General features: G+C 57.3%; 1 protein-coding gene across 1 annotated transcript; it reads right to left on the reverse strand.

Moving 5' to 3' along the window:
- Positions 1–30,924: 30,924 nt before the first annotated feature.
- Positions 30,925–46,557, reverse strand: COL6A1 (collagen type VI alpha 1 chain; the record flags this gene model as incomplete). Its single annotated transcript, XM_080696836.1, has 35 exons — positions 30,925–31,547; positions 31,666–31,695; positions 32,287–32,467; positions 32,544–32,727; positions 33,111–33,220; positions 33,506–33,639; positions 34,012–34,020; positions 34,199–34,235; positions 34,498–34,533; positions 34,785–34,850; positions 34,936–34,998; positions 35,237–35,272; positions 35,393–35,443; positions 35,697–35,759; positions 35,881–35,943; positions 37,487–37,549; positions 38,259–38,321; positions 38,577–38,612; positions 38,695–38,748; positions 38,833–38,895; positions 39,597–39,659; positions 39,820–39,873; positions 40,478–40,522; positions 40,602–40,628; positions 40,935–40,961; positions 41,047–41,091; positions 41,465–41,518; positions 42,165–42,209; positions 42,287–42,307; positions 42,493–42,513; positions 42,587–42,715; positions 42,928–43,087; positions 44,586–44,786; positions 45,792–45,921; positions 46,461–46,557. 35 exons carry the CDS (start codon positions 46,555–46,557, stop codon positions 30,925–30,927), a joined length of 3,084 nt encoding a protein of 1,027 aa, XP_080552962.1.
- Between the last annotated feature and the right edge of the window lie 14,391 nt (positions 46,558–60,948).

Raw genomic sequence — 60,948 nt, forward strand, 5'->3', positions numbered from 1 at the left:
GACTCACAGGTCTCACTTCCCCTGACTCACGGCTGGAGACGCCCCCACCAGAGTGGTTGGCACAGAGGGAGGCGATTTAATGCCGACCAGCCCAGCGCCTCTGAGCTGGCCGGCCTCCCTGCCATGTCCAGCCAGCTGCAGGGTGGGGGCGCCCGCTGCCTCCTCCCCAGAAAACCATGGGTGTGCGTGGGCGCCGTCTCCAAGGATGATGTGAGGGTGCTTGCTTGGGAATGGCTCCCTGTGGTTTCCACGAGGCCTGGCCTGCAGAGACAGGGTTCTGTTTCCAGTACCGGTCTCCAAAGAGACCCAGGGGGCCATCACAGGCACACACAGACACCAGCCACCTTCCTTCCTTCCTTCCTTCCTTCCTTCCTTCCTTCCTTCCTTCCTGTTTTGACAACTCTTTGCTGAGAGCCAATTGGGCACTCCCCTGGCTCAGGCAAAAGAGGCCCCTCTCTCCGGAAAGAGTGGGCATACCTTGGCACAGGAGGGGAAGCGCCATCCTAACTGCCCCTGCACTCTGGACCGATGGTGGGGCAGCCCTGGCCATGACCCCGTCAGGGGAGCCCTAACATCCTCCCGCAGGCCCTGGCCACTGCACCTGCCGCGTACGTCTAAGAGGCACGAGGATGCACACTGTCCATGGGTTTGATTGTCCGTGGAATCCTGGAGTTGCTCTGCCGTCATGAATGCCCCAGGGTGGCAGGGCTGCTTCTGCCCCGCCTGCCTGTGGGATCTGGGGTTTTATCTGTTCCAAGATGTGTTCAGCGGACGGGCAGCGTGGCAGTGCTTGCTCTGAGCGTGAGGTGAGTGGGAGGCATTGGGAGGACTGCGGCTCACACCGACGGTGGCAGCCACGTGCGATCCCCCGCACATCTTCCTGCTTTCGGGTTTTCTGGGCATTTTGGTGTCCCGGTCCAAAGCAGCTGGGTCGCCTCCCTGCACACCCTTCAGAGCTTCTGTTGGGGGCGGGCAGGCCTGGGACGTGCTCGCCAGCAGGAGAACATTTGTCCATCTGCACGTGGACAAAGGGCAGCTCTGCTTAGTCCTGGAAGAAGAAGGCACAGCTCAGATGAGCTTCCTCCTCACCTCCTGAGGCCCCAGCCCCCGCCCGTGAACGCTCCAGGTCGCTGTGTCAGGCAGCAGAGAGAGAGCGGCAGGGCCTCACCCTCCTTGATGTGTGGACTGACCCTCCAGCTCGTCACTGGAGAAGGCCCTGAGCTGGCCGGCCACCAGCGGCTGGGTCCTGCTCTGGCCTCCCTCTGGGTTCGCCAGTCCCTGGAGTGAGCAGGGATGGGTGGAGGGTCCCCATCTGCCGACTCCCCGTGGATGCTCTCCAGGTGCGGGGAGGGCCCCGTGTTGCCAGGGGCTGATCACCTTCCTGAGGCCCCTGCCTGGGTGTGGACGCTCCCTCCTCAGGGAGCTGGGGTGGGGGCTCAGCAGAGATCACTACAGACCTGCGCTGAGAGGCTCCTTAACACTGCATGTCCACATGGCTTCCAAAAGTGGAATAAATATTTACATCTCAGAGTAATTCACTGGTAAGTATTCCTAAAAAGAGTGACTGATTCCAAGGCAATCAAATTTTTCTTGGATTTTGGGCTTATTTTTAAGCTGGGATCTAATTTCCAGTGGAAACAGCAGCAATGTGGAGTGTGCCCATGGCTCCCCAAGCGCGGTCCTGTCCCAGGCACACAGAGGGGACCGCGGGGTCTGCTGCGTTCTGTGCAGGGGTCCCTCCTTGCTGCTGCGTGGCGTCCCGCTGTGTCTCGGGGCCGCCCTGAGCCCTCATGGGAGCACCGGGCTCTGTGGCATAACACCCATGGGGGGATGGTGGCGTCCCCGAGGCAGGCTCAGCTCTGCCGTGACGCGGGGCGCCTGCGACGCCTGGCCGCTCCATGCCCCCACACTCACACTGAGGGTTGGCTTAATTTTAATCATTTTGGTGGGTGCTTAGTGGCATTTCATTGTGGTTTAAACTTATACCTCCCTAGAAATGAAAGATAGCGCGCACTTTTCAGAAGGTTATGAGTCTTTGGGATAACCTCTTTGTTTTAAAGAAGTTGAGGATTAACTGTAAGAGCTGTGAGGATGCATTGCCTTGCATTTATGTGATAGAAGGCTTCATGGGCGTCGCAGTCTCCTCTGCCATATGAATGGCTTAAGAAGTGCACGTGAACGTCTGCGGCAGCTCCTTCCATAAAGGCAGACGCCAGCAAAGGCCCATCACCGCGCCCCGTCCCCTCTGGGACTCTTCCGGGGCTGTGTCTGCTCTGGAGGCTCCTTTCCACGTCTCCCCCACGCTCCCAGGCTTGTGGCCCCTCCACCTCCACAGCCAGCAGGGCGGGTGCCGGTCACCCACACATCCTCCGCCCTGCGATCGCTCTGGGCCCACGTGGACAAGCCAGGGCTGAATCTCCTCCTAAGGTCGCCTTAGTCCAGCCCCCACCTCTAAGACAGGCAGGCGTGATTATCAGGGTGTGCCCAGCACGATAGCAAGGGTCCCCGAGTAGAAGAGAGGGAGGAAGATGCTGCTGGCCCTGACGATGGGACAGCCAGGGCCAGAGGACAGGCGGCCAGCCCTCCCCGCCCTCCAGGAGCCCGCCCGCCCACAGCTCCACGCAGTCACAGAGATCGCCTGCCTTCTGTGGTGTTCCGAACCATGAGAAAATAGATTTGTATGCTTTAAATCACTGCATCTGTGGTGTTTTGCTGCAGGTGTTTGTTAGAGTAGAAGGTGAGTGCAGGACGTGTGGGGCTGCCTGTCCTCCCGTCGGTGTCTCGTTTCTCCTGCTTCGTGGCCCCGTTGTCCACTGGGCAGAGTCACTTTCCTCTGATGAATGCTCTCACGGAACATCTGTCTCCGTCCCTTTACTTTAAACACACCCTCCTCCTTCTTGAGGTGAGCCTCTGCGGACGGCACCCAGAAGAAGAATGACCTCTGTTCACAAAGGCATCCTCTCGTATAGAGAATCCCAAAGAATCTGCCAGAGTTAGCAGAATGAATACACTCGTGTAGCAAGGCTGCAGGACACAAGAGTGACGGGTAAATCAGTTATGGTTACGTACGCTGGCAGTGGACGATCTGAAGGGAATTAAGAAAACAGTTGCCTTTATAATGGAATCAAATTTGGAAATAATTTGACAATTTAGTTATGGCTTATACACTGAAAATCACGAAATATTGTTGAAAGAAACTATAGAAGACAGAAATAAACAGAAAGACATCTTGGTTCGTGTATTGGAAGACTTGGTATTGTTAAGGTGAGAGTATAACTCAAGCTGATTTATTCAATACTATTAAAATCCCATCTGGTTTATTTTTTGCAGAAATTGACAGACTGATTAAAAAATTCATATGAAAATCCAAGGAATCCCCAACAGTCAAAAAAATCCAGAAAAATAAGAGTCAATCTGAAGGACGCATGCTTCCCATGTCAACGTTTACAGCAAAGCGACAGAAACTGAAACCGTGTGGTGCTGGTATACGGATGGACATCGGGATCGATGGGGCAGACTGGAAAGTCGGGAATCAGCCTTCACATGCAGAGGCCATTGATCTTACATGTAGAGGGCCAATTATTCAGTGAGAGAAAAGGTCTTTTCAACAAATGGTGCCGGGTCCACTGGACGTCCACATGCAGAAGAACAGAGTTGTATCCCCACCTCACACCGTATATAAAAATAAACCTAGAATGGACTAAACTTACCTGTAAGGGTCAAAACTGTAAACCTCCTAAAACACAGGTTCCAGTCTTCACGACCTGGTCAAACTGGTTTCTTAGATGAGAGAACGAAAGTATGAACTACAAAAGAGGAATCAGATACGTTAGACTTCACCAACACTCACAACATTTCTGTGCTTCCAAGACAATGCTAAAAACTAAAACACAATCCACAGGTGGAAATCATACAGCCGGTAACAGTCTAGTATCCAGAATAGACAGAGAACTCTCACAACTCAACAACAAGGGCGGCTCGATGGAAAAGCAAATAAAGGACCAGACTAGACATTGCTCCAAATACCACAGTAACAGCCAATAAGGACACGGACAATACTCGACGGCGTTAAATCAGGGGAATGTGGATAAGGACCACAGTGAGGTGCTTCTCCAGTCCCCCTGAGACGGTAAGGATAAGCGAGGCCCGGCAGTTCTACTCCTGGTTTACACCCAAGAGGACTGAAAGTGTGTACAGATCATAGCCGCAGTCCTCGTAACAGCTGAAAAGTGGAGCAGTCGACGGATGGATAAATAAAATGAAATACTTTTGCAGGATGGAAGTAATACAACCATAACAAGGAACGGTGAACTGACGCGTGCTAGAATGTGGACAGCCGTGGAGACAGCACGCAAAGCCAACACGGCCTGTCGCACGATGGGCCCAGAGCGGGCAAGCCCAGGGACACACAGGGGCACCAGGGGTGGGTGGGGAGGGCCCCAGGCCTGGCAGCCTCCTCTGAAGCTGCACGCTGGGTTAGACGGTGTGGTTGGCGCACCTCTGGGATACCAGAGCAGTATAGGTATTCTCTAAAGCTGTGGGGTTTGTGGTGGTTTAATTCTATCTCAATGAAAAAATACTGCACTCCTGGTTTTAAAAAGAAGTTGCACATATTCCCTGAGAAAGCAAGGGCGTATGACCAGCACATGCCCAGTCGCCAAGGGCTCACACCTGCCCATGCCACCCTGATGCTCCCGTCTCGCTCATGGCCGACCGCGGCACGTGACCCACTGTTTTTAAAACTGGAATCCTCTGCAGGTACCTGTTGTAACTTGGTTTTCCCTATGTATCAATACAACATAAATCCTTTCATTTCTATAAATATATTTTGCTGTTAAAAGAAATTAATCAACACAGCACCATACAGGGCACCGGCAGAACAAGGCCCGGCTTCCCAGGCGGTGAAGGGGCAGCTGGGCATCCAGGGGTCGCTGCTAAGGCAGCACCTGCGGCCGGGGCGGCTTTCAGATCTCCCGAGGAGGGTGTTGACGCTCTGCTCAGAGATGGCCACCGCGGTGCAGGTGGGTGAGCAGAGGAGCTGCCCCCACACCCTGAGTGCTCGGCCGCACACCTGCCTTCCTCATCTCCGTGACTTCGTGTGTTCAAAGTAGAAAAGGAAAGCCAGGGTGGCCACGCATGCCGTCCTCACGCCACGCCCTGGAGAGTGGGGTCACCCAGGTGACTCATGGGACGCCTGTGGACTGAGGGGAGCCGGAGGCTGCTCCTGCCGACCAGCCGGCCTCCTTTCCTGGGTCCTGGTGGCCCCAGTGAGAGCTCAGTGTGGTGGGTAGTAGGCCTGGGGCGCAGGGGCCATGAGCCCTGCCTGCTGCTGGATCACTGGGCCTTTGGGGCTACTGGTGATTTCTTTATTTTTGCTGAGACTGAACTCAGTGGCTTTCTACCTCCAAGCTACACCCCCAGACCAACAAGTTCTTGCCAGGTTGTCAAGGGCCTGCCTAAGTTGCTGAGACTGGCTTGGAACCTGTGATCCTCCTTTCTCAGCCTCCTAAGTCCTGGAATTATAGGCGTGCATCACTACGCCTGGCTTGTTGGTGATTCTTGACCCCTGGGAGAGGCCTGAGGGCCATGGAGTGGCTGTGGCTGGGCAGGGCTCAGGTGGCAGTGTCAGCCTTCCCTGCCTGTGCGGGAGCTTGTCTGGGAGGCCCAGCCCAGGGCCATCTGGGACCTGCCTCCCCAGAGTGGGGACACTGCCCAGCGCAGGCTGCGTGCCCAGGGTGACAGTCATGGGCTGTGAGGGTGGGGAGAGGGGCTGCCTGTGGAGGGCTCGGAGCCTGCCAGGGTCAGGACTCTGAGCCTATGAGCGCGCCACGGCCCCACGGCTCCTAGTATCAGGATTCCCAGAAGTCGCTCACCTGGGAACGGACGGCAAGAGGGAACAGGAACAGGACGGGCCCTCTAAGGGAGAGGCCCTCCCTGTGCTGACAGACCGGGGTTCCCAGCAGCCCGTGGCGTCCCTGGAGCCCATGTCAGGGCGGTCTGCACCTTCTGAGGCCCAGCAGGCGGCTCAGAGAAGGTGATGGGTCTCATCACCCCAGATGCTTCATCTGGAGAGGCCCCACGGCCTGCAGCTGCAGCCAGCGCTGGACGGGCCAGATCCCAGGCTCACGGGCCAGGCTGGGGGTGGGGGCCTCTGTGGGCCTTCTCGTGGGGCTGGAACAGCCACACAGGCCCCTGGGTGACAGGCTGCTTAAAAAAGAAAGAAAACAGAAAACAGCGGCCCAGCTGTCCTCCACTAGAGGGAATAGCAGCCTGTCTGCCCCAGCCTCAGCTGGCCCGCCGCCGGGGCTGCTTCCTCTCCAGTTCTGAGGACGACCCTCTGCAGATGTGTCCCCGGAGGCCTGTTTGTGTGGAGCTGGTGGACTAGTTCCAGGAACAGATGATTCGTAGCAGGCCTGGGCTCTGGACCCAGCAAGGCGGGAGGAGGGGACATGGGGCTCAGGCTGTGTAGGTCACCCGCAACTCGGCTGGCCAGGTGGGCACCAAGGTGGCAGTGTTCTCTTGTCTCTGGGACAGGGACATGGACTTGGGCCTCACCTTGAGGCCTTTGAAACCTGAGAGCCCAGTCCGGGTGACTTCTGGCCTCGACAGGAGCCCGGTGAAGCTGGGTGCTCCTGCAGGACTGGCTCTCAGCCGCCACGTGTCCTCTGAGACGCCAGCACTGGCCATGTCACATGGAGCACCCTGTCTCTGGGAGTCCACCCCTTTCCCTCTGCTGGGCACCTGGCAAAGGTGAGGTGCCCAGCCGGTGGGTCCCCAGGGGGGTAAGGAACTCACAGCACAGGTCACTGCAGCGGGAGAGTCTGTGGTCTTTGCTTCAGAGCATCTCCCATCCCATCTGACAGAGACAGACCCCAATGCCTCTACCGTAAAAGGTACCCCAGGTCTCGTAGGAGTGAGCCTGAAAATGGCACAGATGGCTTCTGGTTCTGGTGTCTATGCTCTGTGGTGAGTTGCCGTTACCCGGGAAGGCAGCCTTCACTGGGCAAACTGGCTGGCTGGTCGTCCTCAGTCCCAGCTTCTTCCCACCGCACCATGGCTGGCCTCATGCCTGGGCTTCTGTGTCACATGCTGAAGTACCAGGCACGGGTAGGGAAGATGCTACTTTCTCTGCTTGACACTTGGACTCTGCCTTTTAACTGAGGTGGGAGGAGGCGGGTTCCCTGAGGCCCCACCGAGGCTGGCACTGGGGCTGGAGGAGAAGCAGGCCTCGCCCTGGCCGAGTCTCCCACCAGCCTCTCCTCTCACAAGAGCTCTCTGGCTACCTTGGGCAGGCAAAGGGGCACTCGAGGCCTCCCTCCTGGGGAGCTTTATTCCCCAGCTGGATGTGTGCTAGCTGGCCCCCGCCCCTCCCTCATCGACGATGCCGAGAACAGACTTTGAAGCTGGGCAGACACGGGTCTGGGTCTGAGTCCAAACTGTCGCCAGTGGCTGTGCGGCCTCGAACAGCTCGCCCAGCGTCCCGAGCCTTCAGGCCCTGTCTTCCACCATGTTCCTGCGGCACCTGTGGACGCGGGGCGCCGGCCAGCACAGTGCACGTGCCTGGAACAAGCCTGCTGAGGGGTGGTCGAGGGCCCCGGGGCTGTGAGCACTGAACCAGATTCATGTGCTCGGGAGCCAGTCAGGAGACACTCCTTCCCGAGTCCCCCAACGCCCCGTCAGGCCTCTGCGGCAACACCGGTGAGTCGGGCTGCGGACCCTGCCTGCATCCTTTCTTCTTTTCTTTTCTTTTGGTTCTGGGGATTGAACCCAGAGGCATTCTACCTCCAGGCTACACCCTCAGCCCAATTTTTTATTTATCTGTAAAGAGGATCTCACTAGGCTGCTGAGAGTTAAGTTGCCAAGGCTGGCTTTGAACTTGTGATCCTCCTGTTTCAGCCTCCCAGGTACTGGGACAAAGCCTGAGCCACACACTGGCCAGCCCCTCCTTCCTTTCTGCCTCCCTCCCCCCTCCTCTCTTTCTTTTTCTCTCTTTCTCTTTCTTTTTTTCTTTCTTTCTTTCCTTCCCCTTCCTTCCTTCCTTCCTTCCTTCCTTCCTTCCTTCCTTCCTTCCTTCCTTCCTTTCTTTTGTGGTACCAAATGGAACCCAGGGGCATTCTACCTCTGAGCTACACACCCAGCCCTATTTTTTATTCTTTTTTTTTTTTTTTTTTTTGATGGTACTGGGGATGAAACCCAGGGGCCCTTCTACCTCCAGGCTACACTCCCAGACCTATTTTATATTTTATTTGGAAACAGGGTCTCTTAAGCCAGTGCAGCTGTCTTTGAACTGCGCGATCCTCCTGTCTCTGCCTCCCAAGCGAGGGGATTACAAGTGTGCGTCACCACGCCTGGCTATTCTTTATTTTAAAACAGGGTCTAACTGAGTTTTGGAGAGCCCCACTAAATAGCTGAGGCTGGCAGTGAACCCCCTTCTTTCTTTTTCTGCGGGGGAGACTTTGGAAAGAATGGAGGCTGACCCTCAGTCCATGGTGTACTTAGTGATTCATTCCAGAGTCTCCCGGAATGCTCCCAGAAGCCCCCGAGCAAGTGCCACAGCTCGGGTGAAGCCCACACCGCTGCTGCGGGCCAGCACGTCCCTGCTGCGGGTGAGGCCAGAACGATGCACGTGTGGACGTAGAGCGCAGTTTACAGTGATGTCCGTGGGACGACACATGTGCGTTGACATGCTCTGGGAGACACTAATCTCCCTGAGAAGCAGTAACTTAACACCTTGCTGTGGGTCTAGGCCCCCTGGGTGTATCATGCTGGTTCCACGACCCAACTGAGGTTGATGCTGACACCGTGGAAGCTGGCACGTGACCGGGAGAGAAGGGAGAGCCCAGTCTCCTCTTAGGCCATGCTGGCCGGCCAAGTCCTCCCCGCAGATCCCTGGAGGGAGGCTGTGCCTGGACACGCCAGGGCCGCGTCATGGTGCGCTGTGAAGCCAGGCCTGAGCTCGGCCACGCTCTCCCGGGTCACAGCTGGCCGGCCGGACGCGAGGCAGACACTGCATATTTGGGCTGAATTTGCAAGTTCACGACAGGAGGGGAAAAGACAAGATAGTCTGTCAAACACAGGCATACAGAACTTACTGTCACAGCTGTGTGCACCGCAGCACACCCTGATTGGCTCGTGCTCAGCCAGCTCCTCCTGGCCTCACCAGCGTTGGGTGTGGCCAGCCGGTTAAACTTCAGTCTAATATTTAATATGAAGTGGTATCCGCTTGAGGCTTTAATCAGAAAATCCCTGATGATTGATGCTTGTTAGCTAATTGTGTGATTACCAGGTATCTTTGTACATCTTCTGAGACTTTGTCTTTGGACTACGTTTAATTGAAATGTCTTTTTTTATTTATTATTTTTTTATTTTTGCAGTACTGAGGATAGAACTCAGGGGCATTCTACCTCTGAGCTATACCCTCAGCCCTATCTTTTTATTCTTTATTTTGAAACAAGCTCTAAGTTGCAGAGGCCTCACTAAGTATCTGAAGCTGTCCTCGAACCGTGATCCTCCTGTCTCGGCCTCCCAAGTGCTGGGATTACAAGTGTGCACCACCACACCTAGCTGGGTTGTCTTTTTATCGTTGAGTTGTAGGGTTTATTTATATAATACAAACACTAGTCATTCCCAGATGTAGATACTGTAAAGATTTTGTCTCACTTTGTAGCCTGACTATTTCTGAGTCACGGTGAGCACTCACTCGGTCACAGTGGATTGTCTTTTTCATGTATCACTTTTGGATTCACTGACATCTCACCGATCTCTTTCATTTGCACTAACGAGGGATCAGACTGGTCTGGAGTTTTCTCTGGGTTTGGTCTCAGGTTACTCTGACCTCAAAGTGATTTGGGAAGCATCCCCTCTTCTGTCAGGTTTATAGGTTTGTAAGAGCTATTACTTACCCCTTAAGTGTCTAGTGTAATTTGCCAGTGAAGCCATCTGGACCTGAACTTTTATTTTTTGGAAAGTCTTTATGTATAAACCCAGTTTCAGACTTTACTTATTTGTTCTTGGCTTGGCTTGGGTAAGGCTTCAAGATTCATGTGCTTTCTCCTAAGCTGTTGAATTTACTGACACGAGGTTCTTCATCTTATTCCATGACTTTTTTTTAGTCACAGCTTTGAGATAGAATTCACCTACAACAAAATTCACCCTTTAAAAGCATACCATTTTCCAGGTATGGTGGCACACATCTGTAATCTCAGTATCTGGGAGGCAGTCAGGAGGATCACAGGTTCAAGATCAGTCTCAGCTACCTAGAGAGACCTTATTTCAAAACAAAAAAGTAAGAATGCCGGGGGTGTAGTTTGGAGGTAGAATGCCTCTAGGTTCCATCCCCAGTACCACACATGAAATAAAGTATACGATTCAATGTTTTTAGTATATCCACAAAGTTGGCAAACTTTACCATTATATAGCACCAGAGGATCTATATCACTCCAAGGAGAAACCCCACACGCATTAGCAGTCCCGCCCCGTCCTGTGCCCTCCCGGACCCAGGCAAGTATGAATGCACTCACCCTCACTCTCTCTGTCTCTCTCGATTTCCCATCCTGGACGTGTCCTAAAACTGGGGCCACGCAACGCCCTCGTGACCGGCTTCATCTGCTTAGCATAACATCCTCACGGTTCATCTGTGTTGTAGCACAAACCATTCCTTCACTCGGTTTGACGTGGTGTTATCCAGTGTGTGGATATGACGTTTATCGACCACTCATCACCTGAACACTTGGGTTGTGTCCGCTTTTTGGCTGTTTTGAACAATGCCTCTATAAACGTTTTTGTTCACACTTTCTTGTGGACATGTGCTTTTAATTCTTGGGTTACATGTCTAGATGTAGTGTCTGGATCATTGGTGGCTCCATGTTTAATATTTTTAAGAACTACCATACTGTTTTTAGAAGTGGCTGCACCAGTTCACATTCCCGTCACAGTGCCTGAGAATTTCAATTTCTCCACATTCTGCAGAATACTTTCTGTTATCTTTGTTTTTATTATAGCCATCCTGGTAGGTTTGAAATGATATTTCATTGCAGTTTTGATTTTCATTTTCCTGATAGCTAATGATGTTAAGTAATAGTTTCTGTTTCTTGTCTATTTATATATATCTTCTTCTTTGGAGAAATATTTATTCAAGTCCTTTGCCAATTTTTTCTTTTTTTTTTTGCGGATCTGGAGATGAAACCCAGGGGCATTCAACCTCCAAACTATACCTCCTGCCCTGTTTATTAGTCTTTATTTTGAAACCGGTTCTCACTAAGTTGCAGAAGGCCTCACTAAGTAGCTGAGGCTGTCTGCGAACTGCGATCCTCTGGTCTCAGCCTCCCGAATGCTGGGATTAAAAGCGTGCGCCACCATGCCCGGCTTGTCTTTGCCAATTTTTAAGATTGTTGAGTTGGCGACGGAGAAAAGCGGCGCTTACCTATCCCGCTAACAATCCATCTTTATTACCACAAAATCAGTGCCTTTCATAGCCAGAAAACTACACCAGCAGATAAATAAAAACTGTAAATACAAGGGACAGAGAGAAAGAGGGCTAGAAGAACAATCAGACACCAGAAAAGAAACCAGCCTGCAGTGCCGCGGCCAAAGCCGCGGCGCGAAGCCGCGCCAGCACCATCTTCCCTAACAGCACCAGGCTCCAGAGAGAAGGGGCACTCAGAACTGAGCTCAAAATCAGAGAGGAGATATGCCAGTCTCAGAGCCAAGGATGTGGCAGCAGCACCATACTGCCGGCGACAGTGGTGAATTCACTGGACGGCTCCAGATCAGCGCCCTCAACAAGCCACCAGGCTCCAGAGAGGAGGGGTGGTCAGTGAGCTGAGGTGAGCAGCAGTGGAACAGCCGGGTGGAATCAGCAGTTTTTTCAACACAAGGAGCGTCTAAAGCTCCCTGGGGCCAGGCTCAGCACACCCTGCAGGGACTCAGAGCGGAGCTCAAAAGCAGAGAAGAAATACGCCAGCCACACGGCCAAGGGTGTGGCAGTGGTGCCATATTGCCAGTGGTGGCAGCAGCGAGTTCACCGAGTCCACTACAGCTCCATCAGCGCACTCAACAACCGTGAGTCAAATTGCAGCCCCTAGGGGAGAAATCCCAGTACTGTACTCCCAGGGACTTGCACAGATAGTCTCCCTGGGTCAGAGATTTTTGCAGTCCAACCCAGTGGGGGAGTGGCAGCAGCAGAGATATCACACCATAGTTGCAGCTCCCCGTGGGAGAAAGACCAGCCTGGCACCCCCATGAGCTAAAGCAGCCTTGATTGACTCTCTGGGTCGGAGACTTTGCGATACAACCCAGTAAAGGAGTAGTGGTGACTGAGATACCACAGACTCGAGATCCAGAGCACCTTAAGTGAAGTCGTAGTGACCCAGGGAAGAACCCAGAGAAGGGACAAACTTCTGAAATCATGGGAAAGAGGAATAACAATGGAGCAATGAATGCCCACAACCCCACAACATCAGAACCTGATACAGAAATTCAGAGATCTCTAGAAAATCAAATTAGGAAAATAACTGTAGAAATAATACAGGACTTTTGTAAAGAATTCAGAGAGAGTCAAAAAGAGATAAAGGATGCAATCATTGAAGTAAAGTCCTCAATTCAAAGTATAGACAACAGATTAGACCACATGGAGAATAGAATCTTGCTCCTAGAAGATGATAACTCCAAAAATGAACGAATAGTCTCTAATTTAGAAATTAGCAGGAATTTGACATTGAAGAAATATGGGCCCATTTTAAGAGAGCTAACCTAAGAATAATTGGAATAGAGGAGGGAAAAGAAAGTGAAACCAAAGGGATCAATAATATCTTCAAGGAAGTAATAGCAGAAATTTTTCCAAACATAGAGCAAGAGGTTGATACACAGGTCCAGGAAACTTATAGAACTCCCTTAAGAGAGGATCAGAGAAGAGGATCCTCATGCCACATAATTGTCAAAATGACCAATGTGGAAGCCAAGGAGAGAATCTTAAAGGCAACAAAAACAAAAGGGCAAGTACATTCAGAGGAAAACGAATTAGAATCACTCCAGACTTCCCAAACCAAGTCATGAAAGCCAGAAAGGCTTGGAGTAACATATTCCAAACTCTGAAAGAAAACAACTTCCAGCCAAAAATTTCCTACCCAGCAAAACTATCTATCAAATTAGATTGGGAAATAAGAAGCTTCCATGACAAACAGAAACTGAAGGAATTTATGTCTTCAAAACCAATGCTAGAGAAAATACTCAAGGAGATTACAAAGAAGATATAGGTAATACACTTCAGAACCAAAGAAACAAGATTCCCCATCCAGCAGACAACTGAGCAAAGAAGAATAAGCAGTATTTCAAACAGAAATAAAATCCTAACATGTTAGGAATTAAAAATTATGTCTCTATAATCACACTGAATGTAAATGGCCTCAACTCCCCAATAAAAAGACATAAAGTGGCAAAATGGATTAAAAGCCAGAATCCATCCATCTGCTGCTTACAAGAAACACACCTTACAAGTAAAGATAGGAACAAATTCAAGGTAAAGGGCTGGAGCAAGGTAATCCATGCTAATGGTACTCAAAGACAAGCAAGAGTAGCAACTATGATATCAGACAAGTTAGACTTCAAACCCAAACGTATTAGAAGAGACAAAGAAGGTCATATTTTACTGGTAAAAGAAATAATACAGCAAGAGGAAATAACAATAATCAACATCTATGCCCCAAACATAGGGGCAGCTACTTTCATAAATCAAACTCTTTGTGACATGAAGTCACACATAAATCCCAACACAATAATACTGGGAGACTTCAACACACCTCTCACAATACTAGACCGATCTTCCAGACAAAGGGTCAGTAAAGATGTCTCAGAACTAAAGAACACCATTAACCAAATGGACCTATTGGACACATATAGAATATTTCACCCAACTACAGCGGAGTTTACATTTTTTTCAGCTGCTCATGGAACCTTCTCCAAAATAGATCACATCCTGGGACACAAAATGAGCTCTAGAAAATTCAAAAAATGTAACATACATCCCTGTGTCATTTCAGACCATAATGGAATGAAACTAGAAATCAACTATAAGAAGACACAGAGAAACAACATAAACATGTGAAGACTGAACACCACACTTCTGAATGAAGAATGGGTCATAGAAGATGTAAGAGGTGAAATCAAGAAACTTCTAGAAACAAATGATAATAAAGATACAACATACCAAAACCTCTGGCACACTTAGAAGGCAGTATTAAGAGAAAAATTTCTAGCACTGAGTGCTCACATAAGAAAAACAGAAAATCTTCAAATAAATAGCCTAACGACACACCTCAAAGACCTTGAAAAGCAGGAACAACTGAACCCCAAAGCCAGCAGAAGATGGAAAATTATTAAAATTAGAGCAGATATTAATGAAATAGAGAATAAAAAAAATACAGAAAATCAACAAAACCAAAAGCTGGTTTCTTGAAAAAATTAACAAGATAGATAAACCACTAGCCAACCTAACTAAAAATAAAAAATAAAAAAAGAGAATCAACCCAAATTATGAAGATAAGGGATGAAAAATGAGACATTACTACTGACAGCGTAGAAATCCAGAGGATTATCAGAAACTACTTTGAAAAACTATACTCCAACAAAATGGAAAATCTGGAGGAAATCGACAACTTCCTAGATAAATACAACCTTCCTAAACTGAGTCAAGAAGATATAGAACACTTAAACCAACCAATAACAATCAAAGAGACTGAAACAGCAATAAAGAGCTTACCATCAAAGAAAAGCCCAGGACCAGATGGTTTCCCAAGTGAATTCTACAAAACCTTTATAGAAGAGCTAACCCCAATGCTCCTCAAACTATTTCGCGAAATAGAAAAAACTGGGACTCTCCCAAATACATTCTATGAAGCCAACATCACACTAATACCCAAACCAAATAAAGACAGTTCAAGGAAGGAAAACTACAGGCCTATATCTCTGATGAACTTGGATGCAAAACTATTAAACAAAATATTAGCAACACGCATTCAAAACCACATTAAGAAATCATACACCATGACCAGGTAGGGTTCATCCCAGGGATGCAACACTGGTTCAACATACAAAAATCAATCCATGTAATTCATCATATAAACAGAATCAAAGACAAAAATCACATGATCATCTCAATAGACGCTGAAATAGCATTTGATAAAATCCAATATCCATTTATGATAAAAACACTACAGAGAATTGGAATAGAAGGAACATATCTCAACATTATTAAGGCAATCTACAATAAGCCCACTGCCAACATCATATTAAATGGAGAAAAACTTCAAGAATTCCCCCTAAAAACTGGAATGAGACAAGGATGTCCACTATCACCACTTCTCTTCAATATAGTACTAGAGACTCTAGTCAGAGCATTAAGCAAGAAAAGGAAATCAGAGGAGTACAAATAGGAAAAGAACTCAAGCTTTCACTATTTGCAGACGACATGATACTATATTTAGAAAACCCAACAAACTCAACCAAAAGGCTTATAGAACTGATCAACAAATTCAGCAAAGTATCTGGATACAAAATCAATCTTAAAAAATCAGAAGCTTTCCTGTACACAAACTATAAATCCACTGAAAAAGAAATTCAGAAAACATTCCCACTCAGGATCTCCCACAAAAAAATAAAATACTTAGGAATAAACTTGACCAAGGAAGTAAAAGATATCTACAAAAAAATTATAAAACACTGAAAAAAGAAATCAAAGATCTTAGAAGATGGAAGGACCTTCCATGTTCATGGATTGGCAGAATAAATATCATTAAAATGGCCATCCTTCCAAAAGTGATCTACAGATTTAATGCAATGCCCATTAAACTACCAAGATCATTCCTCACAGACATAGAAAAACCAGTCCTTAAATTTATCTGGAATAACAAAAAGCCCAGAATAGCCAAAGTAGTTCTCAGCAACAAAAACCATGTAGGAGGAATCACAATACTTGACTTTAAACTATATTACAAAGCTACTGTAATAAAAAACAGCATGGTACTAGCACAAAAACAGATACACAGAGCAATGGAGCAGAATAGAAGACCCAGAAACAAGTCCACACACTTTCAGCCAATTGATTTTTGACAAAGGGGCCAAAAACATACACTGGAAAAAAGATAGCCTCTTCAACAAATTGTGTTGGCAAAACTGGTTAACCATATGCAGAAAATTGGAAATTAATCCCACTTTCTCACCCTGCACAAGAGTCAATTCAAGATGGATCAAAGACTTGGAAATCAAACCAGAGACCTTGAAGCTCCTTGAAGAGGGCATAGGTCCAACACTGCAACACATAGGCACAGATAAACACTTTCTCAACAAGACCCCAAAGGCACAACAAATTAAAAGGTGAATCAAATACGTGGGGTTGCACAAAACTGAAGAGCTTCTGTTCAGCAAAGGAAACTGTCAAGATTCTCAATTGAGAACCAACAGAATGGGAGAAGATTTTTGCCACCTACACCACCGATAGAGGACTAATATCTAGAATATACAGAGAACTCAAGAAACACAACACTAAGAAAACAAAGCATCCAATAACAAAATGGGCAAATGAACTAAATAGACACTTCACAAAAGAAGAAATTCAAATGGCCAATAAATGCATGAAAAAATGCTCAACATCACTGGCAATCAGAGAGATGCAAATCAAAACTACCCTGAGATTTCACCTAACTCCAACTAGAATGGCCATCATTCAAAACACAAACAACAACAGATGCTGGCGAGGATGTGGAGAAGTGGGAACTCTAAGACATTGTTGGTGGGATTGCAAATTAGTGCAACCACTTTGGAAAACAGTATGGAGAATCCTCAGAAGAATGGGAACAAATCTACCATTTGATCCAGCAACACCACTTCTGGGTATCTACTCAAAAGACAGGAAGCCAAACTACCAAAGTAACGCATGTATATCTATGTTCATAGATGCCCAATTCACCATAGCCAAACTATGGAACCAGCCAAGATGTCCATCAACAGATGAATGGATTACAAAACTGTGGGATATGTACACGATAGAATTTTACTCAGCCATCAAAAAAACTCAATTACATCATTTTCAGGGAAATGGATGGAACTGGAGGACATTAGGCTAAGTGAGATTAGTCAGTCACAAAAAATACGCAATCAGATGATTTCCCTAATGTGTGAGAGTTAGGGAGAAATGGGTCATAGGAGGAACTCTTGAAAGAGGAAATCCTATAGAGGAGCAAACAAGACAACCTAAAGGAGGAGAAAGGAGGGGGGAAGAGGAAAATCTCTAAAACTACACAATGTACTTAAACATATCGAAGTCAACCACTAAGCCAAGCAAGGGAAGGAGGGATGGGGAGGGAAAGGCGTGGGAATTGGGTAGGGGTTAAATCAGTGATGTGTACATGTATGTACCCACAAGTTTTTTACCCCAATATGATGTATGAATATAATGCACCAATAAAAAATTTTTAAAAAATGTTGAGTTGTAAGGGTTCTTTATATATTCAAGATACTAATCTCTTATTAGATGTATGATTTCTAAATATTGTATCTAATTCTTTGAGTTTTGTTTTAACTACCTCGATAGCGTCCTTTGAGGAACAAAATTTTACAATTTGGTGAAGTCCAACTCATCTATTTTTTTTCATTGCTTATAAATTGGTGTTATAGTATCCCATTTTAAAATATCACTAGGCCGGGCATGGTGGGCACGCTTGTAATCCCAGCATTTGGAAGGTAGAGACCGGAGGATTGTGGTTCGCAGACAGCCTCAGCTACTTAGCAAGGCCCTTCCAACTCAGTAAGACTCTGTTTCAAAAAATAAGAAAACTAAAAAAATAGCGCTGGGGGTGTGCTCAGAGGTACAATGCCCCTGGGCTCCATCCCCAGGACTGCAGTAAATAAACAAATAAATAAAACAAAAAATCACTCTCTTCAGAATATTTTCTAGTTTTTCTTGTACTGTGCCCCTGGTCCCTACGTCATTCCGATGTGCACTGTTTAATCCGAGCACCCGGCTTCCCGGCGTGTCCTTGTACTGATCTCTGCTCACTCCGGCCTTGCTTATATATTTTCCTCCCAAGGTCATGGCTCAACATGACCTCATTGAAGCATGTTCAGTGTGAGTGTGAAAGCCTGTGTTCTTGAGTCACTGGGTGCGGTGTATGTTTTTAATATAAGTTAGGTTGAATTCACTGATACTTTTTTCAGCCATTCTGTTGTTTTAATAATTTTTTCCTAAGAGAAAAGCTAATCTCCAATAACAATAAAGTACATTTTTTTCAGATACATATATCTTGTCTTGATAAAATAACTGCTCCTCACCATGAATTGTTCTTCTTCATCACTTATACTTCTGTGCGAAGATGCACTTTGTTTTTAATGAGCACCTTCATTTCAGCCTCTTTTAGGGTTTTCTTGATTCGTCTTTTCCCATCCTTTAAAGCTGACCTATTTGTATCTTACAACTCATACAAACAACATATAATAACCTCTTCCTTTAAATCCAGTTTGAAAATCTCTGCCTTCCAACTAGAGGATTTAGGCCATTTTATTTGTTGTAATTATTGATGAGATTAGGCTTAAGTCTACGGCCTTGCTATTAGTTTCTACATTTTGCTTCTTTCCTATATTTAAACTAACTAACTAACTAACTAACTAATCCCATATATTTCTGCATCCCTCTTTTCCCTCTAGTGGCTATTTTACCTTTTTAGTGGTGGTTTCATACAACTTACATATATTTATTTTGTCGGTCTACCTTGAGTCAGTATTATGCCATTTAGGCTGGCTGGGTGATGTGTGCATTTATGCCTACACAATTGTTTCACCCCATTATGATGTATAAATACAATGCACCAATAAAATTAATAAAAATTATGCCATTTAATGTGTAATAAAAGAGCTATGCAAAAGTGTATTCATATCTATTGTCTTTGTTTTTACACTCATTGACTTTGGAAATTGGAAACCACAGAAAACACTCCTTTGTACTAGCCTGCATAGTTACCCTGTGGTGCTTTTCTGTTTCTTCCATGGCCTTCACCTTCTGAGACAGCGGGGCGGCCACGTCTGGAGGGCGTGCGCCTGGCGTCTGGTGGACGGGGCAGAGGAGCTGTGAAGCCAGGCGCGAGGCAGGGCCACCACGCAGCCCGCGCGCGCCTGGCTCGAGTACCCGCGGTGCCCCGCCTGCAGACCCGCTGCAGACCCACGCCCTGCAGCCTCAAAACCCACCTTTAGTATTTTCCTGCGACAATCCAATTGTTGTAAAGTTTTGCTCTAGCCTCTGTAATCTGAAGCGCTCTACGTCTCCTTCCTTTGACGGGTGACTTCGCTGGTTAGAATCCAGGCCAAGGCTCCCCGTGTGTCCAACCGCTGCTCCACTGCCCGCCTCTCAGGGCGTCTGCCCACAGGAAATCTCCCGTCTTTTTCTTTCCAAATAATTGTTCTAAGCAAGGCATTTTTTTTCCTCTGACTGCTTTTAAGGTTTTCCCTTTATATTTGACTTTCAGCTGTTTGGTTATATTGGGGCTGTTTCAGATTTATTCATTTCTCGGGCATATGGGTTAGTAATTTCTCATTAGACTGGGATAATTCTGGCCACTAATGCTTCAAGTGTTTTCTTCCATTTCCTCACTCTCTCCTCTTATTCTTGGACTCAGATGCTTATATTTCAGATCACATGCTATTGTCTCATGTTCTGCAGATGTTCTGCACACATTTCAGAAATCTTTACTCCCCTCTCTCCTTGGTTGATCCCACCGACCTTCCTCAAGTGCGCCGAGCGCCTTCTGCGTCGTGAGACAATTTAATCCCATCCACTTTCCTTTCATGTGATACGGGTTTTAGATAACTTTGATTTTTGGCACTTCCATTCATCTTTTGAGATATACCATTTGCTCACCCATGTTTGAAATACTTGTTTATTCTTCTTATTCCAGCAACTGAATCATCTGGTGATCTCCTCCTAAAGCCTGTATTTCTCTCAAGTATGGGATACATTTCCCACTTATTGAATGTTTTGTAATTCCATTGCACTTCACATAGCGTGTAGAAGTGAACTAAGAGACCCAAGTGCGTTTGCTTTGTTGTTTGTGCTCTAGACACTACGACCCCCTTTCTCTGAGCACGCGCGCGGGAGCCCAGCACCGGGCTCTCCCTCGGGTCCGGCTGAGACTGAGAAGTTGCAGGTCCCACCACGCTGAGCTACCCAGGATTAGCCATCTTCAAATTCCCAAGATGCAAACTTTTTGATCTTGTCAGTGTTTGAGCTGGAAAGAGTGGGTGGCAGTTTCAACTCAGGCAGGATGTGGGATCCATTAATCACAAGAACCACGGGGATCTGCAGTTTCTCCTGCTGCACACCCCTCCTCCACTGTCGTGTTCCTGGCAAAGCTCAGGGTGGGGCGGGAGGGAGCCTGGCGGCTGCGACTCCTCCGGACTCAATCTGCCCCAGCCGCCCGCTCTGCAGACAAAACGCAGCTGGCAGCCCGCTGCCCGCAGGCTCCGTGGTCCCTGGCCCGGCAGGTCAGCTGCACCCAGAACCTAAGCGCGGCCGGAGCCGCCGCCATGTGTGTGCGTTTCTGGCTGTTCTCCCTCACCTCCGTCTCATGGGAAAGCACAAGTATTATTTGCACAGATTTGTCTTGTTGCTGTCACAGGAATGAAGGTCTCATCCTAATCTGAAACAGAAATCTCTGGTACTTGGTATTTTGCATACTTTTAGTATTTAATAGTAGGTCATAGATTAACTTTCCCTGGGAGCACAAAAAGGGTTGTCATATATATATATATATATATATATATATATATATATATATATATATATTTTTTTTTTTTTTTTTGGTGGTACTGGGGTTCCTGGAAGCCTGTCTACCTCCGGGCTACACTCCCAGACCTATTTTTTTGGAAACAGGATACCTTAAACCAGCGCTCTGGCTTCGAACCTGCGCAGTCCTCCTATCTCCGCCTCCCAAGCATGGGGATTACAAGTGTGTGCCACCAGGCCCGGCTTGTCGTATAATTTTAAAGCTTTATACACTTCTACTTGAAAAAGACAAAAGCAGCTGGGCGTGGTGGTGCACACTCGCAATCCCAGTATTTGAGAGGCTGAGAAAGGAGGATCACAGGCTCGCAGCCAGCCTCAGCTACTTAGGCCCTCCACAACTGAGTGAGACCCTGTTTCAAAATAAAGAATACAGTGGGGCTGGGGGTGCAGCTCGGAGGTAGAGTGTTCCTGGGTTCCACCCCATCGGCTCCCCTGCCAAAAACAAACGAGATAAAAGTAATGCTTTTTCTTTTATGCAACTCGGCATTTGGCTCAAAAATAAAAATAAGGTAACTATTGTTAACTTTGTTGACTTTCTTTTTTAATGAAGAGTAATTTATATGCAAGATGCGCAGATCTTGAGTGTACGGCCCTGTGAGCTTTGCACACGCTTACACGGTGGGAGCACCGCCCTCACACTCACCACGATCCTCCCCGCCAGCGCTCTCCCAGACAGAGCCACGCTCTGGCTTCTAGACTCATAGACTGGGGTTTTCTTTTTCCTTTTTCCTATCTTTGGAGCCATATATTATGTACTATGTAGTGCATTCTGCATATATCTGTTTATTTTGCTCAAATAATGTCTATGAGATTCATATTGTCACGTGTCGCTATTGCTTGTTCTTTTCACTGACTCTTCAGAGTCCGTCCTAATGACTTATTCAACATCCAGCATGGATGGGAACCAGGGACAGACATGCTATCTTAATGACAGTGAGTTGCTTCACGTGTCTGGCTCATTAGGAGTAAAGCCAGCATGGATATCCTATATTTTTCGTTGGCTATCCCCTGCTTTACGTGGGGTAGAGTGGCGCTGTCGTGGGAGGTGGAGCTCTAACGGAAGCTGCATTTCCCCAGTTCCGGGAGAGTCCTGATCACTTGATCCCCACGATGCCCGGCACCGCCGGTCTTCCCACCTTCTGGTGGGAGTGTGCTAGAGCTGGGCCAGCCTGACTTGCACCACCCTGGCGCGCCCCATTCCTCTTTGCCGTGTGGCATCACCCAGTGTGACCGCGGGAGCGTGGCTGTGTCCCTGTGACAGACGTCCCTCGGCTTCCAGCTGCAAAGCTTTCCCCCGGCTCACCGAGCTCCCGAGGCACACCTCTGAGTGCGTGTGAGCTCCCGACGGGGCCTGGCCTGGGGACGGGCACTGCAGCGGGCCCTTCAGGGCACAGCGCGCCGCGAAAGGCTCCTCGCAGCCGCCCGGCAGGGCGCCCGGCAGAGGCGCGGGGCAGGCGCCTCTCCCACGCCGCATGGGGCCACCGCTTAGGCTGCCTTCCATCGCCCCCTCCTCCCCTCCTCCGTCTTTTTCTTGTGGTCCTGGGGGTGGGACCCAGGGTGGTCTACCTCCAAGCCACTCCACCAGCCCTATTTTATTATTTTTTAACTTTTGAAGCAGTCTCCCTAAGTTTCTGAGGGTCTCACTAAGTTGAGGAGGCTGACCTTGAGCCTGTGAACCTCCGGCCTCAGCCTCCAAGCAGCAGGACTGCAGGTGGGCACTAGCACGCCTGGCTCATCCTCCTGCTTCTTGACGTGCTCTGGGCTGCCTTTTTTTTTTTTTTTTTTTTTTTTTTTTGCGGGTCTGGAGATGGAATCCAGAGGCATTTGACCTCCGAGCTACACCCCTACCCTATTTTTTATTCTTTATTTTGAAACCGGGTCTCACTGAATTGCAGAGGGCCTCACTAAGCAGCTGAGGCTGTCCGCGAACCGGGATCCTCCAGTCTCAGCCTCCCGAATGCTGGGATGACAAGCGTGCGCCACCACGCCCGGCCTGGGCTGCCTTTTATACAAGACTTTTAAATGTTTTATTTGCTTTTTAAATTAATTAGCTAATTAATTGTGTGTGTGTGTGTGTGTGTGTGTGTGTGTGTGTGTGTGTGTTGCTGGGGATGGGAACCAGGGACAGACATGCTATCTTTGAGCAACACCCCAGCTGTATTTCGTTTTTTAAAAATTTGGAAACAGGGCTTCATGAGGTTGCTCTGAGAGCCTCACTAACTTACTAACTTGTCGAGGCCTCAAACCTGAGGTCCTCCTGTCTCAGCCTCCCAAGTACTGGGATTACAAGCGTGCGCCACCATGCCTGGCAAAACAAAGACATTTTTAAGGAAACACTTTTGCTGTGGTCATGTCAATGAAGCAGACTAGTGCCAACAGAGCCATCATTAAGTCACCGCTCCCACTAAGGACCCCAGGTTGTGTCTACTCCATCCTCCTCTCTGCTGCTCGAGGGAGACAGGCGCACCCCTGCGGGGGTTTCTTTCCCCTCTTTGAGTCAGGAAAGTCTCCTTCATTATATCTGGGCGCACCCTTTTAAAGCTCCTGATATCGAGAAAGCTCCATGTCACCCAAGCACAACACAGGAGGTGACCACAGATGAAGGCCAGGCTCAGAAACCACTGTGAGCCCTCCTGCCCTGGGCGAGGGATGTGGAGGGTGCGGCCCGCTCTGATCTGGTCACCTGGGTGCCCACGTGGGCCCCTCAGGTCGCCAGCCACCCGTGTGCCTTCCCGTGAGGACTCCCCTCCATGCCTGGTTCCCTCCACTGCCAGTCTCTGGAAGGCGAGGTGCCCACCTGTGCACAGCACGATGGGCCCAGGAACGCGTGCTGGACTGGCCCGTGAGGCCTAGCACACGGTGGCTGCAGACCCCCGATGAGCTGGCCTCGTCCCCACACGCCCCGGTCCCCAGCCTGCCAGTCCCTGCACAGCCTCAGCCCACAGCTCACGGGCCTCGCCAGCCAGCGTGGCCAAGGGAACACACCCTGCGCCTGCGCAGTGGCGAGTCGAAGACCCTAGCGAGGGCTTTCCTGCCCAGTCAGTGGGCCTAGGGCTGGGCCTCCTGTGGGCTCAGGCCCGGGGACATGGGCACGTCTTCGGGAGGTGTGAACCCTGTCCCCGGGCGGCGTGGGCGGTGTCCCGAGGTGGTATGTGTGGAGTCCCCTGCAGTGGCACCACCAGCACCCTGGGAGTCAGGCTTGGGAGCCTGGCTCTGAGGAGCAAGCGGTGGGGACCCCAGATGCCGCGTGGCCGAGTCCAGGGCCTCCTCGGGGTGGGAGGTGTTGAATGCAAAGACTTCTGCGGGGGGCTGCTGTGTGAGGAGGTGCTGTGCAGCGCAGGCCCTCCAGCTGGCGGCCAGGAAGCTCCAGGCCTTCCCTGAAGGCGTGCTCTGGCAGGAGCCGCTCCCAGCTCCCTCCCTCCTTGTGGTATTTGAACAAAGCGTTTTGTTTGGTTTCTGGAGCTTCCTGAGCACGTAAGGAATGCAAATGTCTCTTCTCCAACTGGCCTCTCACTGAAATCCTCCAGATTCTTTAGAGGTGGGGGCTGGGCCTAGGCTCCATCAGAGGGTTCTAGTCTTTGGCCTGGGCTGGGCCTGGCATCAGAATCGCTGAGCTGTCTTGTGCCCCTGAACTGTCTGTAGGGAATCCTTGGGAACCTCGGCTCTGGGAGCTTGGTAGGAGTGGCCTGAGGCCGCCTGCTGGGCCTGCAGGGTCACCTGCTGCGGGTGGAGGAAGGCTGGCACACGGATGTCTGGGTTGTTGGAGCTTTCTGTTTGAAGCCTCCCTGGCTTCGTCTCCTGGGTGTTGGGCCCAGCTGTCCTCAGCCCCCCTTTCCTGCCACAGAGGGGGTATGCACAGCCTCATGGCCTCCTGCCACAAAGGGGGGCTGCCTGGGGGAAGTGGAGATCAGACGCAAGCCTGCGAGCCCTGCAGAGCATATGGATGCCCAGAGCGCACGTGGGCAGTGGTGGCACCCGGGGCCCTGTCCTGCAGAGGCAGTGTGGCGGACGTGTGGCGGCAGCGTGTGCGCCGGGCTCGTGGGAGCATGAGGCGCGGCGTTGCCGCCCTGGCCACGCTGCCCACTGTGTCTGGGTCGCCCAGGTCGCGGTCACTCGGGGCAGTCCTGGGGTGCTCTCACCGCCCTGTGTCACAGCCTGCAAGCTGTGGACCGCAGGTGGAACCAGGCCAGCCTCGGGCCTGTGCTCCTGGCCTCGGCACAGAGGGTCGGAGCCACCCTTCTTACAGAGATTGGACACGCTTGGCTGTGACACGCGGCCACGGCACAGTCCTGCCCACGGGCCCCAGTGACTTCAGACTCCCCCGTCCCTGCGGTGCGGCCCTCATCGCCCCCTCCTCTGAAGCCTGTGCCTCAGAGCGGGGAGAGCGACCTTTCTGTCTTCTTCCGCCTCGCGGATGAGTTGGCTGGTGCGGGGGGAGCAGGCTTTTTCCACCTCGGCACGGCCGGCCAGGACTCTCCATTTTGTGGCTGGGAAGTGTTGGCTCGGTCCATTCCCTGCTGGGGAAGTACAGGATGGGTGGAGGGCTCCCGGGAACTGTGGCCCACCATCCACTGGCCAGGCCCCCGAGGACCCAGGCCACCTCTTGAGCAAGCCTGGGGCCCGTCAGTTCTGGTTTGGACGTGGGTGCAGCCAGTCACCCGGCGGCTGGGTCGGCTGGGATGCCGGGGCTTTCTTTTCTGGTTAAGCCTGTGAAAACCCAGCAGAAATTCAGTGCCTTTGTCTTGGCACCGGGGTCACTGGACGATGACTTGGCATGCCATGAACAAGCTTGCTCTTTGCTCCTCCGATCCTGAACATAGATTATATCACTCTGGCTTCTAAACACGTTGGCCGCAAGGACTTAGGGGCCTGCCCTCAGCCTGACCTGCTCTGAGGATGAGCCGGGGCCGCACCCCGCCCCTGCTCTAAGACAGGACAGCCCCCTGGAAAGAGGCATCTGAAACAGGAACCCTGGGCGGCCCCTGGTCCAGGGCTGGGCCGGCTGTTTTCATGGGTCTGGGAGTGCTGGTCGAGGGCTTCCCTTGGCTCTGTCCTGTGAAGAGGAGCCTGCAGTGGCTGATTTTGGACAACTTTCAGTCCATATCTGAGCTCCATGGAGGGAGGTGATAGGTCAGTAAAGCAGACTGCCCCGGGCCTCAGGCTGCCACCACCCGGACGGGCGTAGGCGTAGGTGCCGCCCGCCTTCGCCCCACCCCGCAGCCCTTTCCCCTGTCCTGCCTGGGCCTTGCAAAGGCACCTGGGCAGATGGAAGGAGTGGGGACTCCTCTAGGTCAGGGGAAGGTGCAGCGTCCTTTCCCTTGGCCCAGAGGAGTCACTGTGTCAACTCGAGGCCCAGAGGAGCCACTGCGTCAACTCGAGACCTGCCGTGGTTCCAGAGAAGCTGCTGGCTGGAGACGGGAGCCTCTGATTTATGTGGGCAGCACAGCCCAGACTTGGCTGCAAGTCTGACTTCTTACGAAGAAGGCTTCTCGCAGTTTGTTAGACTCTGGGGAAGTGCTTTTTCAGATCAGGAGAAACGCAAGTCATGAGGGCTTGGGATGCAGTGTCAACTGCCACTGCCAGTCCTGAGTGCCCCTCCTCCCCGCAGACCCTCCCGGATGCCCACTGCCCTGCCCCTCCTCGCCCCGCAGACCCTCCCGGGTGCCCGCTCCCTGCCCCTCCTCGCCCCGCAGACCCTCCCGGGTGCCTGCTCCCTGCCCTCCTCTCTGCAGACCCTCCCGGATGCCCACTGCCCTGCCCCTCCTCCCTGCAGACCCTCCCGGGTGCCCGCTCCCTGCCCTCCTCTCTGCAGACCCTCCCGGGTGCCCGCTCCCTGCCCCTCCTCCCTGCAGACCCTCCCGGTGCCCGCTCCCTGCCCCTACTCCCTGCAGACCCTCCCGGGTGCCCGCTCCCTGCCCCTCCTCCCTGCAGACCCTCCCGGGTGCCCGCTCCCTGCCCCTCCTCCCTGCAGACCCTCCCGGTGCCCGCTCCCTGCCCCTCCTCCCTGCAGACCCTCCCGGGTGCCCGCTCCCTGCCCCTCCTCCCTGCAGACCCTCCCGGTGCCCGCTCCCTGCCCCTCCTCCCTGCAGACCCTCCGGGTGCCCGCTCCCTGCCCCTCCTCGCTAGCTAGCCCATCTCCTTTGCTCTGTTTCAACACTTTTCCCGCAGGAAGCTTTGGAGCCTATGGGGAGCCCAGTGGCCGCCCGGCGCCCTCCTGGGTGACTTGCTCACTGACGTCATGGCTAAAGTATTCTAGGGTGACTTACGAGGGCTATGTCAGTGCCCATGGGCATACTTTGGCATTCCTCCCTAAAGCGATAAGGGCATTAACTGCCACAGCCTCCCGCTGACCACGTCCACCCAGCCCCATGGCCCCGCCCCCAGCCACGGCCCCGCCCCCGCCCCACCATGGTCCCGCCCACCCAGCCTTGACCCGGCATGCCCAACAATGGCCACACCCCAGCAAACCACGCCCAGCAGCCCGGCGGCCCCGCCCACCGCCCTGGCTTTCCAGAACTTTCACAGTGGTCCTTGTAGATTTGAAGTGGAGTGCCGGCTCCTCCCAGCTCTCGGTGCAGCCTGGCGGGCGTCGGCTTGGGCAGTGGTAGGAGTCCTGGTTCCAGGGGCTGGAGCTGTCCTCTCTTGGGGGCACTGTGATTCAAAGATGCGCACATTTACTTTTTTCAGCTTGTTTTTGCTATCAGGATATTTCCTTTAAGTTTAATTGCTCAGCTATATAAAACATTGACTTGGCTCAAAAAACTCAAAGGTTAAAGGTCCTGAGGCCCCGCCGCGGCGTGCTTTCTGGCTGACTCGTTCCGTGGTTCTGCTTGTGCGCCTTTATACACAGCTGACAGCGCCCACTATTCACAGGTGTGCACGCTGCTTCTCCCCGAGAGAGCCCTGGCGAGCACCCTGTCCAGTCCCTGTCTGTAGGGACCTGGGGCTTCCCAGGCGCAGATCCGCTGTGGCCTCAGGCGGCCTCTCCGTGAGGCAGCCCCAGTCCTCGAGGCTGCCAGCCGGCCCTCGCATGCGTGTCGTGGACAGGTCAAGGGACAGAGTCAGCAGCTCAGTCCCCACCGGCCGGTGGGCGCCCCAGGCCTTCCTGCACCCTCTCAGCGCACAGCTGACGCCCGCCGCCCAGCGCTGGGAGATGGTGCTCAGCGCACAGCCCGCCTCTCCTCTGCTACAGTGGTGCCTGCCCTCCGCACTTGCTCCTGGGCGCGGGTGGGGTCTGCTCTTCCTGAGGGCGGCTCACAGCCGGGCCGCTGCTCTGCCTGCTGAGTGTCCTCTCCATTTCTGGAAAGTCTTCATGTGAAGTAGATGAGTCCTTCGTGGCAGCAGCAAGTGTTCCTTCCTAACCCACCAGCAGCCTTGTGATCTCGTGCCTTTGAGGGGGAGGGTGCCGGGTGTGTGTTTTGTTTTAAAGTGGGTTAATTTCCTGACATTTCCTCTGTTGACAGGGAACCCTGAACAGTATTTAGAAGGCCTCTGTGCCCAGGTTACGAAGCAGGTATAACCTTCTCCTGCACTTGTGACTGTTTTTTTTTTATCCTGAGTCTCTGATCATTTGGAGTTTACCCTGGAGTGCTCAGTGTGATACCAGTTGTTTTCCAGCGGTGCCTGGGTTGCCCAGCACCACCGTGGAACGGGCACTGCTCCCCGCCGAGGCGGGCTGTTCCCTGACCTGACACCATCTATGGGTGCGGGTCTGCGGCCTGACCCCGCCTGTCCTGTCTCCAGGTCCACACGGTCAACATCTCGTGGGGACGGTCCACACCCCTGCACTGCTCATCTTTTCCCGGGTTTACCTGAGTCTTCCTGTTTGTTTTTCCGTGTAGACTTGAGCATGCACTGTCTCGGCCTGGGTGGGGGGCCTACTGGGAGACGTGGGGTCCTCCTGCAGTCTCCCAGTCCAGGACCACGCCCCGACTTCAGGCTCTGTGGGCTTTCTTCCAATCCCTTCTTTTATCTCGAGGTATTCCACCCACTTTACTGTCTTGGCCCTGGAGTCTGCGAGGACTTCTGCTTTCTCTATGTAAGTTTATACCCTGCACCGTCGTGGATTCTTGGACTTCAGTGGTTTCTCAGGGTGACCAGGCCTTCTGAGCGTGGGCTGTAGCAGACGTGGCCACGTCTCCCTGACCCTAGTGCTCCCTCCTCATCTAAGTCTGCCTGGCATGGTAGCGAGGCCATGTGATAGACACTTATGGCCTAGTTTTCCCGTCGAGGACATTAGATCGGGTTCAGAAACGCCACTGTGCGGTGTGTGTAGGACGTCCGTGACAGTCACCACAGAGCAGGGCCAGGAGGCAACGGGGCCCTCTCCAGAGTGTGGCCAAGATGCCGGGGACCCTCTTGGCTCTCAGGCTCCTGGGCGGTGCGCCTCAACCCTCGGGCCCAGGGCTCCAGGTCAGGGTGATAAGCAGTTACGGGGGTCAGATGACGGGGTCTCCAGGTGGGCAGAGACCCGGCATCCCCGGCACTGGCCACCCATCCTGGGCAGTTCCCACTGACCAGTTCCACTGACCAGATGGTGGGGGCTGGCAGGGGCCCAGGGAGATGACGGGGCCCCAGTTTGCCCAGATGCTCCCTGGTCCCCAGGCCCTGTTCCCATGGACCCTCTAGGTGTGGGCCTCCCAGACATCTTCCTCAGGTCGTGGGCCCTGGCTCCCCTTTGGAGCCCTTTTGGTTTTGTTTTTTATTCTGGGGATTGATTGAACTCTGGGGCATTCTACTTCTGAGCTAATCCTCAGCTCTTTTTATTTTGAGATAGGGCCTAAGTTGCTGAGGCTGGTCTCGAACCTGAGATCCACCCGTGAATACTGGAAGTGAAGAATGAGAGAAATTGATGTTGCTGTGGCTCCTCCTCAGGCTGGCAAGGAGACAGCAATATGAACGTGTGGTGAGGCTGGAGGGAGACAAGGACTGAGGCAGGAGCGGAGATACATGTCACCTTGTCTTTGTGGTGTGGGATTGAACCCAGGGCCATTCTGAGCTTTAACCCCAGCCCTTTTGCTTTTTTAGTTTGAAACAGGTTCTTGCTAGATTGCCGAGTCTCACTGAGTTGCTGAGGCTGGCCTCGAACCTGTGATCCTCCTGCTTCAGCCTCACAAGCACTAGGATTTCAGGCCTGGACCCCATACCCAGCTCTGGGGAGGTTTCGTGCCAGAACCTGTTTGGCGCTGGTCCTTTAGGGTTTAACCTGATAGGATGTGGTTCAGCTGGTTGGGTCCCACACACAGAGACCTAGTCTGCTCCTGATTCTGGACCCTGGGTGCTGGGCCTCTCTGCACCTGCCTCAGATGTGGAGAGGGCTCCATGTCACCGTGTCCTCCTTTGAGACACTGACGGCAGTGTCCCTGGCACCGGCCAGCCAAGGATAGCACTCCCACTCGGGCGTGCGTGGAGCTAGGTGCCGCCACTGGCTTTTCCTCCTGGGGGGTGAAGCGCAGGCTGGGGGCTGGCAGGAAGAGCCAGGGAGAGGGGTGGAGAACTTTATTAGCAGACTGCTGACTTGCTCCAGGCTGGGCAAACACCGGGAAGTGAGGATAGAACCAGCATGGAGAGAGAGGCTCTTCAGCCAGGCCTGGAGGAGCGCCAGGTCTCCGCATCAGCACCCGCGGGCAGCACCTTTGTGGGGGGAGGGGCCGGAGTCCACGACTCCCTTGCCCCACCCGGGGGAGGCCGAGCCGTGAGCTGGAGCTGACTCGAGGCTCCTGTTTAAAAAGCCTCCCAACCTCAGTTTCCAAAACAGACTCACAGTCCAGCATCTCAGGACAGCTACAGAGCAGGCTGACTCAGGTGTGGATGAGATGCGAGTGGAGGACTCAGAAAGCCCCACTGGGGGCGGCAGGAGAAGGGACCCCAGGAAGGGAGGAGGGGCGGGGCCGACGCAGCCGGGTGCAGGGGAGGCCTAAGAGGCCATCACCAGGTGCGGAGTGCGAGGCGGGAGGGACGCCAGTGTGCACCTGTCTGCGGCTCGGCTCGGTGCTCCCCTTTGAGAGGAGCCTCACTACTCGCTAGTCGGCCTGGTGGGGAGCTGGTCACACTCTTTCTGCTTGGGCGTGGGTGGGGGCCGTCTGCGGGCTTGCAGGGGGCTAGCCCAGTGCCACCCTGCGGGAGACAGTCTGGTAGAAGACGCCGCGGAGCAGGGCCTGATAGCTGGGCACACGGAACAGGTGGCGCTCCCCGAAGGCCACGTCGTACTCGGCCGTCTTGCCCGTGACCAGCACGCGAACGTGGGGCTCATTGACATGGGGGCCAACCACCACCACGAAGATCTCGATGCCTGCTCGCTGCGCCTCCTGCACAGCCTTCTCGATGGCGGCCGCCGTGGCCCCCTGCGAGTTGCCGTCGGAGAACAGCAGCAGCCTCTTCTTGGCGGCGCCCGAGGAGGCCTCGCGGTAGAAGCGTGTCACGAAGCCCAGGGCGTCATTCACGTCTGTGGCGTCGTTGAGGAAGTCCATGCTGTCCACGGCACTGGCCAGCACGGTGTAGTTCTGCAGGAACTGCAGCGCCTGCCGGCCCGGCCGCTGCTGGCCTGGGCCGCTGTACTGCACCACGGCCACCCGCACATCCTGGGAGGGGTCCGCCCTGCCTGCCGACAGGAAGCGCTCGGCCAGCCGCTTGGCAAAGCGCTTGGTGGTGTCGAAGTTGTGGCTGCCCACGCTGGCCGAGCCATCCAGCAGAATGGTGATGTCGGCCGGGGAGGAGAAGGTGACTGCGGACGGGGAGGCAGCCATGAGCAGCGGCCCTCCGCCATGGCTAGCCCTGCAGGCCCCCAGCCCGCAGTAGCCATCGCCGGGAACCCCTCGCCCTTGCCCCAGCCCCATACTCACTCGGACAGGTGTAGTCTGGACACTTCTTGTCTGTAAAGAGAAGACCCCACACATGAAGCACCTTCCTCACACCTGGGCCACAGCACACCGGACTCTGCCTTGGGCTCAGCTCCTGCTCGGCCCCTCTGTCCACCAGGAAGGCCAGTCCCTTCCTCAGGGACGGCAGACAGACCCAGACACAACCCTGCTCCTCATTCCAGCCCACAGAGGGAAGGGCAGACCTGAGAATGGGGAAACTGAGGCCGGGGTGGTCCACAGGTCCCATGTACTGTACTGGGGGCTCACGAGGGCCGCTGTGTGAGATGCCCGAGCCCAGCCAGGTGGTCCTACCTGCTGACCAGCTGCAGCATGGTGGAGTCGGATCTGACCCCCACACCGAGCCTGAAGGCCATCCAGGGTGGTGGGATAGGGTCCCCGCGTGCGAGCGCGCCCACCCCCCACGTCCCTGCCAGGCACAGCTTCAGGCCAGGCCATGAGGCAATCTCTGGGATGGTCTCTGGGCCCCAAGACACCTCCATGTCTGAGCTGGCCTCCATGCCGCCCTGCCCGCCAGGCACCGCTGCTGCCCTGCCCACCTATGCAGATCTGCCCTGCCCACCTATGCAGATCTGCCCTGCCCACCTATGCAGATCTGAGCTGTGATGTTCTTCAGGAAGGCGTCGTCCAGCAGTTCCGCGTAATTCTCCTTCACCAGGGAGATGCCCGGCCGGCCCTGGGGCGATGGGCCTTGGCAGGAAATGTCGTTGAGCTGGTCAGAGCCCGCGACGAAGCCAAACACGTCCTTAATGCCCACAGAGACCACCTGCGGAGGACAGGGCGTGCTGGTGGGATGCTCCCAGGGGCCACAGGCAGGCGGGGAGGCCTGGGGCACTGCGCACCTGGATGTCGGGGCCACAGAGCACGCTGAGGGGCGTGGTGTCCCTCTGGGTGTCCGAGCGCCCGTCGGTGATAACCAGGGCGATCCGGTTGTTTTGGGTGGGCGGCAGCAGCCGGTTCCGAGTGTACTGCAGTGCCTCGCCTGTGAAGGTGCCGCCCGCCATCCACTGCAACTTCTTGATGGCCCTGCGTCAGGCCAGGTTGAGGTCAGCACCAGGTCAGGGCAGGGGCAGAGCTGGGGTCAAGACTAGTCAGGGTCAGGGGTGGAGTAAGGGCTGGGGTCGGGGTCAGGGTGAGGGGTCAAGGCCAGAGTTAGGATCAGGGTCAGGGTTGGGAGTCAAGGCTGGGGTTGAGGTGAGAGGTTAGGCCTGGGGTCGGTCAGACTGGGCTTGGGGTCAAGGCCAGGGGCAGGAACTGGTGGGGAGGTCAAGGCTGGGGTTGTAGTTAGGGGTCAGAGCCAGGGTCAGGGTCAGGGTCAGGGTTGGGATGGGGGCCAGGCCGGGGCTTGGGCTTGGGGTCAGGAGTTGGGGCCAGGGTGGGTTTGGTGGGTCAGAGTCTGGCTTGCTCACTCCTTGAGCTCCTGTGCGTTGCGGATGTTGGGGCTCTGCAGATCCACGTGCTCCTGCATCTGGTTGTGGCTGTACTGAACCACGCCCGCATGCGACTGGCCAGGCTCGAACTGCAGTGGGGACAGCGGTCAGAGGCCCCCGCGCTCACCAGATGCAGCAGCCCGTCTGCTGGTTCCCCCAGGGCACGCACAGACCCCAGCACACAGCGCCCCCATTCTGCCCTTGAGGGGCGAGTCCTGGAAACCCTCAGGACTCCGACCCACACCCTGGAAAGGAGCCAGGGTACTGTCCTGTTGCCAAGGCAGAGCAGGCTGCGGCCACAGCAGGTGCAGTGGTGGGTGTCCTGAGCTGCGGGGCACCAGCGCATCCCTGCGGGCTGGGGCCTCATGGCTCACCTTGACCAGCTCGTCCCTGCTCAGCCGGTCAATGACCTTGACGATGAAGTCCTTGGCGATCTCAAAGTTCTGCAGGCCGATGCTCTCGGAGCTGTCCAGCACGAAGAGGATGTCGATGGGCCCACACTTGCACTCTGAGGACAGACGGTCAGTGGGTCTTCAGGCCCCCAAGGGCCAAGTGTCGGGTCAGCCTGCGCTGGGGTCCACCCCCTCTCATGTCCCCTTGGCAGTGGCTTGTTGGGGAGGCCTTCCTGCCCACCACCACTGGGTCTCCGAGCCAGGAGGGACAGGTAGGCTGGGCTGTGTTTCTGGGGAGCGGTGGGGGACAGCAGCACCCCAGGACCATGCCGCTGTGGTGGTGGCATTTGTGGGTGGGGCTGGAATGAGGGGGAGGGGCAGCTGCCACCCAGCAACCATGGCGACCAGGGGCTCAGTCCCTCCCCGGGCAGGACTCTTAAAGGAGATCCCAGGAGAAGCTTCTTGAAGAGTGCAGACATGGGACTCACCACAGCAGGCTGGGGAGAGAGAGGAGGGGCTTCAGTGACAGGGCCCAGGACCCCACACCCTCAGAGACCCCACCCCACCCTCCAGCCCCCTTGAGTTTGTAGAGACCCTTCTGGAGCAGAATAGCAGGCGCGGGGCTGGGGGGACCCTACCACGGTGCCCTCGCCGCTGGACTGGTGAGGTACTCACAGCACATTTTCATGATGATGTCCAAAATCTCACACTCCTGGGGGAGGAAGAGTGGAGGTGTTGGCGCGGCCCTGCCCTGGGGCCGGGGCGCCCCACGTCCTGGGCGTGCCGGCTCTGCACCTCGGACCCTTGCCACCAGGGCACAGGTCCCCAGTGTGTGACTGTGATGCATCACCATGGGCATTTTTCCTTCTGAGTCATCACACACCCACAGCCATGTGTCCCCATGCCCATCATGTGTGCCCGTAGTCACCCACAGGGCCCGCGGCAGAGGCAGAGGTCAGCGCACACCCACTTACGTCTGGCCCGGGCGGTCCTGTGTGTCCTGGGGGTCCCTGTCAGGGCAACAGCAGCCAGGTGAGTCCTGTGGAGCCCAGGGCCCCCTGCCCACCGGGCAGGCCTGCTCCCCTCCCCCTCACCCAGCCACCTGTTGCTGCCCAGCAGCCGCGGCTCTTGTAGCAGCCCAGGACCTTTGAGGCCACCCTGGATGGCTGTGCTGCCCTCGATGGGCCCTCCCCTGGGGCCCCACAGCCTCCCCGCTCCCTGCCCACCCCAGGCAGCCCTCCCCGCCTGTCGCAGTGCCCACCTGGGGGCCTTCTGGGCCGCGGTAGCCCTTTGCTCCTTTGGCCCCCGGGGGTGACAAGTCATTGTTCTAGAAGGAAATGGCCTTGGTCAGCGCAGCCACGGGCGTCCCAGGGTTCAGGCCCCTCCTGCCACCCGCTCCTCTGCCTACTCACGTCCTCTCCAGGGTCCCCAGCTTCGCCCTCGTCCCCCTTGAGGCCCGGGTAGCCTTTGGTGCCCTGAGGGAGGCAGGACACAGGTTAGTGGGGTCTTGGGGGACAAAGAAGGCAGGTGTGAGCATGGCGGGCCATCCCTGAGCCCTGGGGCAGCCTGGGCCACCAGGCGCATGTGTGTATGTATGTGCATACACACAGGTGTGCTCCTGTGCACACACACGACTGCACATGCTCATGTGGGAGTGAGTGTGCAAGAGTGTGGGAACATGTGCGCTGCTCACGCCTGTGGGGGTGTACTCACGTTCAGTCCCGGGGGGCCCCTGCTGCCGGGGTAGCCCTGTGTAGAAAAGCAGGGAGTCGCCCAGGTCTGACGTGCGAGTTGGCCCAGTCACCAAGGTCCTGGACCAGCTGGCCGTTCTGCCCAGTCCACCTGCCCAGGGTGCCTGTGGTCACTTACGGGGAAGCCGGGGAAGCCCTCCGTGCCATTCCCGGGGGGGCCGTCTTCACCCTGGGGAGCAGAGCATCATGGCTGTCAGTCACTGCTCCCCAGACGCCCATGGACAGCGCAGGACGGCCACGCTGGGCCCCTCCCCCGGCATGGACCTCGGTGGGCCTGGCCCCGGCAGCCTCACAGTGAAGCCGGCTGTGGGCGCCACCGGTCCTCGCAAGACCCCCACGGAGACTCCTTCCTCAGAGGCCGGATCAGGCAGGGACTTCCCAGGGCTGACTGGGGTGGGGACATGGCAGTGCTGGTCACTCACCCTTTCACCCATCAGGCCCTGGTCTCCAGGGGGCCCAGCGGGTCCTGGAGCTCCTCTGAGACCCTAGGAGACGGAAGGTGAAGCCAGGTTTTGACATGATGTGCTCCGAGGCCCAGGGCAGCACCAGAGAGGGCCAGCGCTGGTGGACACTCAGGACGGCTCCTCCCACAGAGTGGGCACTCACCTCGGGCCCCGGGGGACCCTCGTCGCCTCGGTAGCCTTTAGGTCCAAGGGGGCCGGCCTCGCCCTAGGAGACAGAGATACCGTGGACCCAGGCCAAGCCCTGCCGTTCCCGCGGGAGCAGAGGGTCTCAGAGAGGGAGGTGCAGTGGGCCCGCGGGGACCCTGGTGCAGGGGGACCTCTCCAGGCCTCAGGGGATCTACTGGCCTTCGGGCCCTCTGCACATGGGGCTGGGGCTGCCCTCTTCTTGCTTGTGGCCCCACCCTGAGCCTCCCACACCACCTGGGCAACTCTGGACACCCGCACTGTGTGGGGGCCTGCTCCGCCTCTCCAGCCCCCACTCCCCAGACCCCCAGGCACAGTGGGGGGCAACCTACACACGCTGGGCCTGCTCCTGAGATCCAGGACCTGCCCGCCTGGTCCCCATGGGGCTGAGCCAGGCCTCCTGGCACCTCTGAGGCCCCAGTACTGCCTTAGGGCTGAACGCCCCCTCACCCCCAGGTTTGCTGGGATTCCTACGCTGCCTCAGTGAGACCCCTGAACCCTGTGTGGGGCCAGGGTTTCCAGATCTGCCCTGAACCCTCACTATCCCTACTGCATCCGCCCCCTGTGCCCAGACCCCTGCAGCCCCCACCCAGCTCCCTGAGCGCTTGGAGGACCCAGGCAGGCACAAGGGACACAGCGTTAGGTCACACGCTGATGTAGCTGGGCTCCCCGTCTAGCATTAGGCTCCCATGAAGACTTGGGCCATGCACCAGCCCAGTCATGGGTCCTGTTGCTGCCCCCAGCCACCAGGCACGGGTCTGTGGTTAGGAGTCCTCCTGCACGTGGCCCTGCGGACAGGGTGCCCTCCTGACTGCACCTCCCCTGGAGTCGGAGATGGCCGCGGACCCCCTCTATTGGGCCCTCCCCACTCCTTGCGTGGTCTCTAGACGGTCTCACCCACATCCCTGAATCCTGAGACCAAAATGATGGCCCAAATCCACTGTGGCCAACTCACACGGGATGGAGCCCCCACCCCGCCTCCCAGTAGGTGTTCCAGCCACCTCACGGCTTGGGGCCAGTGTCCACCCCTGGTCCTCCCTGTCCTCGTCCCCAGGGCCCACCGCCCCTCCCTCCACTCTGCCCCCCATGAGGGGCTGTGCTCAGGAGCATGGGGGGCTTCACACGTCTGTATTCTGGAGGCTCTGACCACAGGCCATGGGAGCAGCTGGCCCTGACCAGGACACCCGAGTTCCTCAGAAACATGTACATTCAGGAAGTGCCCAGTTAGAAACAGACCCCACGATGGTCAGCTTTGGGGGCGTTTCAGCCTCCTCCCAAGCAGTTGACTTGGCTGGAGCGAGTTGTATGTGAGTGGACAGCCATGGACACCCCCACTGTGTGAGCGCACAGCCATGGCTGCCCCCGTGGTGTGAGAGTGGGCAGTTGTGGACTCCCCTAGGGTGGTATGAATGGACAGCCATGGACGTCCCCATGGTTTGTGAGTGGGCAGCCGCGGCTGCCCCTGTGGTGTGAGTGGGCAGCTGTGGACATCCCCATGGTGTGTGAGCTGACATATGTGGCTGCCCATGGTGTGAGTGGACAGCTGCCCCCACGCAGGCCCCTACCGGGTCTCCCGGGATGCCGACGGGGCCCTCTCTTCCTTGGTCACCTTGGGGTCCAGCTTCACCCTGGAGGGACAAGCTGGTGAGAGGTCGGTCACATGGCTGCTGTCTGCCCGCTGTCCAGGGAGGAGACACTGCTCTGTGGCCAGCAGGCAGGTGTTACCAGGCAGGGCTGCAGGGGTCTGGCCACTCCACTGGGGGTGCTGGCTGCCCGCAGCCTTTGTCCGGCCTCTCCTCCTGGCCCTGTTTTGCCAGCAGAGGCCCAGGCAGTGGGGTGAGGTCGTGCCTTCCTGGGAGGCCACAGCTGGTCCTGAGCCTGAGGCTGTTCTGAGGGCCGAGCCCTGGGGCCATGGTCTCAGCACCAGCCGCAAAGCCCAGAGCCTGGGCTTGATTCCCAAGTGGGCTCCCAGGGAGGGCCGGGAGCCCTTCTGGGCCCAGGCTGGGTGCCTGATGTCTGAAGCTGCCTTGGGGCCGGGTGCTCCAAGGTCTGCCTCCCCTCTCCAGCTCTGCCGGCCACCCCCTGGGTCCAGGAGGACTCTGCCAGGGGCTTGCAGAACAGAGTTAGCCCAGAGCCACTTGAGGGGACCGATGGGACTGCCCTGCAGAGGTGACCAGCCAGGCAGCCGGGGCTGGGCTCTCAGTCTTGCCCTGTGCGTGGCCTGTGCCACGGAGGTGGAAACCATCAGTGCAGGCATCACAGGCTGCGTGGTGTATCCCGTGGCCCTGACCCCATCCTCTGTGTGACCCCTCAGGGGCCGCCTCTGCTGGGGCTCACCGGGTCTCCTCTGGGCCCCCGCACACCTGGCGTCCCCCGTGGTCCTCGCTCTCCAGGCCCACCCTGCGTGGAGAGGGGAGAGGCTGTGAAGTTGCCAGGGCGAGGTTCACCTGGGGGCGAGGCTGAGAGCCCCAGGCCCAGGCTGGTGCTGATGCTGGGCCCTGCCACATCATGCTGGCCGAGTCTCCCCGCGGGCCGCGGGCCCCAGGCCCCAGCACAGGGTTCCCGGATGAGAAACGTCCAGGTAGCTAGGGTGTCCTCAACGCCCAGAGGGCCAGGGCTGAGTGGGGAGCAGGACAGCAGCCGGCGCAGACTCACCCTCTCCCCTGGGGGGCCGTCTGGTCCCGCGTTGCCCTGGGGATGCAGGAACAGAACTCGGTTAGTTTGCAGCAGCCTGCGCTCAGCTCAGCTCAGCGGGCAGAGGCCCGGGGCTCACCTCATCACCGGCCTCTCCTTTCTCTCCGGGGGGACCAGGCTGGCCGGGCTCGCCCTGGGGAAGGACAAGGGTGGAACGGTCTGTCCAGCGTCCCGACCCAGCCCTTGTGTCCGTCCCTCCTCACTTGGCTTCACTCACCTCGTCTCCAGGTGGCCCCGAGTTCCCGGGTCTCCCAGCCTCTCCGTCGGCTCCAGCTTCACCCTGGGGATCATCACGGGGTGTGCTCACTCTGGGGGTGCAGCCCACAGAGGCCGCAGTGATCGACATCATAGGATGCCCTAGCCTCCCAGGCCCCACCCCTCAGCTGCAGGACAGCCAACCAGAATGCTTCAACTGACCTGACCCGGCTGCGAGCCAGCACCCCCGGCCTGGAGGGTCATCTGTCTGCCCTAAACCACCCTCAGCTTGTGCTTGGTTCCAGGATGCTTTTGCCCCAATACTTGGGGTGAAGTCAAAGCCCCCCTCTCTCAGCACATCCTGCTCTGACCAGGAAATCACCCACCGCAGTGGATACTCAGCCCTGAGGGGCTTAGAGATGGCCTCCATCAGGCTGGCCTGCCCACAGCCAGCAGCCAGCCTCTCCGCCACCCTGAGCCTCGGATTTCTTGATGAACAGATATTCTGATGGACGGGGGAGCTGCGGGTCTGCGCAGTGGCTCCTCAAGACTGGGAGGGGCGGTGGGTGGCCCTAGCCCCAGGGGGTTGGAAAATGCAGGTTTCTTGAGGGACACCAGGGGACAGGTGGCTCTCCAAGGCCTGTCCCCACTTGCCTGTCCACAGGATGTCAGGGAATCAGAGCCAGGGCCTTCCCGGGGCTGCATGGCCACACTCCCGGGAGGGGCCTAGCTCCCAGGGCCCCAGTGGCCGCGGAGCCCAGAGCCGCTCTCCAGCCCCCAACTCACCTTTTCCCCTTTCAGGCCAAAGGCGCCGGCATCTCCCTTGGGGCCAGGGGGCCCCTGAGCGCCCTGGAGGGAAGAGGGCAACGGCGGGTCACAGCTGGCAAAGGTCTCTGTGGCCTCACGAGCTCAGGCCGCAGAGAGGAGTCAAGCATGACTCTCAGAGCCCACAGGAAGGACACGTTCCTGAAAACCCAGCCCCCAAACATGGATGCAGGAAGAGACTTACATCGAAGCCTGGAGAGCCCTTGCAGCCTGGCAGGCCTGGGTACCCTGTCTCCCCCTGGAAGGAGGGGAACCGCATGATTAAGCCAGTCGGGTGGCCACGGGGAATGTGGGGACAGTCAGCCCTCTCTCCTGTACCAGCTCTCCCAGGAAAGCCTCGCTGGTGACCTTCTGTGACCCAGCCCTGCAGCTGGGGTTACTTCCATGATCCCCCATCACCTCCATGCCCCCCGTCACCTCCATGCCCCCTGTCACCTCCATGCCCCCACCCCCCATCACCTCCATGCCCCCACTCCCCCGTCACCTCCATGCCCCCCCATCACCTCTATGCCCCCCATCATCTCCATGCCCCCATCACCTCCATGCCCCCCATCACCTCCATGTCCCCCCGTCACCTCCATGTCCCCCTGTCACCTCCATGCCCCCGTCACCTCCATGCCCCTAGCCCCCATCACCTCCATGCCCCCCTGTCACCTCCATGCCCCCCCGTCACCTCCATGCCCCCATCACCTCCATGTCCCCCACCCCCCATCACCTCCATACCCCCATCACTTCCATGCCCCCGTCACCTTCATGCCCTCCATCACCTCCATGTCCCCCACCCCCATCACCTCCATGTCCCCGTCACCTTCATGCCCCGGTCACCTCCATGACCCCCTCACCTTCATTCCATCCACCCCGTCGATGCCACGCTTGCCCTTCTCTCCCTGCGAGGCACCAGGACAAAGGAAGGTCAGGTGAAAGTCAGAGGGCTGAGGGGCCACCCCACCGGCCCCGCCCACTCACCTTGTAGCCCTTGGGTCCTCTGGAGCCCTGTGGACACAGGAAGTGCATGAGGGTGGTGCCCAGGGCTGGACTCCCCTCACCCAGGCTGCCCAGCGGGGCCTGGGGCAGGTGGAGGCTGGCAGGGACCCGTAAGCAGTCACCCCACGCCCGAGGGTGTGCCAGCCGGCGGCAGGAGTCCAGGGACCTGGCCAGGTGGGGCGAAGGCAGGTCCCCGCGTTCACGCGGGCATCACTGACCCTGGCGTCTTGAGACGTCAGCATGTCCTCCCGGAGGCCAGGGTGACGCCAGACCCCACAGTGCCCCGAGGCGCGTCCTGGTCCTGAGCCCACTCACCTTCTCCCCGCGACTCCCCTTTTCTCCCTGCAAACCAAACAGGAAGGAGACGCCATTGCCGTGGGCTGCCCCGAGCCGCCAGCCATATGTCCCACCCCCTAAGGACACGCACCTTCATCCCCTGGTATCCGACCGGTCCGAGGTCCCCGGGTCTTCCCTGGAACAGAAGAGGGGTCAGAGAGACACCCCTGAAGGGCAGGGGCAGACCCCCGCCAGCCCACCCACCCCTCGCTCCCTCTCAGGCCTGGGCAGGAGGGGCTCCACAGTGGAGCTCCAGGCTGGAGGGCCAGGACATGGGATGGGGCCGGAGGGAGGGCAGGGGCAGGGCACCTGGAGGGGGTTAGGACACCTGGGTGGGGGCAGGCAGGGAGGGCATTTGGAGGGGGGAGAGGATGTTTAAGGTCCTGGGACTTTGTTTTCTATGGGACCCAGTGCTCAGAAGACAGCCATCCTTCTGGAAGCTTCCAACGCCCACCCCCAGCCTCAGGCTTCCCAGCACCCTCCCCCTGAGCCAGGCACTGGGCGCTCACGGGTTCTCCGGCTTCTCCCTTCTCTCCGGGGAGACCTGGCTTTCCTCGCTCTCCCTAGAAGACAGAGCAGAACAGGTCAGAGAATGGCCCCATTTCTTCCAGAAAGGAGAGAAAGAGGAGCCTGCTTGCACATGGAGAAAGTTCTTTAGAGATTCCACAGGGGCCCCAGGGCCCACCTGGCCTCCAGGCCCCTTCACCATGGCTCTGGCTGGCTCTGGGGACCCCATGGAGCCCCGCCAAGGTCACCCCCTCAGCTGCAGCCAGGGAGCAGCCTTTGATGGCTCTGCTCAGCCCGTGGACCGTGGCCTGTGGCTTAAGGGCCGGCCACCCCAATCTCCCAAGTTGTCAACACTGGCAATGAAATCCAATGTGGAGCCACACCTGGCCTGGGACCCCAGGGTTTCGTGCCTGGCCCCCAACCCACTCCTGCCAGAAGCCCATCCCAGGAGTCTGTGCAGCTGTGAGGACGCTCCTGGTCCCAGGGTGCAGCTCCCCAGGGTCCTGGGCTACGGGGCCTGGTGCCCACCCAGCCAGGCCCGCTGCCTCCCTGGCCGCCAGCGCCTGGGCTGCCGCACTCCGCTTGGTATCAGTGTGGCAGTCAGCTCAGTGCCCCCGGACCCGCCCACTCAGGCAGCAGCAGTGCTGGGTGGTGCTGCGGGGTGCAGGGCCCAGAGGCTCCCCACCCCAGGTGGCCGCTCACCTCGTAGCCGGGGTCGCCGCGGGGCCCTGGAGGTCCTCTGGCGGGCTGCAAGACACGAGGTGGGGGAGTCACCCTCAGGCCTGGGGGTGCAGGGTGGCCCGAGCGGGTGCTGGCACACTCACCTGGCACTCAAAGGAGCAGCACTGTGGGAACAGGAGACGTCAGAGCGGAAGGAGGGCGGCGCCCAGGCTCGCCCCACGGGGCACCTGCCCTCGGGCAGGACGCACTCTGCACGCACGCGTGCACAGCATGCCCAGACACCGGCCTCAGGCGTAGGCTACGCGTGCCCGGAAGCAGGGGCTGGGGGGGCGACGGGGGAGCCTCTTACCACTTGTTCCACGTTGTTTTTCTGAAATGGAAATGGAAAGGAGGGTCACTCTCTCCTCAGCGCGGCCCGCGGGGGCGGCCGGGCGGGCGCTCACAATCATGTCCACGATGGTGTCGATGGTCTGGCTGATGGTCTCCTCCGCGTCCCGGCTCTGCCCCCAGTCTGCCGCCGTGAAGTTGCGCCGGTACGTGTGGTCCGTGGCGATGATGCTCAGACGAGGCTCCTGGGCACAGAGAGGGCCAGGATTAGCCAGCCCCGCGCTGCCGCCGGTGCCCACCGCCCGGCCGAGGGAGGGCAGGACGGCTGCCGTGCGCACCGTGAAGGCCCCTATCCTCGCTGCAGGAGGGAGGCCGGGAAAGGACGCTCCGTGCACAGGCCGGGAGTGAGGGGAGCAGGACCTGTGCGTGATCGCGGGAGGCCAGGGCTAGCTCTCACCAGGTGGTCGGGCGTGATGGCCACGGAGAAGACCTTGATGCCCAGGTGCTTGGCCTCGTTGACGGCATCCTCCAGGCCCCCACATGGCTCCTTGTAGCCCTCCAGGGGGTGCCCGTCTGTCACCACAACCAGGAACTTGTTCTCCTTCAGGTGGGAGCCCCTGGGAGGCAGGCCGCGTGAGGTTCTGGGCTCCCCAGCTCGGGCCCTGGAGCTGCAGAGCTGAGGCCCAGAGCACAGGCGAGCCAGCCCGGACCCTGCCACGGCCTGGGCCATGCTGGGACCAGCCCGTCCTGTGCTAACCCAGCTGTAGAAAATGTGGACACCAAGCCGGGTGCGGTGATGAACACTTGTAATCTCAGTACATGAGAGGCTGAGACGGGAGGACCACGGGTTTGAGGACAGTCTCAGCAAGTAGTGAGATCACCAAAATAAGAACAAAACAACTCAGAGGTAGAGTGCCCCTGGGTTCAATCTCCAGTGCCACCAAAGGAAAAGAGAAAGTGCCGACATGGAGAACGCGTTCTCCTGGGGCCACCTCCCTCTAAAACCCGCTATGGGTGATGTGCGTGGTCCCAGGGGAGAGAACGGGCCCTCACACCGACCCAGGGCTCCGCCTGGGGGGCACACGGCCCAGAGCGCGGGACGTGGGGCCTCAGTGTGACCGGCCTCAGGGGAGCCCGCAATGGGGCCGCGCTGGGGGAGGGTGGCGTGTGGGCAGCTCCTGGCGGGGAGGGAGCAGCCCGCCCAGCCCTCCCTCCACTTCCCACTGCTCAGATGGACAGGCGCTCACAGGACAGGCTCCACGCCTGGGCCAGGCCCCGCGGGCTGGGCAGACTTCGCTGAGGAGGGCCGCACCCCCAGCGGCGGCGGCCGGCTTCCCCTGGCCCCCCTCAGGTCGGCCTGTCTGAGTCTCTCCATGTGTCTGTCTCTGCGATCATCTCCTGTCCCTGTCTCCGTGTCTGCGTCTCGGCCTGCCTCCCCAGTGTCCGTCCCTGTCTCCGTGTCTGCGTCTCGGCCTGCCTCCCCAGTGTCCGTCCCTGTCTCCGTGTCTGCGTCTCGGCCTGCCTCCCCAGTGTCCGTCCCTGTCTCCGTGTCTGCGTCTCGGCCTGCCTCCCCAGTGTCCGTCCCTGTCTCCGTGTCTGCGTCTCGGCCTGCCTCCCCAGTGTCCGTCCCTGTCTCCGTGTCTGCGTCTCGGCCTGCCTCCCCAGTGTCCGTCCCTGTCTCCGTGTCTGCGTCTCGGCCTGCCTCCCCAGTGTCCGTCCCTGTCTCCGTGTCTGCGTCTCGGCCTGCCTCCCCAGTGTCCGTCCCTGTCTCCGTGTCTGCGTCTCGGCCTGCCTCCCCAGTGTCCGTCCCTTTCTAGCCCCGTCTCAGTGTCTGTGTGTCTCTTCCTGTCTCCATCTCTGTGTTTCCGTCTGTCTCTCGCTGTGGGTCTGTTCTCTGGCCACAGTGGGGGCAGTGCCTGGACCTGCGGGGTCCCTGGCGGTTGGTGTCTCGGGCTGCGGGTAGGCAGGCGGGAGGGTGGGAGTGGCGCTGTGGGCGCCGGAGGGCGATGGTCAGGGCGTGATGCCCCCGCGACACGTCTCTGGGTCTCAGGTGTGGCTCCGGACGCCACTGCGCACGGGGCTGGGGCGCCACGCAGGGGAGAGCCTGGGACTCACCCCACCAGCAGCTCCTCCAGGCCCCGCTTGATGGCGCAGTCGGTGTAGGTGCCCTTGCCGAAGTACTTGACGGCATCCACGCTGGCCTTGAGCGCGTCGCGGCCGCCGGGCATGCGCGTGAGCCCGCGGATGATCTCGACCTCGTCGCTGTAGTGCAGTGCGCCTGCGTTCCACACCAAGTTGCGGTCGCAGCGGTAGTACCTGCGGCCAGGGCGATGAGAGGCCGCTGAGGCCCAGGAGGGCGGTGCAGGGTGGTGCATCTGGAGGCGGCTCAACCCGTGGCCAGGACCCCTGCGTAGCTGGGGGAGGGTGGGGCGGGGCCGACCCCACGTGGTCTGCACGGCCTGCCTGAGCATAGCCCTAGGCCCAGGGTTTTGCTCTGGGGTACGGTAGTCCTGCCACCCCTCCAGTAAATGGAGGTGCCAAGGCCCCTGCAGGGGTGTTCGTAGGGGACAACTCTATTTCACAGGTAGGGAAACTGAGGCAGGGGCCTTTGTGAAGCGGCGGGACCTCTAGTGCAGTGTCCACACCAGGGCTCCCTGCTCCACATGTCCACTAACTGTGGAGCTTCTGGTCCCAAAGCCCCTGGGCCGGGAGCCAGAGCTGTCTGTGTCTGCAGCCCTGCTAGGGAGGCTCCTGGCCCTGGTCAGTGGCCAGCAGGGCCGGGCGGGGTCAGGAGAGGGGCCTGTGCTGGCCGGGCCCTGAGATCCCACTCCTGTGGTGCAGAGGGCTCCGTGGCGGGGTCCGGCCTGCCTGCCTCCCCGGGCCCTGCACCCAGGCATCAGCCATCGCTCAGGTGGGACCGGTGGGTGAAGTGCGCCCCACCTGCACCCAGAGCCATGCCTGGGTCCCCAGGGGCTATGGGGTGGGTAACAGGCCCTAGGGACACTGGGGTGTGGGGTCCAGGCCCCGGGCAAAGACTCTGCCTGTCCACAGGAGCAGCAAGCGGGGTCCATCTTGTTGCTGGGGCCCGGATGCTAGGCAGAATGTGGCCAGGAACCAACTCCCAGCTTCACTCAGCGGCTCCTGTGTTTGGGGCTCCGGGACCCCACAGCACCGACCCCACAACCTTCCTGGGGCTGCACCATCTCAGGCTCAGCCTTCCTCCCACTGGCCTGTCTGAACTGGGGTGACGCAGGGCGGGGCTCTGCCTGCCCATCCCCGAGCCCAGGGAGACACAGGGCAGGCTGCAGCGCGACACCCTACCTGTCCCTCAGGTTGTCAATGAAGCGCTTGGTGAAGGACTTCACCTTGTCCACCAGGGCCCCGTAGGGCTTCAGCCTCAAGGCCACGCTCTCGGAGGTGTCCAGCACGAAGAACAAGTCCACAGGGCAGTCTGGCCAAGGAGAGGCCATAAGCTGCGCCCTCTGCCCCCCCTGCTCCAGGTGTGTGGATCCTGTCAGCCAGCCCCACCCAGAGCCCAGCCGGTGCCCCCTGCTGTGGGGAGAGGCCACCCCCAGCCTGGATGGAGGGAGGCCCTGCATGCAGCCACCCACCGCCGCCACCTTGCTGGAGTTGAGGCCGCCCTCTGGGCTCCTGGCCTGGCCACATAAAGGACTCTGTTTCTTGCTAAGTTTTCAGGTTGGACTGAAGCTTTTTGAGCACACGTAAAGTGCGTGTGACGAGGGACCAGGTCCCTGTGTCCAGAGCGAACTCGCGGCATCTGGCCAGCCGGGACGCCAGTTCACAGAGACAGAAGATTGACGGAGTGACGGCCACCAGCTCCCCTGGAAGCAAGGCCTTGCTGGGGGAGCCCTGGCCCCAGGCACAGGCAGCGGAGGGAGTGGGACCCTGGCCGGCACAGCCCTTCTCTGCCGCTGGCCTGCATCCCTCCAGCAGCGGGAAGCAGGGCAGTCTCCAGTCTCCCCCACTCACCTTGGAAGGTGCTGGCCCTCGGGGCAGCAGGAACGTCCTGCGAGGCCACCCAGCAGGCCCGCAGCAGCAGGGGCAGCAGGGCGCCGGCCAGCCTCATGGCGCTGGCCCTCACTCACCACTTAGCGGACAGCTGAGCTGAGCAGGGCCTGGCAGGGTGGGCCGGCCGCGCAGTGCAGCGGGCGAGAGTGAGGCTGTCTTCGCTCAGCCCCGTTACAGCTGCTGCCGCGGGAGGGGCGGGCAGGGGAGGGGCTGCGCCCGCTGGGCTGAGTCATGGCTCCCCTGGGGTCCCTCCCGAACCCTCTGAAAGGAAAAGCTCCTCTCCTCTGGACACCCTTGCCCCAGGACTTCTCGGATGTGGAATCCCATTTCCACCTGATGGTGAGACTTTCTTTTTGGACTTACTCTGAAAAGTACAATAAAAATAAAACACCTAAAAAAATGTGTGACTCAAAGCAAATTTCTGTGAAAACTTTCTGGTTGTTTCAGTCCAGACGCCTTCCTGCAGCCACCGCTGCCTCTCTCAGACCCGCCGCTCTCTGCTTCCAAGCAGATTTTCACGGGTATATTTATTCACAGTTTTAAATAAATCTTTATAAGAGATATTTTGAATTTTACTATAGGAAGACAAAGTTGTCAATAACTCCATAGGGGCGTGTGCAGTGATTTCGATAAGCCTGGGTTGGGAGACTCCAGGTCAAGTCAGACCCATCTCCACACACAGAAGTTTCCAGAAGAGCACTGGAGCTGTCTATATTTGCTTAATATCAATCTAAGTGTATTATATTACATAATGTAAAACCATAAAAATGATTAAAATATGAATCTGGTCACTACTAAAGAAGTGTGTGGGGAAAACCTCCAGCCTCGTGTTCATTCCTCCCCTCCGCCACCATTATTCCAGAATGGCGCCCACCACGCCCTGCCTGCTGCGCAGAGCCACCACCCGGTCAGAGGCGGTGCCCTTGGCACCTGCAGCCTCTGGCCTCCATGCGGGAGGGAGGCCTGCGCCCGCGGCCTCTGCACGCCTGGGCCAGCCGGCCAGCGCAGCAGCTCTCCTGCGCTCCGGGCCTGGGCCTGGGGACAGGGCCATGTGCGGGGCCTGGCTCCCAGGTCCCAGCCGCCCCTCGGCTCCTCCCTCTGCCTCTCTGCCCGCCCCTCTGTCCCTTCGTCCAGGTCTCTCTTCCTCTGTCTCTCTGTCTCCATCTCGGCTCTGCCTCTCTGTCTGTCTGTCTCCGTCCATCCCAGAACTCTTCAGGGCCCTTCTGGGACCACTCAGCTGGTCTCTGGAAGTGTCTGTGCCCTGCACACACCTACTCAGATCTGGAACATTCCCCACTGCTGAGCCCTCACACACCCCTGCGGCTGCTTGGCTCCGGGAGAAGCTGCCCTGGGGTAGCTACTGGGGGGCTAGGGCTGAAGGGCTTGGGTGTGCAAGGGGCCCTGCACCCTCCTCCACCCGTGCGTGCATGTGTGAAGGGGCAGAAGCCCACAGCTCCCCCTGTAGCCCAGGGCTCCCTCCTTCCTCACTGATGGGGAAGCCCTGGGGCCCCATTGGCCCCTCTGCTGGGCTCCCATCCAGGCTGGGAGCAGCCTTTACCTCCACTCCTCCAGGAGCACCCAGACCACAGGGCGGGGCTGCACCCCAGGGGGGCCTCCAGGTGGGAGGCTTGGGGCCACATGAGGGGTCTTCACTGGGAGCCCCTGCCCTGGACCCCTGGTGGGCCGCAGGTGGATGTGGACACTCGGGCTTGTCCCTCCTCCTGGCTCCCTGGGCGGGAAAGGGGAAGGAGCCCCATATCGTGGCCAGGCTTTCTGCAGACCCATGGAAGTGGGTGGACACTGGGAAGAAAGAGAGGAGTCTGCCCTCCCCGCTCAGTGCACACTCACCAAGACCCCGGGACCTGCCACCACCTCGGTGGAGCCACAGCGCCCCCTCCGTGCCTGATCCAGGCTCGGCCACTCCTCTTCAGAAGCCCTTTCTTCCAGCTTTCTGAGGACTTCTTAAAGGCCCAGGAGTGATGTGAAGCTGCCTGTGTTTAACTGGACTTGAATGTGATCCAGTGTGAGCAGACATCGTAAACCCCGTGGGCCCTTGCTTATACCTGTATTGGGAAGAGGCTTCAAAATGTATTAATATACCAGTATTGGGAAATATTTTCAACTTTCAAAATATATCTTCGGTAGTGAAAAAGAAAAGAAAAAAAAGCCGGGAGCTTCAGGGAAAGGGCTGCAGAATTCCAGGCACCAAGGGTGATTAGCAGACAACAGAGACAGTCCCAGGACCCCTTTTCATTGTAAAGATAAGATTTCCTGAGGGTGTGGGAGGATGCCATAAGCTTTCAGGAGATCCCAGACTCTGATGCCTTCCAGAGATACCAGACTCCGATGATCAGTTAACACATTTTGGGGTGTAACAAAAGGCTTGGGGTCTGTACTGGAGACAGGACAGACCTACAGGAAGGAATCCCCACATCAAAAGACTGGCCCCAGCCAGGCGGGCGTGGTGGCGCACGCTTGTAATCCCAGAGCTTGGGAGGTGGAGACAGGAGGATCGCGCTGGTTCAAAGCCAGCCGTGCTGGCTTAAGAGACCCTGTTTCCAAAAAAATATAAAATAGGTCTGGGAGTGTAGCCCGGAGGTAGAAGGGCTTCCAGGAGCCCCAGTACCACCAAAAAAAAAAAAAAAAGACTGGCCCCAGAGGGGGTGGGTCTAGTTGGATCAGACTATTATGAGTATAAAATGCTCTGGGTCCAGAAGCCTCTGGTGACTTCTTTTTTCTCAAGCACCCCCCCACTATTTTGGGTATAGGGGTGTATTAATCTATATTCTATCTTTCGATGTTTGTAACAATAAATTCATTTAAGCTTCCAGCAAGAATTCAGACTAGAGTTGTCTATACTTAGTTCAGAACAAGAACCCGCGGTTACATCTCTCTCACCGTAGCTGGAAGAGTTTCCAGGAGCCCAACAGGGTCCCTGGAACAGTTCCCTCGACCGTAACATTGCTGTGAACCGCTCTTATGTTTTAATATTCTGGTAAAACATTTTCCAAAAAGCAACATGGCCCTGCTCACTACTCTGTGAATGGTGCCGGCTCCTTGTGAATCCTGAGTCCCTGCCTAGGCTGAGGAGGGTCCTGGGAACTTGGGGGATGTGGGGTTCGCAGGGCAGGGAGGCCCAGGACAGGAGCCCTGCTGGGCAGTGCCCTCTGTGGGCAGCAGGGACACCTGACAGGCTCCTGTCTCTGGGCCACACGGGCCTGGGAGCACGTATGCCTGCCGAGGACAAGGCCTCAGAGTCCCGGGCGCAGTGCTGACCTCCAGGCCCAGCCCCAGGTCGCCGGCACGTCCCAGGTAAGGAGTGGGCAGCAGGTACCCTGCACCGCGCCCTGCGCTGTGCCAAGGGTCTGCATCATGGCCAGGGGTCGGCACACCACACCAGCAGCCCCACCAGGCACTCTCCCGGCTCTGACGCGGCGAGCCCGTTGCTCTGGACCGGAAGCCGTCCTCCGCATTGCAGAGGCGGAGAGGAAAGCTGCCCAGGACTTCCACCCCTAAAAGGGCTGTGCTTTGAGGAGGTTCTGCGCACGCCCAGCCAGAGGCAGAGTGGACGCTAAGCCCAGGGGCCAGCTGCCAGGTTTTGAGGAGCCCCTGGCTGTGGGTGTCCCGGAAGTCTGTGCTCCTTCCCAGGGCGTGGGCGCCTGGACGCGCCCTCACCGGGACCCGCAGCCCCAGGCCTGAGCACCAGCCAGACAAGGACTTTTCTATTTCTTTTTGAGCCTCAACTTTAAGTGCATTTTATCCCAACTTAGAACATGATTCATCAAGGAAATAATGTTTTCCATAGGCTACACACACGGTTTCCATGGCGGCCTCGCTGTGATGGTGGGCTGGCCCAGTGCCTGACTGGTGCAGCCCCCCTGCAATGGACACTGGCCCTCGGCGGGGCCGTGGCTCTCTTCCAGTCTGGGGTGCCCCTCCTGGGCAGCTTGACCATGAGAGGACTGCAGTCCACCTGGCCATGGCTGGTCAGGGCTGCTGGTTGCTGTGGACAGGCTACCCCTGTCGCCCAGCCCTGGATAAGCCATCCAGGTAGGGGCCATGGTGGCTGGACCTACTTCTGGCTGGGCAGCGCTAGCCATGGGCTACCAGGGCCACCACCTGGGAGGAGCAGCTGTGACACTGGTCAGCATGGAGCACTGAGTCCCTTGAGTGAGCCCTGCGCCCTAGGTGTCAAAGAGCCTGAGCAGGAAGGCGGCCCTCTGGGAAGCTGCAGGAGCCGCCGGGGAGACGCCTGCTCAGGGACACGCGCAGCCAGCTCTCGCCCTGGGCTGGGGACGCCCGCAAAGCGGTCAGGGCCCACTGCCGGTACGGGTGGGAGCCGGCTTACACAGCGTGGTCTGGCAGCAAGCCCCCAGCCCGCACACAAGCTCGCCGCCTGCCTCCCGCAGACCCGCAGCCACACCAGAACAAACGCGCAGCATCGCCACAGGGAAAGGCTGGTGGCAACCTGAGGCTCAGCAGCAGGGACTGTTCAATGAGCCCCAGGCCCTGCAGCCATCCTGGGGCACTGGCGGCTGTGGAGACCGGGTGGCGAGGCCCTCCCACAGAGCAGGCAGGGCCAGCTCTGGTGTATGTTTTAGGGGTCTCTGGTTTCTGGGGCATGGGTCAGCCTACCCCCAGGCACACGCCTGCCTCTCGGATCACTTCTGCGTGTGTGTGCAACCTTAGGACAGAGCTTTCCGTATGCCGGGATCCGCACCTCCCCAGGGGCTCAGTGAGTCAGGCTGGCCTGCTTCCCAGCCTTGCACATTGGCCTAATTAATTTTTGTTCTGTTGCCTAAAAGCTGAGGGTCGTACTTTCTGGTGAGAACCAGACACTGAGCTCTGGCTGTGTGTACCAGCATGAAAGGAACACTACAGAAAGGGCACCCGACACCCAGAGCCCCACAAGGTCGGGGGTGGCCTGGCCGGAGCATCATGGAGGCCTCCCAAGGCTGTGCAGAGGGTCGGGTGGAGGCCATGGTGAGCCCGCTGTGGCCATCAGTGCCTAGTCCCAGGCCCACGCGTCTGGGGACATGCGTTCTGGGGGCTACGCCAGCATCTGACTCAGGGCGAGTCTGTGGGGCATTGCTTCTGTTCACATGGACCACAGGACTCCGTCCCACTCAGGTCCTGTGGACAGCCTCCCTGAACTGCCCAGGGCCCGGCAGAGGCAGGAGACACGATGTTTAACTGAGACCTGCTCAGCCAGGAGCGGCGCCTCGGTGCAGCATGGGCAGAAGGCTCCTGGGGGCTCCTGGGGGTCCCTCCTCCCTGGTCCCCCGTGAGGCTGTCACCTGGAGGATGCGTGGCCAGCCAGGACAGCAGGATGGGCCGCAGGAGGCCACAGTGGTCTCTCTGTGCTGGTGACGGTGGGCATCTGGGCTGGATGCCAGCGGGGACTGGTGAAGAGGCCATGTCTTACTCCACTGGAAGGCCACCTCATCATCCTGTCATCACTAAAGTCCCCAGGGTCCTCCCAGGGAGGCCTCTTCCTTGCCCCAAGTAGGCTGGGCAGGGTGGGCAGCAGCCTGTGGAGGGCAGTCCAGGGGTGTGTTCAGGGGCTTTCTGGGCAGGCAAGGAGCCCGGCTAGGGGAGCAAGGACTCAGAACAGGACCCTGGCCCAGAGACCCTCAGGGAAGCCTGTGTGCCAGGGAGGGGAGGCCCCCTGGGCAGTGGACGCCTGCAGAGCACAGGGCCCCCTGAGGCTGCAGCCCTGAGACTGGTCACAGGGGGAGCCTAGGGCAGGACGCTGGCAGGGAGCCAGCCCCCGTGCTCGGTGGGTCTGCAGGGGTTAATCTTTCTATCAGTTACTTCATGCTGGCCTCTGGTTCCGTGGAAAAAGCAAACATCTGGTGGTGATATTTCAACAGCGTCTGGGCCAGGGGAGAAGCTGGGCTCCCTCCTCAGAGCCAAGCACAGACCCAGGCGGGAGGGGCGGGAGGCCTGGCCAGACCAGGAGAGGGGCTTCCTAGGAAGTGACCTCATGGCCGCCTGGCCACCTGGGCCCCCAGAGCACGCAGGGTCCTGGTCCTGAGGCCTGGCAAGCACCAGCGAGCATTCCTGTGAACACGAGTCATTTCCTGTCCTGCCGAGGGGGCTCTGAAGGAGGGGCCGGGGCCACGTGGCCCCCTTGAGAGCCTGGACATGAAGTGCAGCCCACTGGGGCCATGCGGGGACCCCCAGGCCTGGGGTCAGTGTGACAACTGTCCCCACCACTCCTGCTTCCCCCAGGACGGCTGGTGGCTTCTACTCTGACTCCCAGTGGTGCCGGGGGACCCCGCCCCACCCCAGCCTGCTCTCCATGTTCAGACCCCATCCCTCCTGGGTGAGGTGGGAGGGCTGGAGAGGAGTTCAGGACGGGGGCAGTGCAGCCCTCACCCTCCCGTGCTGGTCCTCGCTGGGATACACTCCTGTTCATGTGGGTGTGTCTGATGGCTTGTCCACCCATTCTGATGTAGCCCATGGGGAAGGAGGCTAGGGCCACATCAGCTGGAGCCCCTGGCCCCCTGGGCACTGGACAGAAGGGGTGCTCCCAGGGCACAGGCTGACTGGAGGGCACCGGACAGCAGCAGAGGACACACCCACTGGGGGCCCTGGACTCTGGCTCCTGGCCAGCCAGTATTACTGGGGAGGCTCTTGCTGGGCAAGCTGGGGTTCTTGGGGACATCCCTGGCCTGAGAAGCCAGTCCGTCAACCCCAGAGCATGCCCGGGAAAGAGGCAGCTGGGGCCGAGCACCCCAGGGCATCCTTGAAGCTCTCTGGGTCTCCTGGGGTTGGAACCTGCAGGGGGTAAGAGGTGGTCGCCCTGTCCTGAGCCCTTCCAGGGTCCATGGGGTGTCCCCGGCTCAATGGGAGGCCCAGAAAGAGGCCAAGGTGCCAGCCTTGGATAACCCCTGCTGGGGGAAGCAGGGGCAGGCAGGAGGTCCTGGGGGCTTGTGGGTCCTGGCCAAGCCAGCTTCCTTTGGACCTGGCAGGGCAGGTTGGGTGTCTGGGTCCCTCACTGGGCAGGCCAGGGCCTTTCCTGGCTATAGTGTGTACTCTGGGCTTGAGGCCAGGTCCCAGGCCGGGACCAGGAGTTCCTCTCCACCAGGGCCCAATTTCCCCCAGGCCAGGCTGCAGCTCAGAGTCATGGGGCAGGCTGAGCACAGCTCCGATGGGGATCCCAGGCCAGGGTCAATCAGCTACGGGAGGACTCGAGTGGGCACGGGATGGGCAATGACCTTACCCTGATAGTGGGGTGTAGGGTTTGGGGCACCCTCACAGCCGTGTCCCACAGCCTGCAGTTCAGCGGGCAGCAGGGCTGACCCACACGGGCCAGACAGCAAGCCCTGCAGAGGGCACAGGCTGAGGAAGGCCAGCCCCCCACCCCCACCCCGGGGGGTGCTCCAAAGGCCTCCTTCCCTCCCTCAACTCAGGCCCCACCTGAGGGCTGGAGGGAGCTCTGCCGCAGGGTGGGCCTGGGGCGCCCTCTGCTGCTGGCCTGGGGACTCGCGCAGGCCCTGGCCTCCCTTACACCCCTCATCGGGCGGGGCTGACGGGCTGCTGGCAGAGCTCTCCAATGGGGCCTTCTCCATGACACCTGTGAGGCCACCTTTCTTTTGAGAAATGTCTATTTAAAATTTTTATTTTTTGTTGTGTTCTTAGTTGCACGTATGTTCTGGATACTAGTCCTTGTCAGGTGAGTAGTTTGTAGGTTCGCTGCCTGCCGCAGGCAAGCTCCTACCGTGCCGCCCTGGCCTCAGCCTGCCGGGCCCCTGGCTCCTGCCGGGCCCTGGCCTCAGCCCGCCGGGCCCCTGGCTCCTGCCGGGCCCTGGCCTCAGCCTGCCGGGCCCCTGGCTCCTACCGTGCCCTGGCCTCAGCCTGCGGGCCCCTGGCTCCTGCCGGGCCCTGGCCTCAGCCTGCCGGGCCCCTGGCTCCTACCGTGCCCTGGCCTCAGCCTGCGGGCCCCTGGCTCCTGCCGGGCCCTGGCCTCAGCCTGCAGGGCCCCTGGCTCCTACCGTGCCCCGGCCTCAGCCTGCGGGCCCCTGGCTCCTGCCGGGCCCTGGCCTCAGCCTGCCGGGGCCCTGGCTCCTGCCATGCCCTGGCCTCAGCCTGCGGGCTCCTGGCTCCTACTGTGCCCTGGCCTCAGCCTGCGGGCTCCTGGCTCCTGCCGGGCCCTGGCCTCAGCCTGCCGGGCCCCTGGCTCCTGCTGGGCCCTGGCCTCAGCCTGCGGGCCCCTGTTTCTTCCTTGCTGCTGTCTCCTGTGTCTGGGGTCCTACCCAGATGGTCGCCGCCATCCCCATGTCCCGACGTTCCTCCCTTGTTTTCTTCTGGTCGTCACAGGTTTACGTTTTGGGCCTTTGATCTGTTTTGAACTGATTTTTGTGTAGGGCGAAAGGGGTCGAGCCTCCTCTCTGCTCCATGAGCCCTGTCCCTGTCTGTCCAGCGGGCCCACCAGCCCGGCTTCTCTGGCTTCCTGTCATTCACGAGTGCGCATCCCTGTGGCCCGCAGGTGGTTGACTGACGGGGTGCTATGGGGGTGCGGAGACCTCCCCAGGCCACTCTGCCAGCCTCCCCTGGGTCAGGGCTAAGAGAGCCTCATGGTGCTCCCAGAGTCCGTGGTCCAGGGACGGCTGTCGCTGTGAAGGGGCAGATGAAGCCCCCCACCCACCTCACATGCAGTGGAGATCAGAGAGATCAGAAGTAGGGAGGAGCGGCAGGGGCCCAGGGTGGCCTTGGGCATGTCTGTGCGAGGCCGTGGGGAGGGTGCTCGTTGGTGGCTCCTGGAGGCAGCCAGGCCACGGCCTCAGCCTGACTCAGTTTGTGTGCAGCCTGCCCCAGCAGCCTCACCAGCAGCCTGTGGAGGCTCTGACGGCTTGGGCAGGCCTGGGCACCCTGCCTCCTGGGCCATGTGTCCCTCGCCCCCCACAATGACACCTGCTGGGAGCAGAGGCCACCCAGCCTGCCCAGACGTGGCGGACGCTCCCACAGATCTGCTAGCTCATCTCACGCCGGGCCAGCCCCAGGGCGTTGGCCTCCCCAGCCTCAGTTCCCCGCCTGCGCTTCTGAGCTCTCCCAGGTAGGCCTGAGCCCTCACTCAGTCTCTGGTAGCTGTCTGATTGGTCACTCCTGGAGTTGCACTTGTGCCAAGGGCTTCTCTGAGGCTCACAGATACCTCCATGGGGCCTCCTGGACATGTCCCCAGGGGTACGCTGTGGCTGGGAGGAACTCCCAGCCTCTAGCCACATGGCAGGGCGGTGCCCCTTTCTGTACCCTGCCTGGCTCAGGCCTGTGAGATGGACCTGAGCAGCTGTGGGACCCTGGCCTCAGCTGGGCCACAGACCAGGGCCACCCTCTCTGTTCACACCAGCGCCCAACAGAGCTGGTCCTCGATGGGCCAGAAGTAGCACTCAGGTGGCCAGCCCTGTGGTAAACATATTCCACTGGGTGCTAGCCTGAGTTTCCACAGGAAAACCCCAATCTCCACAAATTGGCGCTCCTGGCCACTGTGCTCTGGACAGATGCCCAGACCCAGTGGCTTTGCCCACAACTGAGCCACCTGCTCCTGTGGCTGAGTCTGTCCAGCCCTGCTCTCAGACAGACAAGACTCAAGGGGCAGGAAGCAGCATGGGCAGGAGGGCGGGTGACTTGCACCCCTGCAGGGGCTCCCCCAGCCTGGAGAGCCTGGCAGCATGGTGGGCCTCTGACGTGTGTGGCCACAAGGAGCCTGGCCCTCGGGAGGGATAGGGAGCTCCTGGAGGCTCTGCCGGAGCCAGCCGGCAAAGTACAGCTTCGAAGAGAGGAGTGAGGATTAAATAACTCAAGCATGGGGGGCCACCAGTCTCTGCTGGGCGCCCTGGGTTTATTCCTGGTGGTATTTATGCAGTCTCTAGCTTCAGGTTACGGCGAGGATGCAGAAAGGCGGGTACAAAGTACATGGCCTTGTGGGCCAGCCAGACAATACCTGGTACCACACACCCTAACCTCATCTCACAGATTAGGATGATAGCACCAGGCTCCTGAAAGAATCCTAACTGCAAGACGCACACCTGTTGACTCTGGGCCAAGGACAGGTAGAAGGACTCTTTAGTAAAGATAAGGGGGAGACCTTAAGGGCTCCACAAGGCTCCTGGGTCTACCTGTGCGGCTGCCTGCCTGACAAGAGAGCTCTTTCACCTCGGACGGTTTGGGCGGCCTCTGGACAGAGGCAGAGTCTGAGGGCCTGGGAGGCTGAGCAGCACCGGGGCGGGGCTCTGGGCTTCTGTCACTCACCATGCTTCACAAAATACATACATATATATGTATGTGCAAGGTGAAGCAGGCCAGGGCGGCCCTCTTCCGTCAGCTCTCCTCTGCGTCCTGCCTCTGTGAGTTGATGAGCTGACCCCAGGCCCCACTGTGCCCTGCCGCCATGATGCTTCTGCCCTGGAGCCGGCAAACCACGGACTGAACCTCTGAAACTGAGTCCAAATAACGCTTCCCTTCTCTCAGTTGTGCTTGTCAGCTTTGGTGGTCACAGTGATGAAAAACAGGACTAAAACATCTGGTCACGAGCAGGCCCAGGAAAGTCACGACAGCAATGACCCTCCACTTCTGTCTCTGGGCTGCTGCTAGGGCAGTTTCTCCTGCCTGTGAGGACAACACAATACCCTCTCCAAGCTGGCACCTCAGACTGACATCTCAAAGTGACACTCAGAAACGGCTGCCCTTCCCAGCCCTCCCTCGGACAACTCTAGAACTGGCTCATTAAAACCCTCATCTGGGGCGGGTCGTGGTGGGCACGCTTGTAATCCCCGCGCTTGGGAGGCGGAGACAGGAGGATCGTGCAGGTTCAAAGCCAGCCGCGCTGGCTTAGGAGGCCCTGTTTCCAAATAAAAAAATATAAAAACAGGTCTGGGAGTGTAGCCCGGAGGGAGAAGAGTTTCCAGGAACCCCAGTACCACCAAAAAATAAATAAAAATAAATAAAATAAACCCCTCATCTGATGACCTCCAGCTCTTCTCACCTATCTGCTGTTGACAAAGCCTCGGAACCCCTGCAGCTGCCTGGACCCTTCCTTAGCCTTTCTGTAACCATATCTATCATTTCGCAAAGTATTACGAGTGATTTGAGTGTTGGCATTAGAAATTAAAAAAGGAATAAAGGAATTGTGATTGCCTTGTCTGTGGCTACCGGGTGACCCACGCATGCTCAGTGAGGAGCAGCCAGTGAAAGCGGTGAGCTTGTGAACTTACTGCTATTCAGAAAACTCTGACGTCGTGGAAAGACACAGCATGTTTGGTCTCTGTAATGGCGTAGCTCACTCACCACAGGCCCTCTCTCTCCCAGCCGCATCTTTGTTCCCATGTTTGTGGGGTGTAATAAAAAGCAAATGTTTCTTCAAGAAGCACATCTGGACCAAGGGGATGGATCAAACAGGACCTGGGAGGGGCGGAGCCTCAGCCGGGCCCAGGGGAAGGAGAGGCAAGGAGCCCTGTGTTCAGGAGAGCGCTGGAGGCGGCAGGGAGCCCTGGGCTTGACGGAGGACAGGCTGCTGCTGCCCAACAGCCTCAGTGCTCACGAGGCAGAGAGAGGGAGAACAGTCACGCCAGTGCCTTGCCCCGCCACGACAGGCAAAGGCACGATCCCTGGATCCTTCTCGCTACTTAGAGAAATTAAAACTGCTGGCTGCAGTGAAGTGGACACTCGTGTCCCCGATTCTTAGGTCGAAGTCCTTGCCCTGGTGGGACCAAGGGTCCTCATGGATGGGGCCCCAGAGTCCTCACCCACACATGTCTGGGGACACCTGAGGAGGTGTCTGCGACCCACACAAGCTGACCTGGGACCCCCAGCCTCCAGCCTGGAGCCACTTTATTATGGCAGCCCAAATGACTAAAACATCAAAGGTTTTTCTTTTTTTCTTTTGTGGTGCTGGGGATGGAGCCCAGGGGCATTCTACCTCCTAGCTCCACCCCAGCCCTATATTTTATTCTTTATTTTGAAACAGGGTCTAACTAAGTTGCAGAGGGCCTCACTAAGTATCTGAGGCTGGCTGCAAACTTCTGATCCTCCTGTCTCAGCCTCCCAAGTACTGAGATTACAAGTGTGCGCCACCGTGCCCGGCTTCAAAGTCTGTTATTGAGATTGATTGATTAGAACTTATTTCATCAAAGAATTCATTACCCCCTCAGAATATACATTTTTTCAAATGTTTAAGGAGATAAAAACAACTTCAGTAAATATAAGAAGAGACCACATTATCTGGCTAAGTGCAAAAATGTTTTAAAAGGATTAGTAAAAATAGAAAAAATATTACCAGGAAAAAGTCCAAGAACTCTCTAATAATAGTCACTAGTTCTAAAAAGAGGAGACCTAAAGCTAGACCCATTAGAAAATAGAATGTACATTAAAAAGCATTGCATAAAAGAGTCCTTGGGATATGGATAAAATGTCAGATAAAATGCAGATCCTAAAATACTTACATTGCCAAATGGACATAGTGAACATAAGCAAAATTGGTGATGAGTAAGAAAACACTTTAAAACAGAAGAAAAGAATTAAAGACTAAATCATTAAAATAGAAAAATAATAGAACTAATGAATAAATCTAAACTGAATTAAGAAAAACAATAAAATAGATAAAACACTAGATAACTCCATTCATAGAAAGAAAAAAGAAAACGCACAAGCACAGAGAGGGGAGCAAAGGGAATACTAGGGCGCACCTGGCTCCAGACGGACGGGTGAAACGGAGCGCTGGCCAGAGCCGTGCTATGGCTTGGGCAGACGTCCCGAGGCCCACGGCGGTGTACGGAGCTGTGGAACCTGCAGGAGCTGGGTGGCCCCGGCGCTCACTCCTCCCCACTCCCCGCCACGGCCCAGCCGAGCGAGCGTGTCCCACCGCACGCCCGGCCACGCTCTCCCCACAGGCCCAGCGCCCGCGGGGCCAGCCCGCCGGGCCCGGAAGCTCCGACATGGTGAGGCAGAGAAAACTGCTCTCTCTACATCGGTTGATTGTCTGAGGTATTGTAGTGACAGGAAGCTGACTAACATAAATATAGACAGCCGAAACTAACTCAGAGAACAGAGCGCGTCTGGACAAACCAACTTCCACAGCAGAAACGGGGAGCTCCACAAACCTCTCCCCACCGTGTCCACCAGCTGCGACGTCACCCCTCAGCAAGTGCCTGGGGGCACCTGGGCTCGCCCCGGGACCTAGAAAACAAATCATGGGGACATAGTGTAAAGTTGGGGCAGGGCTGGAAGCTAGGAGGTGGAGCCCTGCGATTCCGGGGACCAGGCCTCCCGCCCCGGAAGAGAGAGTTCAGAGAGGACCCGGAGAGGGAGGGAGGCATTCTCCCGCCGGCCACTGGCCCCCGCGGCCACGCGGGGGCTGGGGGTTGACCCCCCACAAATAAAGCCTCTCGTAACTTATTATGGATCTCGGCGTGTCTCTATGCTACTGGTGGGGCACACCGCATTTCATTTAATCTTACATTTTGGTGTCGAAACTCGTATCGGACTTATGGGACCTGGCTTGAATCTGCGCTTACTGGACTCAGACTTTTCATCCCTTCTCTATGCGCCTGCCCGCCCGGCCCGCGGACTTCTGCAAACTGCTGGAAAAAGGTACGCGGCGCCTCTGCTGGGATGGGCCGCCGCGCCCGCCCGCGGCACGCCGAGCCGCCTCTGCTAAAATGGGCGCTCACGCCGCCCGCCCCCGCCGCGCCCCAGCCCGGGCTGTGCGACCGGCCGAGCCGCGCCCCGGTCGAGCCACGCCGCGAGCACGCCCGCGGCCCCGAGCCGCCAGCCGCCCGCCCGCGCGGCATCCACGGACCCCACCGGACTGTGCCACTTGGCGCGCCTTGGCTTTCTCTGCGCCTGGCGCCGCGCCCACGCCACTCTGGGCGCCCGACCGCGCCGCCGCGCCCGCGGACCCAGGATGGGGCCGCACTGCCGGCGCGCGCGCTCCCATCACCGGGGCAGGCCCGCGGCCCCGCGGACCTCTCTCCCCCGACCCGCCAACTCCAGCCTGTGCCGCACATGCCTTCTCTGCGCCTGGCGTGCTTAGACCCGCCCGCCCCTGCCTGCCAGATGGCGCAGGCCCCTGCGCCTGCTCTCTGCTGATCTCCTGCATTCCTGCTGATTCCTTCACCCTCTGCCCGCCCACCCCCGCTGCCCAGGCCCGGCCATTTCGGTAAGCACCCACAGGGCATCACTGTGGGGGGGAGGCCCGCCATCTTTGGCCCACGTGTAATCACTGAGGAGGTTCGCCATGTTTCTTTAACCCCTCCCCCCTCATGGCCTCACTGGAGGCCCCGCCATATTTGACCCCTCCCACCTCACGGCCTCACTGGAGGCCCCGCCATCTTTATTCCCGCCCACTTTCCATTCCTAACCAATCCTAGGAGTCGGCGGCCATTTTTAAAAAACTTTTCGCAGCCATCTTCAGGCCAGATCTCCACAGCAGCCTCTCTCAGCGGTAAGC

This window comes from Muscardinus avellanarius (genome assembly GCF_963383645.1).
Source record: "Muscardinus avellanarius genome assembly, chromosome: 5".
In the NCBI taxonomy this organism is placed as follows: domain Eukaryota; kingdom Metazoa; phylum Chordata; class Mammalia; order Rodentia; family Gliridae; genus Muscardinus; species Muscardinus avellanarius.